General features: G+C 42.6%; 4 non-coding genes across 4 annotated transcripts; 3 read left to right on the top strand and 1 right to left on the bottom strand.

Annotated features, from left to right (window-relative positions):
* Nucleotides 1–7,351: 7,351 nt before the first annotated feature.
* LOC119948494 lies at nt 7,352–7,489 on the bottom strand. Its single transcript, XR_005456886.1, has one exon. It is a non-coding gene; the product is annotated as a small nucleolar RNA SNORA7 (small nucleolar RNA).
* A 259-nt stretch (nt 7,490–7,748) lies between these two features.
* On the top strand, nt 7,749–7,886 carry LOC119948551. The gene has a single exon (XR_005456940.1). It is a non-coding gene; the product is annotated as a small nucleolar RNA SNORA7 (small nucleolar RNA).
* Nucleotides 7,887–21,654: 13,768 nt separating this feature from the next.
* Nucleotides 21,655–21,792, top strand: LOC119948344. Its single transcript, XR_005456746.1, has one exon. It is a non-coding gene; the product is annotated as a small nucleolar RNA SNORA7 (small nucleolar RNA).
* A 38,175-nt stretch (nt 21,793–59,967) lies between these two features.
* Nucleotides 59,968–60,105, top strand: LOC119948347. The gene has a single exon (XR_005456749.1). It is a non-coding gene; the product is annotated as a small nucleolar RNA SNORA7 (small nucleolar RNA).
* The last annotated feature ends 11,984 nt before the right edge of the window (nt 60,106–72,089 follow it).

A 72,089-nucleotide genomic window follows, 5' to 3' on the forward strand; every position in this document is an offset into this window, starting at 1 on the left:
CACTAAGGGGATAATTGCCAAATTTCCACTTCACTTTATATTGTGTGGACCCAGGCTCTGTTATTCCAGTGCAGGTAGATAAGTGACAAATTTTGGACCACTGAAATTGGTTTCCTTCACTGGAAAGAGACTCAGGATTTGGGATGAGGGAAACAGGGTTGGACAAAAATAGAGAGAAAAGACAAAGAGCAGTGGATTGCCTAGATATTTTAAATGGAATGGTAAGAGATCATTAATGCTAATATCTTTTTTTCTTTTCAAAATGCCCAATTATCACATTACAAGAGTTACACATGTACATAGCTCAGTAATGAGTTTCCTTTCCCAAACAGCCTCCCTCCACACTAGAACAAGGTTTTGGCAATAATCCAGAGCTTGGGAAACGTTCTTATGGAGAGGACGGGACCAATTTCCTAGTCCATGGCTGCTGAATGTCCACCAATACACCCCAGGGAGTCGCGAAAGGGCATGCTGTCCTAGTCTGTCATCTCCTGGATTCTCAGGCCTACCCCAAGCTGGGGAATATCTACGTGGCTCCTGCTCCACTCCAGTTCCTGACCAAGCAGCTGTTTGGGAAGCTTTGGGGAGCAATGCTGTGACTGCCAAGTGGCCAGTCACCCTGCTCTCTGGCCAACCTTTTGGCAAGCCCCCAAATGGCCTTACTTAACCTCAGGGGAGCATCCTAGCCACGGAGGTTTGTGGGAGGTAGTGGTGGTGGAGGGTGTGAGTGCTTTTCCTTCAAGCAGAAAATTAGGACCCAGGTCACTCAAAAGATCTAGGTTGTGCTTCATGTCTCCATTTCTCTTTAATGGCAGGGTTCATTCCTAAAGGTGCTAATAAATGCCACTAATAATGAGGTTCTCTGTAATGTCTAAAGGCATTGGTAATTGGGGGGTGCAGATCCTTGATGTACTTCTTTAACTCTTTCAAAACAGTAGACCAGGGTCAGTAGTCTGTGTCCATGGATGCCAATTATCTAGATGGCACAAGTCCCAGATATTCCCTTGGGCCTAATTATCCAGAGAGTTTGTTCTGTTCATTGCTTTTGGAGGGCCCAAAACATCCAGATCATTTGAGGGTATTATTTCTAGGTTGTTCTGTCAGCAATCGAAACAGCACCCCAGGCTGTCCTCCTGTTTCTCAGCAATGTGACCTTCTTTGGTGAGTGCTAGCAATCATCTCCCAGCCGAGTCGCTTTGCCAACTGCAAGTTTCTGATAAACAGATTTGTATTAATCCGCTGGGCAATTTGGAACATTTCATTTAATAAAGCCTTTTGTTTGGATCATGGCAGCTGACCCAGGCAAATAAAAGATGTGCTGTATCATCGGCTTATAAGACTAAATTTGATCGTGAACATACTTCTAGTGCATCATTAATAGAGCCTTGAGAGGAACAAAGCCCAGGCTATAGATTGACCAGAGACCTTGACTTTAATGGAAGTCTGGCTCCAAGGAGATCTCCAAGCACAATTCCTGAGTACACTCTCCAACAAGGCCAGTGAAACTGAGTTTCATTATTAGACTTTTATAATAATAATAATAATGGCATTTATTAAGCACTTACTATGTGTAAAGCACTGTTCTAAGCGCTGGGAGGTTACAAGGTGATCAGGTTGTCCGGGGGTGGGGGGGAGGCTCACAGCCCTAAGCCCCATTTTACAGATGAGGTAACTGAGGCACAGAGAAGTGAAGTGACTTGCCCAAAGTCACACAGCCGACAATTGGCGGAGCCGAGATTTGAACCCGTGACCTCTGACTCCAAAGCCTGTGCTCTTTCCACTGAGCCATCCTGCTTCTCATATACCTTGCATCTCTTGGGGGAAGCACTGGAAAAAGGTGTCAGGACCTAGAAAATGACTAACATGGATTCCTTAAGCAATGTTTTATGGCCACACTGTGTTTTGTGTGTTCTGTCGACAGTGGTAATTTAACTGAGGAGAACTTTCAGTAAAAAAAAAAAAAAATAAGGATTTCTAGGAAGACCGGTTTGCTGTTTCATGTAAAATAGGATCCTTTTAATCCAAAATTGTACCGGGGAGAGAAGCAAGTGCTTTTTGCCCAAGTTCTCCAACAAGAGAATCAGCATAGGGCATGTTAGAAGTGCAGCTCATTATGAAAAAATGACCTATTACTATTGTCATAAATCAGATTATGGTTAGTTTCTGTCAGTAAGCAGCATGCAGGGTTGAAATATGGATGTGTAATGCACATCTATTACCATAGGCCTGGCTAAGGTAAAATCCTTCTCCAGAAATGACATCATGCAGCTGTATACCGTCATCAGTATTGAGAATTTACATAGGATGGGGTCATATATCCCTTAATAGAAAGAGGCCTGATTATCAGTAGCATATGGAAGCCGCCGGATGGAGTAAACTACATTTCTCTAATGTTAGTCTATCATAGTATTTATTAAATGCTTAATTTTTGCCAAGCCCTGTGCTAAGCACTGTGGTAAAGAGAATCATATAACAATAATGATGATGATGCTCATTAAATGCTTACTAGGTGCCAAGCACTGTGAGAGACACAAGATAATCAAATCAGACACAGTCCCTGTACCACATGGGAGAACAGGTAATATTATCCCCATTTTACAGATGGGGAAACTGAAGCAAAGAAAGACTTAGTACCTCACACAAGGTCAAACAAAAGGCAAGTGGCAAAGCTGAGATTAGAGCCCAGGTCTCCTGACTCTGAGTCCCATGTATTTTCCAAAAGGCCAAAATCCCTATGCCACACAGGGCTTCTGATCTCAGAATCTAATGTGTGACTTTAAATTTCATGTAGCTCCATGCTGGGATGATTTCTTGCTCTAGTGGCATCAGAAAATGCGATTGTATAACTTGACATGGAGGAAGGAGAGGCAAGAGCGGCAGCTGCACCAGACCCAGAGGGAGAGCAACTTTTCTCTGCCTCCATTCCCCCCATTCCTCACCTCCAATACATTGGAACAGCCCCAGCCCTCTATTCACACTCCTTTCCTGGCCCTAAGAATGCTGCAGAAAAAGTAAGTAGAAGAGAGCCCACTTAGGGACTGTAGTACATAACTCCGGACTAAGAGAAAGCCTTTGCAGAAGAGGCGTTCGTGAATCAGCCCTGTATCACAAACCTCAATAAAGCAGCAGCTGTGAAACTTTGGAGAGTGATGCAGCATTATATTCCAGGGCCATAGCGATTAGAAAAAAGTTGGGAACCATATATAGGCCGGAGGGGTATCTCTTCCTCCCTCTAGCCCACAGTGCTTCTGGAATAATCCTAGAAAAGGGTGAAAGGTTTATTTGGAAAAGAGTATTATCTTTGTGATGAGGCTTGAGGTTAGGACAGGGTAGAATGAAATAAAATATTCCTGCTTTAAGCTGTACTGGTTAACAGTTCTTCTCATTAACACCAATGGAGACTCATAAAAGTACATAAAAATTGGAAGTGCCCATTAGTGGTGAGCATGAGGCTGTCTGGGAGCCGCGCTTGCCTGTATAATAAATAAAATAGAGTAAATAAATAAGATGCTGCTGCTGAGGATGATAAATATCAGTTTTTGCACTTTCCCTCCCTACATATAGCCTGCTAGTGCCAGATGCTCAGAAATGATCCCAAGCCTCTGGAACTGGAGACAGAATGAAGGCTACCAATAGAGTTAGAAGTGAAGTTCCCTGCACTCAAAGATCTTAGAGTTTAGCAGAGGAAGCAGACATAAAACGATTCACAAATAGAGGGAGAGAGGAAGAATGGATATGTAAATGAGTAAGTGCTAAAACAATAAGGGATGTAAATCTATATGTTCAGAAGGATTCCAGGTGGGTGTGAGTGCACAAATGCAAAGTTGGTACAGCACAACTGAGGTGGTAGTTGTGGGATTATGACCAAGGGAAAAGTCAGTCAGTTTATCGTATTTATTGAGAGCTTACTGTGTGAAGTGCACTGTTCTAAACACTTGGGAGAGTACAATACAACAATATAATAGGCACATTCCCTGCCCACAGCGAGTTTGCACTGTAGAGGGGGAGATAGACATTAATTTAATTCAATAAAATTTCAGACATGTACATAAGTGCTGTAGGGCTAGACAGGAGGATGAATAAAGGGAGCAAGTCAGAGTGATTCAGGAGGCAGTGGGAGAAGAGAAAAGGAGGGCTACATCAGGTAAGGCCTCTTGGAGGAGATGTGCCTTCAAAAAGGCTTTGAAATCAGGGAGAGTAATTGTTGGTCGGATATGAAGAGGGAAGGCATTGCAAGCCAGAGGAAGGATGTGGGTGGGAGGTCAGCAGTGAGATAGATGAAATCGAGGTACAATGAGGAAGTTAGCATTGGCGGAGTGAGCATACCAGCTGGGTTGTAGCAGGAGAGTAGCAAGGTGAGATAGGAGGAGGCAGCAAAGTGATGGAGTGCTTTAAAGCCTACGGAAAGGGAGTTTCTCTTTGATGCGGAGGTGGATGAGCAACCACTGGAGGTTCTTGAGGAGTGGGGAAACCTGGCCTGAACGTTTTTTGTAAAAAAAATGATCTGGGCAGCAGAGTTAAGTATGGGCTGGAGTAGGGAGAGACAGAAGGCAGGGAAGTCAGCAAGAAGGCTGATGCAGTAATCCAGGTGGGATAGGATAAGGGATTGGATTAACCTGGTATCTGTTTGAATGGAGAGGAAAGGGTGGATTTTAGCAGTGACATGAAGGTCAGACCAACAGGATTTAGTGATGGATTTAATATGTGGGTTGAATGAGAGGGAAAAGTCATGGATAATGCCAAGGCTACAGGGTTGTGAGACAGGAAGGATGGGAAAGTCAGGGGAAGGACAGGATTTGGGTGGGAAGATAAGGAGTTCTGTTTTAGACATGTTAAGTTTGAGGTGATGGGAGGACATCCAAGTGGAAATGTCTTGAAGGCAGGAGGAAATGTAGGACTACAGAGAGGGAGAGAGATCAGGGCTGGAGATGTAGATTTGGGAATCATCCGCATATCGGTGGTAGTTGAAGCTATGTGAGCAAATGAGTTCTCCAAGGAAGTGGGTGTAGATGGAGAATAGAAAGGGACCCAAAACTGAACCTTGAGAAATACCCACAGGTAGGGGGTGGGAGGCAGAGGAGGAGCCTGCCAAAGAGACTGAGAATGAGCAGAAAAGAAAAATTAATCAAGGAAGGTCTCCTAGAGAGGCAGCATGGCCTAGAGCAAAAAGTCCCGCCACTTAATGATAATAATATTGATGGTATTTGTTAAGCACTTACTATGTGCAAAGCACTGTTCTGCTGTGAGACCTTGGACAAGACATGTCACATCTCTGAGTCTCAGTTCCTTCGTCTGTAAAATGTGGATTGAGATTGTGAGCCCCATGTGGCACAGGTTCTGTGTCCACCCTGATTATTTTGTATCTACCCCAGCGCTTAGTACAGTGCCCAACACAGAATAAGTGCTGAACAAGTACCATTAAAAAGCAAACAAACCAAAAATATGTGATTTCAGAAGCATTTGGATGTTGGGAAGAGCTGTGGTTGGCTGGATGTAAAGTTGGGGGGAGTTTTCCAGGAAGGAAGAAGGGATTGAGAAAGTGGGGGTGGGGCAAGAGAACTAAGAACAAGGCACAGTGAATAGGTCAGGTTGAGGGTGACAAAGATCTGTGGAGTAATGCGGGTAGAGAATGGACTATTATGAGGGAAAGAGCTGATGGAGTGCGTTAAAGCCAGTGGTCAGTAGCTGCAGAGAGGAATAGGTAATCATTCCAGGTTTATGATGATGAGATGATGTGTTCAGGATGATGTTTTATGAAAAGGATTTGGGCAGGAGAGTGAAAGATGTACTGTAGAGGGGAAATGGGGGAGTGCAGATGGGTATGGGCAATGGCCTTGGGAGTTCATAAGGTCACAGAAGAGAGTGCAGAGTTGTGCCAAGTAAGGAAGGATTCCAAGTGGCTGAAATCAGCCTGGTGCCTGGATTTCAGCAGACAGTACTCTGCAGCACAGGCGCAGGAGCAGAGGAAACCTGCCATCAGGTTGATCCAGGATTGGAAGTTGGTGGTGGGACAGGGGAGTATGGGAACAACAATCCCATGCCAAATTACTTGCCTCAATTTCCACACCCACCCTCACTAGCCTAGGTCTAACTGGGACAAAAGGAATGTTCATTTCCCCACTAAATCCTGAATCACGGTATTTCCTAACAGCATGAGCATGTCCTGTTCTGCATTGATTTAAATCATTAGAGGATTGGAAAATGCCAGCCCAATTTAGGATCACCTAGGACTGGCCGAAAATAATTGGATTTTGCTCGGGCAGATGTGGATTTTGGATCCTGTGATTCTAAAATCCTATGAGGCTCCTGATTAACTCAGGAAACTGTCTGATTGATCCTACATATCTTTTCCTTCCAGTCCTCCCTTCAGAGGAAAGACAGCAGAACTTGAAATGTGTTTCTTTTATTCTTCCTGCATTCATTATGTAGCTAATTCGTCACCAGGACCTGCTTTAGACATTTGGCTGCCGTGAGGGGTGGGGAAATTGGCTTGACTCCCCATTCCATTTGTACTACTACTACTACTAATAATAACAATAACAGTATTTGCTAAGTGCTTACTATGTGTCAAGCACTGTTCTAAGCACTGGGGTAATCAGGTTGGACACAGTCTCTGTCCCACATGGGGCTCAAAGTCTTAATCTCCATTTTACAAATGAGGGAACTGAGGCTCAGAGAAGTTAAGAGACTTGCTCAAGGTCATGACCCCTGAAACTAGAGAGTTTTACCTGGGGTACCCCTGACCCTCTCCTTGCTCCAGAGTCTTGTACTCCCACCCCAGAAGCAGTGTGGCTTAGTGAAAAGAGCAAAGGTTTGGGAGCCAGAGGTCCTGGGTTCTAATCCCAGCTCCACCACTTATCAGCTGTGTGTCTTTGATCAAGTCACTTAACTTCTCTGTGCCTCAGTTACCTCAGCTGTAAAATGGGGATTACGATTGTGAGCCCCATGTGGAACAACCTGATTACCTTGTATCTACCTCAGTGCTTAGAACAGTACTTGGCACATAGTAAGTGCTTAACAAATACTATCATTATGATTATTATTATTGCTCACAGATGTTGCTTCTAACTCAGAATAGATGCTAGTATTCAGCACTTAGTATAGTGCTTGGCACACATTAAGCACTTAAGTTTCTTGTTTTATGCCATTGAGTCATCTCCAACCCATAGCTACGCCATGGACACATCTCTCCCAGAACACCCCACCTCCATCTGCTGTCCTTCTGATAGTGTATCCATAGAGTTTTCTTGGTAAAAATATGGAAGTGGTTTACCATTGCCTCCTTCTGCACAGTAAACCTGAGTCTCTGCCTTCGACTCTCTCCCAGACCACTGCTGCCCAGCACAGGTGAGTTTGTAGCAGATTGCCTTCCACTCGCTAGCCACTGCCCAAGCTAGGAATGGAATGGATATGCCTCTTCTTGAGTCTCACTCCTGAAGGCAAGACTGGTAGAGTACTAGAAACTCTCCAGATGTGATCCTGAGAGGGGCACAAAATTTCACAAGCACCATTATTATTTCAAATTGTGAACCCCCATGGCCCCCCTGCCACCCTCGTGGTAAGCTCTGAGGTGATTGTCTGAATCACTCACATATCACTTGATGCTGCCTCTCATGGACACACTCGATGTCCAAAGAGCAGCATCGGTAAAATGGAGATTAAATCTTCCTCCCTCCAATTGAGAATGTGAGCCCTATTTGGCACAGGGATTGTGTCCAACGAGATTACCTTGTACCTACCCCAGAGTTCCCTTCTCAGGGTCGCACCTGGAGAGTTTCCAGTATGCTACCAGTCTCGGCTATGGGAGGGAGAATCAAGCAGAGGCATATCCATTCCATTTCTAGCTTGGGTAGTGGCTAGCAAGTAGAAGGCAATTTGCTACAAGTCAAAACTCACCTGTGCTTGGTAGCAACGGCATGGGAGGGAGTCGAAGGTGGAGACTCAAGTTTACTACACAGAACAAGGCAATGGTAACTGTATTTTTACCTAGAAAACTCTATGGCTGCACTAACAGAACAATTGCAGATGGAGAGATGTGTCCATGGCATCGCTATGGGTCAGAGAGGATTTGACAGAATAAGACAAAACAAGGCCCCAGAGCTCAAAGCAGTGCTTGACACCAGTGCTTGACACCCTCTAGAATGTCAACTCCTTGTGGGCAGGGACCGTATCTACCAACTCGGTTGCATTGCCCTCTCCCAAGTGCTAAGTATAGTCCTCTGCACACAGTAAGTGTTCAATTAATATGATTGAAACATAGTAAGCACTAAACAAATACCAAAGCAAGCCCTTTCCTGGTTCATTAATATAGCAATACAATGACTTTTCCTTTGAGCCTACACACTTCAATATATAGGAGACATAACAGGACCTGCCTTGCATCCCACTGTGGACTTAGCTTAGTGGCAGGAGCACGAGCTTGGGAGTCAGAGGACGTGGGTTCTAATCCCAGCTCCGCCACATGTCTGCTGTGTGACCTTAGGCAAGCCACTTAGCTTCTCTGTGCCTCAGTTCCCTCAATATGGGGATTAAGATTGTGAGCCCCACGTGGGACAACATGATCACCTTGTATCTACCTCAGTGCTTAGAACAGTGCTTGGCATATAGTATGTGCTTAACAAATACCATTATTATAAGTGCTTAGTACAGTGCTCTGCACACAGTAAGCACTCAATAAATACATTTGAATGAATGAATGAATGAACACCTTGAACTATCATTGTCCTGGAGAATCAGCTTTTATGTGGACCGTGATTCCCCCTCCCCCCCAGCTTGTATTCTTTGAGAAAATTACCAGCTCAAGGCTGGGGCATAAGTGAGATGTGGATCCTTAACCCATACCTTTCCAGCCTAGGAACAACCATTCCACAGACTCAGCAATACTTGGGCTCGAGAAGCCTTGAGAAGGACAGCATGGAGCTTAAGAACCGGCTTGAGGAATGGAGTGAATGTTTTTTAAAACTCACAAAGTGGAAATTGAAAATGAGTTTTGCTAGAGGCCCCCAGTACAGCGAGTGGAGCAAATCTTCCAGGGAGGCTATATCCCTCTATGACCAGCTGCTCTTAGAAAGAGCAGAAGGCAAGCTCCAGCTGACGGTGGTGGCAGCTGGCTTTTAGAAATTCGCCTTGCTATGGTTGGCTCTTCGAGCACAGTAGGAATAGAACAGCCTGGTTCTCTTCACTTCTGGGTGCCATCGGAAATAGTGTTTTAGACGAGCAACAGCAGAGGATATGTGTCTACGTGAGCTCCACCAAAGATAGCCCTCCATCTAGCCGCTTTTGCTGGCGGGACTTATTTTTGATGGCATTTTGAAACCCTAGCTCTTCTTTGGCTTAAAGAGAGAGAGCGTGTGGGCCCTTCAGTTAGTAGCACATGTTTCATCAGCTTCCCCAAATTCTTATTTGATGTAGTTTTGTTGAGAGAGCTGATGTCCTGGGGGTTGTGCAGAGGGTTTCTGTTCCGGGGACTCATTCTTGCTGGTTTTCAGCACGTTGATTATGTTAGTGTTTTTAATTATGCAAACGCACCCACAGGTTTGGCAATGAGCACATGCTTTCATGAGCATACATATAAACAAACAAATACCCATCCATTCCACCATTGTCACTTTGTGTGTTTTCCTCCTCAGGGGCCCCCAGCTCAAGACCAACATATGCAGCTGCTTTGCCCTGTAGCACACATCCATCATTCTCTTCCACATAGTGAGAACACTTCATCAGTAGAACATCCTTCAAAATGCCTGGACATTCTTTCCTTTGAGAGCTGGAGCAGAATACCTTTTTCTCCACTTCTACCCTACTTCTGGGGCCTTGTTGCCTCGAATCGGTCATCTCTCCTTCCTGAATGCTACCTATGTGATCAAATGGAAAACAGACACTGAGTGCAACAAGGCAAGGGGAAGAGTAGAACTATCTGATGATGATTCTGGCTGGTCCTTGTCATGGGCTTGTCCTGAGCATCTATCTTGACATTTTCCATGAAAATGGACGAGCCATCTTCTCTAAGAAAAACAGGAGTCCCAGAAAGTGGGCACTGGGTTGACTACTTTTCTCTACTGCTACTGCCCCAGAGTGACCTACAAGAATTAGGGTATCATTCAATCAATCAGTTACTCGTATTTATTGTGTGCTTACTATGCACAGAGCACTGAGTACTTGGGGAATACAATACAACAGAATTAGCAGACCCATTCCCTGCTCATAGCAAGTTTACAGTCTAGACTTTGAGACTGTCCTCAATATGAATACTTAAGTAATAATATATAATTGTAGATAATTTAATAATAATTGATGTTAATATTCAAATATTAATTTAAAGATCTGTACATAAGTGCTGTGGGGTTGCTGATGGGGCAATTATCAAATAGTCAAAGGCCACAGACTGAAGGGCACAGATGACACAGGGTAGAGTGTCATGATCAGGGGACGTGAACTTGCATTAATCTGTATTTTCCAAGTGCCTAGTGCAGAACATATAGAATCCGTTCCGACAGGAAGTTGTGCAGGCTGAACCTGTAAGTTTTAGAGAGTCTTGGAAAAATTATTAGATGAGTGGTCGATGATAGATTATTAGAGGGAAAGTTAGGAATGTTAGATGGACCATCCATAGCCATGAGGAGTGATGTCCAGGAAGCCAACCATCACACAGTTCCCCAGCATCCTATTGCCACTATCGAGACAGAACCTGAGAAGCAACATGGCCTAGTGGATAGAACACCTGCTTGGGAGTAAGAAGGACCTGGATTCTAATTCCGGCTCCGTCACTTGTCTGCTGTGTGACTTTGGGTAAGTCAGTTAACTTCTCTGTGCCTCAGTTATCTCATCAGAAAAAAGGGAATTAAAACTGTGTGCTCCATATGCGGCATAGACTGTGTCCAACACAATTAGCTTGTATCTACCCTAATGCTTAATAGGTATCTAGCACATGTAAGCGCTTAACAAATACCATTAAAAATTAAAAACAAAAACACCATGCTGGAAGGACATCGATCTGAGCCATTAATGTCTCTTCTAATGGTCTTTTATTCCTATGAAATTAAGAAGATACAGCCCAATTCCAGGTTTTCATTGGTCTTTTTCCACAGAGTTCCTTTCTTTGGAAGGAACTTTGGATGGCTACCTTTATGTTTTCTGTCCACTCTCTAGTTTTGTTGACATCATTTCTCTGAGATCAGAGCCAAAGAAGCTGTGTACTCAAGTCTCATGAAAGGCTTCTGTTAGAGGCCGACAGGCTCCCACATGCCTATTCAAGGACATCCCCCCCACCACCACCATGCACACACACACACAAGACACACACACTTTCTTCATCCCCCAATCATTCTGGAAGGGAGTTCACAGTAGTTCCAATTCTCCAGAAAATCTGAGTCATCCTGAAAGGGCTCAATCCCTACCCCTATCAGATTGCTAAGGAAAACTTACCAACATTAATATTGTGGGAAAAAGTTAGGCTTTTCTCCTATCTGCTACCTTTCTCAGGGCCTTACTCTGGGTGCGTGTTCATCTACCGGGGGGAGGGCAATGGAAATGAAAGGGGATGAAAACTTAAACCATCTAAACTTGCTCTTTTGGAAAAGGATGGGTAACACTGCCTGGTGATAGGTCTTGTTAAACTATGCTTTTTTGAATAGTTATCTGGGTCATTCTGTGATAGTTTCTTCCCAATTCTCTGGGATCATGGAGAGAGGAAAGTGAGCCAAATTAAGTCTGAGAACATCATGCTAGAGGAAACTGATTTTCCATCAAGGTCTAAGAATAATAATAATAATAATTGTGATTATTTGTTAAGCATTTACTATATGCCAGGCACTGTACTAAGCGCTGGGTTGGATAAACTGGCCATACACGGTCCCAGTCCCACATGGGGCTCACAGTCTTTATCTCCATTTTACAGATGAGGTAATTGAGACGTTAAGGGACTTGCCCAAGGTCACACAGCAGACAAGTGGTGGAGCCAGGTTTAGAACCCAGGTCCTTCTGACTCCTAGGCCCTTGCTCTATCCACTGGGCCAAGCTGCTCTTTAGGACTGTACTACAGAGCACAAAATGTCCTGCCTTTTCTAACCAGGCCATTTCCTTGACCTAAACATTGGTTTTCTGAACATATCTGACTTTGATCAAGAAGGATCTCAATCCTCCATAGCAGGAGGGACAATTCTGTAATCAAAGACAAAGCACAGCAGATTCTTACTAATCCAGATGTTAGCTCACTTTCTGCCAGTGGATTCAAGAGGGAATTATGACCTGGATATAATTTTTCTGGGAAAAAGATAAAAATCTCTCGCTTCCCTTCTTTTCCTTTCTCCCCCTCAATTTTTCTCTCTTTCTTGAGTGCCTGTGTTCCCCTCCCTCCATTTCAGACTGGGGAATCCTGCTTCTAGGTCTGGGCATCTAAACTTTCTGCCTCCTTGGTAACCCAGATTCAAGGTGTTGATATAATTTAGTGTTAACCACAGCTTTCAAATAGTGAACTGCTCATAGACAATTCTTCTGTGCACTCCTACTGAATCATAGGGATAATTCCTGGGCAAGAAGATTTGGAGGAAGGGGAGCACTGTATTTAAACTCTATGTTTTTAAATAAAAATTCCCGAATTACTGAGAAATGTCAAAATAAATCTGAAGAGTCCTCACCTAACCTGGCAAGCAATTCATTTTCTAACACTGAAGTGTTTGCCTGGGCCATCTAATTCCTATGTCTCTGACTGTTCCTGTTTGCTCTGTCCTTGCAGATGAAGCTGATCACCCTTTATGCAATCGCCTTGGATTTGGATCCGAGTGCTGCAGTAGCGCTGGGAGTCGGTGGGAATCTACCATTGAGGAAGGTAAGGCAGCTTCCTCTGAGTACAAAGTGCTTGTGTGAAGTGAGTCCTCTAGCTGGATTAAGAGAGGGTTGTTTTCCTATCAATGACCCTGCATCCTTCTGAACTCACCTGGCAACTGCGTTTTCTTGTTGACACTCTAAGGGAACAGGCAGAATGGACATGGTAACAGCCTGTACCCCCTGGAAAAAACTCAGATCATTTTTTGAGGCATGCTAGATAAGTGGTAGACTTCACCTTCTGACCAAAGCTCATCTTTTGTATTCCAAGTAAAGATGCTCTATCAAATATGGGAATCATTTTCCCATTTCCCATTTCTTCTAGACTGTGAGCCCACTGTTGGGTAGGGACCATCTCTATATGTTGCCAACTTGTACTTTCCAAGTGCTTAGTACAGTGCTCTGCACACAGTAAGCGCTCAATAAATACAATTGAATGAATTTCCCTCTGATCTCCAGTGCAGGATTAGGAGCCTGGATTAATTGAACTGGGAGACTATTTAAACCCAGCAGTCATAAGCCTAAGTGTTGCCTCTTCATTACCTACTACCCATGTGGGAAAATATACGCTTTCTAGCTATTTGTTACAGATTTGATCAACCTCACAGCACATAAAATGTTCCCAGCTATAGACTGAAAATATTTCAGCCAATAACACAACAGCTCTTCTTTACAAAGTATAAAATTATGGCACTATCAGATTAAGACAATAATAATAAAATACCCTCAGTTCTTCCATAGTGTGCGCTTCTACTACATGTATCGGGTAGCATGCTGCCAGGGAATTAAGGAACATTCTTCTGACAAAGTGCATCTGTCTGGATACAACAACATGATGTGATGTTGGAAGCAATGTTTGTGCACATGTGTATCACACTGATTCAAAGAGTGCATTCTATTGTGAGTATTCCTAACACCGGGTTTGAGAATAATAATAATAATAATGATAATCGTTCTTTTCAAGTGCTTATTTATGCCAAGCACTGGGATAGATACAAGGTAATCAAGTCCCACATGGGGCTCACAGACTAAGTAGGAGAGAGAACAGGCACTGAATCCCCATTTTGTAGCTGAGGGAACTGAGGCACAGAGAAGTTAGTGACTTGCCCAAAGTCACACAGCGGGTAAGTGGCAGTGCCGGCATTAGAACTCAGGGCCTCTGACTCCAAGGCCCAGACTCTTTCCACTAGGCCACGCTGCTTCTTCATGTTATGGGGATTTTTTGCTCATGAGTTGCTATTGGCATAAATCCAATTATGGTAATTAGCCTAGAATTGCTCACTAAGAGCATCAACTTTTCAGTGTTATAGTCCCAGCTGCAAACCTGCAAAACTAGAAGTCGCACATATCAAAAAGAGACTCATCTTTTGTTTCCTGGGAATGATTAAAGAAAAGTTTGCTAGAAAAAACTCCAGCCCTCATGAAGAAACTGCCTTCTTCTCTTCTCCCCATCCCCCGACACTGTGTCTCTCCAGTCTTTGGTGAAACAATGCTTCAATATTCCAGGCACATTGCTAGAATTACACTCCATGTGTCCTATTGTTTGCCTGATGAAATATTGCCCTTCTGAAGTGCTTCCCTTTCCAGACCAAGAAGTGACAATTTGGCGCATTGTTGTCTATACTGTGCATCTATATCTGTCCTTCATTTTCAAAGAAGATCCTACTGATGGTTTGTAGGACTTAAAGTAGTTTTGGTCTGTTGCCCTCATTAGATGATGATGATGGCATTTGTTAAGCGCTTACTATGTGCCAAGCACTGTTCTAAGTGCTGAGGGGGGGAATACAAGGTCATCAGGTTGTCCCACATGGGGCTCACAGTCTTAATCCTCCATTGCCCATCCACCTCCACATCAAACAGAAAAACTCCTTACCATCAGCTTTAATCAATCAATGGTATTTGCTGAGCACTTACTATATGCAGAGCACTGTATTAAGTACTTGGGAGAGTACAACACAACAAGATTAGCACGCAGTTTCCCTGCCAATAACAAGCACTCAATCACCTTACTCTCTCCTACCTCACTTCACTGCTCTCCTACTACAACCCAGCCCACAGGCTTTGCTCCTCTAATGCGCCAACCTACTCTCGCCACTGTCCCTCACCCACGTCCCGCCACTGGTCTGGAATCACTCCCCTTTAACATCCAAGAAATGCCACTCTCCTCAGCTTCAAAGCTTTATTCAAATCACATCTCCTCCAAGAAGCCTTCCGTGGCTGCTGCTTCTTCTCCCACTCCCATCTGCATCACTCATGTACTTGGATTTGTACCCTTTATTCCCCCAATTCTCAGCCCCACAGCACTTTTGTCTATATCCATAATTAGAATGTTGTGAGCAGGAAACATGTCTACCAACTCTGTTATATTGTACTCTCCCAAGTGTTTACTATGGTGCTCTGCCCATGGTAAGTGCTCAATAAATACAACTGATTGATTGATAGCATGCAGTAGTCATTCAATAAATACTATTACAACTAAAGAGAGCTAAGAAGAGGACTGTTTACTGATTGGATTAACAGATAGTTTAAAGGAGAGCCTTGAGCTACTAGTTAATTAGATCAGCAATCATCTCAAGGAAACTGCATGTCTGCCAGGAACAACCCAAACATTCTAGATTTCTTTTCCACGGGGGATTTTTTTCATCCAAGTCTGCAATCAGATGCCAGTTTCTGGAGCTTTCTGGATGGCGGGGGTCTAACACTGAAACCTTTACTGTATTTCCTTACCCTCTCACTTCAATAAACCAATCCAAGTACGACTGCAAACTCTTTGGGGGCAGGAAATTTGACACTTCTTGGTTTTATACTTCCCAAGCACTTAGCACAGTGCATTGCATCAAGTGGGTGTTCAGTACTACTAAGCACTTAGTACAGTGAGAAGCACTCGGCAGATATTCAATGAACATCATGACTATTACCAGGACCACCACCACCCCTCCCAAATTATTCTTAGTCCCAGGGAGGTTCAAAAGGCTGGTTTCACTCCCAGGGAATTGGGCTTTTTGTTTGTTGGTTTTTTAAATTTATGCTTGTTAAGCACTTACTATGTACCAGGCACTGTACTAAGGGCTGGGGTGGATACCAGATAATCGGGTTGGAAATAGTCCCTGTCCCAAATAAGGCTCATGGTCTCAATCCCCATTTTACAGCTGAGGTAACTGAGGCCCAGAGAGGTAAAGTGACTTGCCCAAGGTCACACAGCAGACAAGTGGGAGGGCCGGGATCAGAACCCAGGCCCTTCTGACTCCCAGGCCCGGGCTGTAGCCACCAGGCTTCACTGCCTCTCATTATTACAGATGACACCTGTCCATAATTCATCTGGTAGCTATCCATTTTTGGAGAGCCACCAGGATTCACTACTCACAATCCACCTGTGGAACAGTGGCGGCTGTAATCTTTCGAGGCTTGCAGGTGGAAACTGATTTCCACAGCCTGGTTACAACTCCAAAGTACTGTCCACTTTCCACCACTCCTGCCAGTCACAGAATACAGTCACAACTGGGAATGGCTAGTATATGTTTCCTCATCAAGTTGTTTACTTATACTCTAACGATTTCAATGTGCAAGGTGGGAAGGAACCTACAAAAGCAACTTAGAACAGTGCTTGACACATAGTAAGCACTTAAATACCATTTAAAATAAAAAAAAAGCTACGAATCCACCAGCTTGCTTCCTGTCAGGGCACTTAAGCTATTCTACATATCTACATATCCACAGGCAAACTGCGCATTAGTAGTAGTGGCAATGGCATAGGAAGCAGCATGGCCTGGGAGTCGCAAGGTCATGGGTTCTAATTCCGGCTCCTCCACTTGTCTGCTGCGTGGCCTTGGGTAAGTCACTCCACCTCTCTGTGCCTCAGTTACCCCATCTGTAAAAATGGGGATTGAGACTGAGAGCCCCACGTGGGACAGGAACTGTGTCCAACCAAATTTGCTGGTATCCACCCCAGCATTTAGTACAGTGCCTGGCACATAGTAAGCACTTAAAAACCACAATTATTATCATCTATTGGGTGCACATTGGTTGCAATGTACAATACTAACAACCACTTGGAGAGTTCAATAGACGGATGAGACTTCTTCGCTGCCCACAAAGAATTTACACTCTCCATGATGCAAATCCCTTCATTCATTCAATCGTATTTATCGAGCGTTCACTGTGGGCCGAGCACAGTACTAAGTGCTTGGAAAGTACAATTTGGCAACAAATAGAGACAATCCCTGCCCAACAACGAGCTCACAGTCTAGGAGTCTAGAAAACCAGGACAATATTGCAGTCAATATTGTCGCTGAATTGTACTTTCCACGTGTTTAGTACAGTGCTCTGCACACAGCAAGCACTCAATAAATATGACTGAATGAATGAATATTGTTTGATACCTTGCCCTGGGTCACACCCACCCCAGAAATACTGCCTATATTGCAGGGTGCCTTAACCCAAACTAAAGCCTAATCACCTGACATTCCAGCCAAGGGCTCGAGATAAGTAGAGGTAAGTGAAACCTTCCACAACCTGGGCTGAGATGAAGCAGCCAGCAAAGCGTAGATCTTAGAAGATGCTTCATCCACCATTTGGGTCCAATTTTCAAGGCACAGAAGAGACCCCTGAGCAGACAATAATAATAATAATGATGGTATTTGTTAAGCGCTTACTATGTACTGAGCACTGTTCTAAGTGCTGGGATAGATACAAGGTAATCAGGTTGTCCCACGTGGGGCTCACAGTCTTAATCCCCATTTTACAGATGAGGGAACTGAGGCCCAGAGAAGTTAAGTGGCTTGCCCAAGGCCACACGGCAGACAAGTGGCAGAGCCGGGATTAGAACCCACATCCTCTGACTCCCAAGCCCATGCTTTTCCACTGGGCCACACTGAGATAACCAAAGACATTGCTGGAGTAAAGAGGTGACTTCATTCAGAAATGGCTGATGCAGAAGACAGGAAGTTAACTACAGCTCCTTCAAAGGGATCGCCATTCAGTGAGGACCTCATCCAACTTGGACAATCCGATGCATCGTTACGAGATGCCAAAACAGCTGAAGAGCTAGTCTCTCTACCACCAGCTGAAATTTGATGATGAAGAAGTTCTACATTAATAGTATACCGAGTGAATTTATAAAAAATGACTGAGTGCGATCCTGACAGAGATAGGCATTCAAAAGCATGCAGATGTTCAGAGGGAAGTGACCTGCTACAAAATATGTTATAAAGAAAAGAAGGCTGTTGTTCAACCTAAACAGGACAGTTTATTCACTAAAATGAAAAACATAGCCACAGTCAACAGAACAAACCTCCATCCTACATCACAATCCCTATTACTGTTGCGGTATTTTGCTTTGAATTACTTAAACCAAGATTAAGCAATACTCTAGTGAGGACTAATATCTTTCCAGAGGTTCTCGAATGGATCCTGATTTATAATGATAATAATAATAATAATAATGATAATGGTATTTGTTAAGCACTTACTATGTGCCAAGCACTATTCTAAGCTCGGGGGTAGATACAAGGTTATCAGGTTGTCCCACGTGGGGCTCACAGTCTTCATCCCCATTTTACAGATGTGGTAACTGAGGAACAGAGAGGTTAAATGACTTGCCCAAAGTCACACAGCTGACAAGTGGCGGAGGTGGGATTAGAACCCACGATCTCTGACTCCCAAGCCTGGGCTCTTTCCACTGAGCCACAGTGCCTCTACTAATTTGCAGTTAGATGGGAAAACATAACCCTATGATCAATCAATCAATCAATCAATCATATTTATTGAGCGCTTACTGTGTTCAGAGCACTGTACTAAGTGCTTGGGAAGTACAAGTTGGCAACATATAGAGACAGTCCCTACCCAACCACCATTTCAAGGAATGAGAGCCCGTTGTCTTGTGGGGTATGTCTGTATGCCTAATTTCAAAGATTAAGCTCCTCAAGCTAAATCTACTACTCACTGTGAACTACCATTACTCACCCCATATTCAAAGGCCTTTTGTTTGTTTTGTTCTATGGTACTCATTAAGCGCTTACTAGGAGTCAAACATTGTTCTAAGCACTGGGGTAGGTACAAGTCAATTAGGCCGAACACAGTCCCTGACCCACCTGGGGCTCACATTCTTAAGTGGGAGAAAGAACAGGTATTGAATCCCCATTTTACAGTTGAGGAAACTGAGGCACAGAGAAGTTAAATGACTTGCCCAAGGTACACAGCTAACAATTGCCAGAGCAATTTGCAAAGCCAGGATTAGATCCCAGGTCCTCTGACTCCCAGTACCTTACTCTTTCCACTAGGCCATAGTGCTTCATGTTTCCTCGAGGAGGCCTTCTCTGATTGAATTTGTCTCCCCAGTTTATAATAAAAATAATAATATTAATAATTATGTTTGTTAAGCATTTACTACATGTCAAGCACTGCCCTAAGCACTGCGGTAGGTACAAGTCAGTTAGCTTGGACACAGTCCCTGTCCTGCATGGGGCTCACTGTCTAAGTAGAGGGAGAACAGGTATTGATTCCCCATTTTTCTGATGAGGAAACTGAGGCCCAAAGAAGTTAAGTAACTTGTCACACAGCAGGTAACTGGGAGTTCCCAGATTAAAACTCAGGCCCTCTGATGCCCAGGTCCCTGCTGTTGTCACTAGGCCAGGCTGGTTTTCATATAAATCCCGAAATTGCCATTTCAGTCCTTCCATACCACCTAAGCACTTGGTACACATTTTTGTATGCCATCGTTTCCTCCTATCTGTGATTTTTGTGTGTGTGTCTATCTCACTGTTATAAAATAAATTCCTTCAGGGCAGATCTTATGCCTATTAATTATCCACACCATAGGTGTTCAATAAATAGTACTTATTGGTTGACTGATTGATCGGGGTCGATGAACTTCTTTCATGCTTCTGATTATACTTACTCAAAAGATTCATACAGCACATTGCACTCAGTGATTGCTAAGTAAATACCACCACCACCATCACAGAAACTGCCACATTGTTTGCATTCAAGGAAAGATTCTTGCTGCATGAATGGTCTGTCCCATACCCAGTCTGCCTCTGTTTATGAGACCACATCTTGCTCTACTGATCTTTGAGAAGCCATGGCTCACCACGAGAGAGTCCTCTCCCAGAAGCTGTACTACAGACTGTTCTGCATGCTGCAGTGGTCTCTCAACAATGCAAGGTTGTTTCTCATTCTTTGAGGGTGTATTTCATTCTGTCTTTGTATTGTTCATTCTGCCCTCCTGGGTCATGTATGCCCCCTTACAGTTTTCTCTCATGATCTCCCCAGTGGAAATGTGTTCCTGTGAGAGTTCCCTGAACACCAGTGAGCTGACGGTTGGTAATCTAGTCTTGCAATGCACCTACTGACACCCCCTCACAATAATAATAATAATAATGATGATGGTAGCTGTTCTAAACACTGGAGAGGTTACAATGTGATCAGGTTGTTCCACGGGGGGCTAACAGTTTTAATCCCCATTTTACAGATGAGGTCACTAAGGCACAGAGAAGTTAAGTGACTTGCCCAAAGTCACACAGCTGACAGTTGGCAGAGCCGGGATTTGAACCCATGACCTCTGACTCCAAAGCTCGTGCTCTTTCCACTGAGCCACACTGTCCTGAGAACTGAGCATATGTCTGTCCATCAGAGAGTGTCTACTAGATTCCCAACTTTCATCTGGATTCCTCGGCATATTAAAAAGTAATAACAAAGAAGCATCCCCAGAATAAAAGCAACCTCACTCTGGGATCTAAAAATTTCATGCTCTTCTCAAAGCACCTAGTTTATTATCAGGAGGCTAATAGCAATAACTCACCTATTATTTTGCATCTAATCATGACTGCCTCTGTCTTACTGAATCACAACTTTATATTTTGTGTTGTTTTTTAAGTTCTTAGCCACTTTGGATAATAGCAGTACAGTTAAATCCTTTTTGCCAGAGTCCACCTAATGCCATACCATTACTGGGTCAGATAAATTGTCTCTTCTGTCTAGGATCAGATCTCCGACAGAAACACCAGAACACTTGGAACTTTCCCTCTAGGAACCCAGTATGAACTACATGTCCCTGATTTTATCCAAACTCCTCTTGAGGCTGCTGATGTTTTGGGGATCGGTGAAGACTGATTCTTTCTTTGAACCTGTGTCCATTTTGGTGACACCTGTCTATGCCAACATTTTCGGGCCAACGTTCCCCAGAGAATGCTGAGAAGCAGCGTGGCTCAGTGGAAAGAGCCCGAGATTGGGAGTCAGAGGTCATGGATTCTAATCCTGGCTCTGCCACCTGTCTGCTGTGTAGCTTTGGGCAAGTCACTTCACTTCTCTGTGCCTCAGTTAGCTCATCTGTAAAATGGGGATGAAGACTGTGAGCCCTACGGGGGACAACCTGATTACCATGTAACTACCCCAGCGTTTAGAACAGTGCTTGGCACATAGTAAGCACTTAACAAATACCAACATTATTATTACTGTTATTATTCAACTCAGTATTCCTTCCATGTTTGCTTTATAGGTGCCATCCAAATGAATCTATTTGAATTTCATAGATATGGAAATTTATTCATGAAGCCCAACTTTTTGCACTGGTGCTGCACATCGATTATGGGTTCTTTGCTGCCCCCACCCCAAAAGAATACAGAAAACAGCAGGCCTAGTCCTTATAAAAGAGCCTAGGTTATTTCAAACGTTTTCAAAGCCAATCTTCCTACAAGAACTAAGGGTTGGGTGGTGTTCCCACTCCAAGGATGGGTGACTTTGAGGCAGAGCAGTATAGAACCTTCACCAGGGACAGGCAAAATGCTTGCTTTCTTTTATTATGATGATTATCACTATTATTATGGTATTGGTTAAAGCAACCTCTCAGGATCACACCTGGAGAGTTTCCAGTACTCCACCAATCTCGACCACAGGAGGAAGAGTCAAGCAGATGCATACCCATTCCATTCCTAGCTTGGCCAGTGGCTAGGGAGCGGAAGGCAATCTGCTACAAGTCAAAACTCACCAGTGCTGGGCAGCAGCAGCATGGAAGAGAGTCAAGGGCAGAGACTCGTTTACTGCGTGGAAGGAGGCAACGGTAAACAACTTCCATAGTTTTACCAAGAAAACTCTATGGATACACTACCAAAATGATTGCAGATGGAAGTGGGGTGTTCTGGGAGAGATATGTCCATGGCGTCGCTATGGGTCGGACATGACTCGACAGCATAAGAGAAAAACAAATTGGTTAAAGCACTTACTATGTGTCAAATACTGTACTAAGTAAGATACAAGATAATCGGGTCGAACTCAGTACCTGTCCCACATGGGGCTTGCAGTCTAAGTAGGAGGGAGAACAGGAACTGACTTCCCCCACCCCCATTCCCCCCACAACCCACCTGGCTGTGAAAATAAAAATAATTCTGCCTTTTCTTTCGTGTCATGTAGCCGAGAGTTATAAACGATAGCATCCTACAATCTTTCATCTCTCTGGCAATGTGCTTCTGAAGTTGGAAATCTTAAATCGAACGACTGCAAGGAAAGCTATCTCATCTGTAGCTGTAGTTTTGTTCTGCCTCTGTTGAATGTGTTGGAATCAAAACATTTTTAACAGTGGAATAAGGAACAAATTGTCGGGTGCCTCTTAAATCTTGTACCAAAGATAAAGGGTGAAGACAAGGCTCATGTTAATTTAACTACATTCTTGATAAACTATTCAGTGGGCACGCAGCAGCAACCACAGCCTGGCAGTAGTTATTTTAATGCTGAAAGGAGCCTATAAAATGAAACATATAAACGTGTATGTTTGGTATGACAGTTTTATGCAGAATTCTAGCTAAATGAGGCTGATATACAACTGGAAAACTGACATAGAGCCTTAACTGCAGCATGCTAGGAATGTCCAGTTGTATGTCAGTGGGACTATCCCATAAACCCCCACCCATGCCATTTTGCCTTTAAATATCTGTCTAAATGTTTATCATTTCAGAGAAGCTTCCTTTTCTATGTATGCTCAGCACACTGAAAGAGTAACCCTAACCAGGAAGGCCATAGCCATGGGACAGAGGGACTTTAAGAGTGAGAGAGATAGAGAAATGGAGCAAATAATAATAATTGTGGTATTTGATAAGTGCTCACTACATGCTGAGCACTGTGATAATAGTAATAATAATGATAATGTATTTGTTAAGTGCTTACTATGTGCCAGGCATTGGTCTAAGCGCCGGGGTAGATACAAGGTAAATGGTTTGGACACAGTCCCTGTCCCACACAGGGCTCATGTCTTAATCCCCATTTTACAGATGAGGAAACTGAGGCACAGAGAAGTTCAGTGGCTTGCCTAAGGTCACCCAGCAAACATGTGGCAGAGGCAGGATTAGAACTCAGGACCTTCAGGCCCATTCTCTATCCACTAGGCCATGCTGTACTACACGACAGGGTAGATACAAGACAAGCAGATATGGCAATCCCTGTTCCAAATGGAACTCAGGGTCTAATTAGGAGAGAGAACACATTTTAAGGTAGCCCCACCTACTTTACCTCACTGATTTCCCAACCCAGCCCACACAGTTCGTTCCTCTAATGCCAGTCTATTCACTGTATTCAGTCATTCAATCGTATTCATTGAGCGCTTACTGTGTGCAGAGCACTATACTAAGAACTGTATCTCAATCTTGTCTTTGTCACTGCCAACCCTTTGCCCACATCTTCCTCCTGGCCTGGAACTCCGGCACCTTTCATATAATAATGATAATGATGGTATTTGTTAAGCACTTGCTATGTGCCAGGCACTCTACTAAGCACTCAGGTGGATATGAGAAAATCGAGTTGGACACAGTCCCTGTCCCTGTCACAGTCTCAATCCCCATTTTACAGATGAGGTAGCTGAGGCACAGAGAAGTGAAGTGACTTGCTCAAGGCCACACAGCAGACAAATGGCAGAGCTAGGATGACCCATGACCTTCTGACTTCCAGGACCATGCTCTATTCACTAGGCCATGCTGCTTCTCATATTCAATGGACCACCACTCTCTCCACCTTCAAAGCCTCATTATATCACACAGTAAGTGCTCAGTAAAGACAAATGAATTGAATGAATGAATAAATCATGCCTCCTCCATGAGGCCTTCTGTGATTATGCCCTCATTTCTCTCATTCATCCTCACGTCTACATAGTCTATGCACTTGGATTTGAATCCTTAAGAAATTGATATTCATCCCATGCCATCCCACAGAACTTAAATACACATCCCTCTACTCTCGCATCCCCTCCATCAATAATCATTTCAATTGTCTGTCTCCCTCTCTAGACTGTGAGGCAAAGAAGGGAGTGGGAGAAGAGGAAAGGGGATCTTAGCCAGGGAAGGCCTCTTGGAGGAGATGCACCTTCAGTAAGGTTTTGAAGCAGGGGAGAGTAATTGTCGGATATGACGGGGGAGGGCTTCCAGGCCAGAGGCAGGATGTGTGGAGAGGTCAGGGACAAGAGAGGTGAGATAAAAATAATAATAATAATTATGGTACTTGTTAAGCGCTTACTATGTGCCAGGCACTGTATTAAGCACAGGGTGGATACAAGCAAATTTGGGTTGGACACAATCCCTGCCCCAGTCTCAATCCCCATTTTCCAGATGAGGTAACTGAGGCACCAAGAATTGAAGTGACTTGCCCAAGGCCACACAGCAGACAAGTAGAGGAACTGGGATTAGAACCCATGAACTATGTCATGACCCATGAGATAGAGGTATAGTGAGAAGATTAGCATTAGAGGAGCAAAGTTTGAGGCCTGGGTTGTAGTAGGAGAGTAGCTAGGTGAGGTAGGAGGGGGCAAGTGCTTTAAAGTCAATAGTGAGGAGTTTTTGTTTGATGTGGAGGTGGATGGGCAACCACTGGAGTTTCTTGAGGAGTGGGGAAACATTCCTTGATGGTTTTTTTAGAAAAATGAACTGGGCAGCAGAGTGAAGTGTGGACTGGGCTGGGGAGAGGAAGGAAGCAGGGAGGTCAGCAAGGAGGCTGATACAATAATCAAGGAGGGACAGGATAACTGATTAGATTAATGTGGTAGCAGTTCTGGTGGAGAAGAAAGGATGGATTTTAGTGATATGGTGAAACTCCAGCCAACAGGGTTTAGTGATGGACTGAATATGTGGGTTGAATGAGAGAGAGGAGTCAAGGATAACGCCAAGGTTCTGGGCTTGGGAGGACAGGGTTTGGGTGGGAAGATAAGAAGTTCTGTTTTAGACATATTAAGTTTGAGGGTATGGGAGAACATTTAAATAGAGATGTCTTGAAGGCAGGAGGAAATGCAAGACTGCAGAGAGGGAGATTGATCAGGGCTGGAGATGTAGCTTTGGGTATCATCGTCATAGAAGTGGTAGTTGAAGCCATGTGAGCAAATGAGTTCTCCAAGGGAGTGAGTGTAGATGGAGAATAGAAGGGGACCCAGAACTGAACCCTGAGGGACCCCCAGTTAGGGCATGGGAGGCAGAGGAGGAGCACACGAAAGAGACTGAGAATGAGAGGCCAGAGGTTTAGGAGGAGAACTAGGAGAGGACCGTGCCAGTGAAGCCGAGGTTGGATGATGTCAGATAAGGTCAAAGCTGAAGAGGTAGATTTATGAATCATCCGCACAGAAATGGTAGTTGAAGCTGTGGGAGTGAACGAATTTTTCAAGGGAGTGGGTGTATATGGAAAATAGAAGGGGATCCAGAACTGAACCTTGAGAAAACTCCACAGTTAGAGGGTGGGAGGCAGAGGAGGAGCCTGCGAAAGAGAGTGCGAAGGAGAGATAGGAATGAGAACCAGGAGAAGTCCATGTCAGTGAAGCCAAGGTTAGATGATGTTTCCAGGAGAAGGGGGTAGTCCAAAGCATTAAATGCAACAGAAAGGTTGAGGAGTATTAGGATGGAGTAGAGGCAGTTGGATTTGGCAAGAAGGAGATCATTGTTGACCTTAGAGAGGGCCGTTTGTATGAAGTGGAGAGGACAAAGCCGAATTGGAGGGTGTCAAGAGGAGAAGTGGAGGAGGGGAAGTGGAAGCAGAGAGTGTAGACATCTCCAAAGACCCCCACATAGGCCAGACTGTCTCTGTCTTTGTCCCCTAATAGCGTCTGTAATTATTAATAATTCGATTCGAAACATAGAAAGTAAGTTTTTTGAGGAGACATTTTGGGGAAGAGATGAACATAGTGAAATAGTCTCAACTGAAACTATTTGAAAATTAGAGACTGGGTCAGCTATTTCCATCAAGGATTGATTACAAATTATCCATTTTTACAAAGTTATTAATGAGTTCTGACAAATCTATTAGACTCGAGCTTTGCAGCCAATCCCAGTAACACTTCAACTCTAATGAGACACTTGATTGATATGACTTTTCAAACAAGGTTAGTGTGGGAATAATGGGAAACCATGGATTTGGCTTTGCTTTCACTTTGGGTTTAAAGCCAGACCTAAAAGGGAAACCTGCAAGAACTGTAGTAAAGAAAGAGTTTGGGATAAAACCCTCTGCGATCAGAAATACTCAAGCCACTGTCTCCTGCAGTTTGGCTGTGGAATCCCCAACAGCACTGTCAGCCAACCCAAACTTGTGCTCACTAAATAGAAAAAGAAAAAAGGAGAAAGATGGCCCTTTTCATTGTTATATTTCTGCTAAAAGTGTTCTCTTAAATCTGCTTTTCATTTTCAAGTCTCATTCAAGAGAAGCAGCGTGGCTCAGTGGAAAGAGCACGGACTTTGGAGTCAGAGTTAATGGGCTCAAATCCTGGCTCTGCCAATTGTCAGCCGTGTGACTTTGGGCAACAAACTTAACTTCTCTGTGCCTCAGTTATCTTATCTGTAAATAGGGATTAAGACTGTGAGCCTCCCGTGGGACAACCTGATCACCTTGTAACCTCCCCAGGGCTTAGAACAGTGCTTTGCACATAGTACATGCTTAATAAATGCTATTATTATTATTATTATTATTATTATTCAAGTTCTCTCAGGGAAAATATCCCTGTTCAATCCCTTTTCAGACAAAACGGGCTCAGAATCCTTGAAATAAGTGGAAGGGAGGATTTGTGTGCCCCTACTATCCTTTGCCGAGGAGAGAGAGAGAGAGAGAGAGAGAGAGAGAGAGAGAGAGAGAGAGAGAGAGTGTGTGTGTTTGTGTGTGTTTGTGTGTGTGTGTGTGCAGCAAAAATGACCAGTTAGCTAGTTTGGGGAATCTGATTTCTATTCATTCAATCATATTTATTGAGTGCCTACTGTGTGCAGAGCACTGTACTAAGCGCTTGGGGAGTCCAAATTGGCAACATACAGAGACAGTCTCTACCTAACAACAGGCTCAAATACGCTTTCCTGGGTTTAAAAATAAACATGGATATCCACATAAATGACAATACTTGAAGAATTTACCATTTAAAATCACTGTATTAATAATGATAACGATAATACATATAATATTTCTGTGCCTTATAATAATAATAATGGCATTTATTAAGCACTTACTATGTGCAAAGCGCTCTTCTAAGAGCTGATCTGAATTGCCCTGTTTTTTTAACTTAATCCTGAGTGTACATCCTCAGGGCAAACACCTTATCAGCTCTATTTTGCGCAACCCGACATACATATTTGACAGTCACTAACTAATAATAACTAACTAATAAACTAATAAGTGATATTACTATTATTATTAATTAATATTGAATCTTACTCCCAGAGCTGTGCTCCCAGGTTTGATGATGTTCCATGAGGATTATGTCACAGACAGAAGCAGGCAAAGTAGAATCTCCTTACTGAAACCCAGCAGGGAATATAAGACGGAACAAAGCCAATGTCTATCGAACTGAAAATGACCACCCTCTGGAAAGGGCATTTCCAATGAAAAAGGACCAACAAGGATGTTCAGCTGAAATACAGGTATTTTCTAGACTGTGAGCCCACTGTTGGGTAGGGACCATCTCTATATGTTGCCAACTTGTACTTCCCAAGCACTTAGTACAGTGCTCTGCACACAGTAAGCGCTCAATAAATACAATTGATTGATTGATTGATTGATTTCTGACAGGCTCCTTTAGAGGATATGCACCCTTAGAAGAGCTGATCAATGGGCAGAAGCTGTGGAGGAGATGTTACTGAATGGATGAGAACTTGTCTGCTAACAACAAAAATGCCTCTAAGCATTTAGCAGAGCAGTGCTAGGCCCACTGACAACCGAGAAATAGGAAACCCCCTAGAGCTTGAGTAATGGACATAGCCTGGGAAAATTCCACCTTTTAAGCTGTTCTTGGGTTTTCTGATCCTTGGAGTGTTATGCTTTACCATTCACTAAAAAAAATCACTGGAAAAACTTCCCTGTAAACTTCCTCTCTTTATTACCATTATCCTTTTCACATTTCTTAACAGCAGTAGAGCATCACTATGACTTCTAGATGGATTAATTTAGGTATCTAGAGAGCAACTAGAATGGTGCCAACGTGACCCCAAAGGACCACTGAAAGAAAGGGAAACTTGGAGATTCCAACTTGCTCACACTTCTTGGTTAGAGAAGTTCATTCATTCATTCATTCATTCATTCATTCATTCATTCATTCATCATATTTATTGAGCTCTTACCATGTGCAGAGATCTATACTAAACACTTGGGAGAGTACGATATAACAATAAACAGACACATTCCCAGCCCACAGTGAGCTCACAGTCTAGAGAGGGGGAGACAGACATCAATACAAATGAATAAATTACAGATTTGTACATAAGTGCTCTGGGGCTGGGAACGTGGGGAGGATGAATGAAGGGAGCAAGTCAGGGTGATGCAGAAGGGAAAGGGAGAAGAGGTAAGGAAGACTTAGTCAGGGAAGGCTTATTGGAGGAGATGTGCCTTCAATAAGGCTTTGAAGGCGGAGAGTGTAATTGTCTGTTGGATTTCAGGAGGAAGGTCTTTCTAGACCAGAGGTAGGAATGCAGTGAGCATGCTGGGATGTAGTAGGAAATCAGAGTGGTAAAATAGGAAGGGGCAAGGTGATTGAGTGGTAGTTGAAGTTGAAGAGAGGGCTGAAGGTAGAGAAGTTGAAGAGAGATAACTCAGAACTTAAATGTGGGCATCCAGTGGGGATCCAATGGGAATTCATTGCCTAGTAGAGAAGCAGCATGGCTCAGTGGAAAGAGCACGGGCTTGGGAGTCAGAGGACGTGGGTTCTAATTCCAGCTCTGCCACTCATCTGCTGTGTGACTTTGGGCATGTCACTTTGCTTCTCTGGGCCTTAGTTACCTCATCTGTAAAATGGGGATGAAGACTGTGAACCCCACATGGGACAACCTGATTACCTTGTACCGCCCCCCAGCACTTAGAACAGTGCTTGGCACATAGTAAGTGCTTAACAAATGCCATTATTATTATTATTATTATTATTATTATTATTATTCTCCCTCTTACTTATGCAGTTGATCATCCTTAATGAGCACTTACTGTGTGCAGAGGACTATATTAATCACTTGGGAGAGTACAATACAACGATATAACAGACACAGTTCCTGCCCACAATGATCTTTCAATCTAGTCACTTAGACCCTGAGCCCTATATGAGACAGAGACTGCATCTGACCTGATTAACTTGTATCTACTCCAGTTCTCAGGAGAGTGTTTGACACACAGTAAATGCTTAACAAACATGATGATGATGATGATCACCACACCCGCAGTCCATTGCAGCATAGGCCTGTGTTCCTGCCATGAAGCTCTGGGAGCAGGGTGCATCCTATCCCTACCCCACACACCATAATTTCATTGCCTGAAGCTCCATCCAGAGCTCCGACCACATCCTCTGGATTTTGGGAAAAATCATATAGGGAAGTCTTTTTGGGCTTCTCATGTTCCTTTGAAAGTTGGTGATGCTTACCTGTCTTCATCACATGCCTCAGTGCTTCCATGCAGAGATTTAAGTTTGAACTGTGGTCAGAACCCCTGACTCATTCTAGTTTTTTTTAATCATCTCCAAATCTTTCTCCCCTCCTTCGTTAGCCCAGTGTTACTCAAATGAGGGAGAACTGTTTGTGTCCTGGCATTCAGTTATCATAGTTAGGCATTCCATTCCATTCAGCTCAGTTCATTCATTAAATAATGATATCTAGAGCTACAGGGGAAATGAAACAGCATCTCTGCTGTCTACAGCTCACACAGCTGCTTACCACAAGCTCATAGGCTGCCGGAACAGCTCACCTGGCAGACAGTTACACAGGAATGGTGACTAGCCAGGCTCCAGCCCAAACTCTGGCATGTCTCTAGGAATTGATTTATTAATTGGCACGTGACAATGCCTGCTCTTTTTAATGAGGTGTTTGAGCTCCTTTGGGTGCAGATGCAGACCTGAAATGTCACAACTGGCCCCCAGACAGATAGCTGAGAGTACAATGTTCCTGAGCAAAGTTACACTGATGGTTTTCTAAAGAAAACAGATTCCTCTTCTAGTGGTGGAGCATGCTTTATTGAATTTTTTAACTGATGTCAGAAGAAAATGATATATGTTTTCCTTTCTGGAAAAAACCCTCCCCCCCCTTAAAAAAATGTTAACTTTACTTAGTGTGATTAGAATGAAGGACATTGAGCTCAAGACCTGCTGGATACTGAAAGAATCATTTCAGAGACAGAGTGAGAAAAAACATTCAGTTAAATGTATCTTTCAGCTCCTAGCTAGGTGGTCATTGTTTTTCAGCCATTGGTCATCACTTTTAGGAGCTAATAGTGGAGAAAAAATTGCATGTTCAATAGAGGCTAAATGAACTGGGACATTCACAGATATTTGCAGGAGTCAAAGGAGACTTGGCAGAAAGCTTCAGGACAGAATAACCGCAGTGGGTTTGGCTTAAAAACAAAGGTTTCAAAATCTACCCTCAAGGTCTAAAGGTTACTTACCTTTTGGGGGAAGTCATCCATTTAGTTATTTGGAAACCATGAAAGCTCTCTGGTTAGCACAAGACATCAGTGTTAAAAACTCCTACTGTTTGCTCATTTCACCCACATATCCTTAAGAGGGAAATTAAGCTGGGATTTGAGCTTGGTCCTCTGGTTGGATAGTCAATTGAGTGACTGAGAAAACAAATTTGGGACACTCTCTGCATTGTACGTGCAATAATTTCTAGCTAATTGGCCCAGATGGGAGTTTCATGCCCATAGACAAAATGCAGAGCCATTTGGAATATTAATATTGATATTCTTTCTTATAGGTTTCCCAAGAATTTGTGCCAGCCACCAAAAACTCATTGGAATGGTCTCCCTCAAACGTGGTCCCAGTCTCAGCTGACCCAGACCAGTGTAAAACAATCTACAATTCAGGAGGTCCCTCTTGCACTTAAGCTTGTGATTTGTAGAGTCACAAAATGTGTTGGACCATTTCCGATTTTGGGAGTCACTCGCCTGAGGAGAGAATTGCCAAGCACTCCGAGGTTCATATCCCACAAATGGGTTTAAATACAGCACATAAATAAAAGTTGAAAGAAAATCCAAAATGTGTTCAATCAGAAAAGATGGCTGCAGGAAAAGAGTGCCACTTTTTCAAGTTAAATCATGCAATAAGATTATTACCCTTTTACCTGGGAGACTCTGTAAGGTGATGGTCTAAGAAATGGAGAGGAGGAAAGACAGCCAATTATATGTCATGAGTTTTCAGTCAGGAGCCAATTGATGACATTTTCAGAAGTGAGGGAGTTATGCTTGAGAAGTGTGCGTTTACAAGCTGCAGAACCCAAGGGTTTACAGAAGCATATGGAGAATGTGACAAATATTGCAATGTGCAGGCAAGATTATAATAATTATATTATTATTATCACTAGTAATAATAACAAGAATAATTGTGGTGATTATGTTTATTAAGTGCTTACTATCTGCCCACCACTGTTCTAAACACTGGGATAGATACAAGCTATTCTGGAAAGATCACAGATGAAATCATTTGAGTCAGAGGTGGTGTTGGGGTGAATCCTGGTCCCTCAGCCATGCTGAAGCTTGGGGCCCACAGTCCTCCAGAACTTCAGTTCCATCAGAAGTATGAAGTCAGATTCTTTTTCTTGCTCTATCTGGGTTCGATTTCTACCTCTGCTTGTATTTGAATTTGCTCCCTTTTTGCACCCCAACCACAGCCCCACAGCATGAATGGCCATATCCATCATTTATTGATTTGTATTCACGTCTGTCTCCCCCGTAGGGACAGTCTCTATATGTGGCCGATTTATACTTCCCAAGCGCTTAGTACAGTGCTCTGCACACAGTAAGCGCTCAATAAATATGATTGAATGAATGAATGAATATCAGACACAGTCCCTGACCCCACATGAGGCTCACCATCTAAGGGGGTGGGAGAACAGTGTTTATAATGAGGAGGATTACCAACTCGAAATACTTTCTGACATTTTAATGTCCCTGGCATATAGCATTTACCTATGACCTTAGAAAGTGTTCATATGTTTTATATCCCTGCTGAAAGGAGTTTCAGAGTCTTGGCAGTGTGGAGTGGGAGAAAGGGAAACTTGGAGAGATGGTCTCTCAGAGAATCTGTGGAAAGGATAGAGTGGCAGAGCCAAGAAAATCTTCCTGCAATGAATGAATGATAATGATGGTGGTGGTGATGATAGCGAAAATGATGAATTCACACCTGTCAGTGAAATTCTGGGATCGTGAGAGAGGTTGAAGGTTAGGTAGGATGAAGGGTGGAATTATGTAAGTAGAAGAGGTTAGAGTAGTTAGAGGTCATGGGTTCTAATTCTGCCTCCACCACCTGTCAGCTGTGTGACTTTGCACAAGTCACTTTACTTCTCTGTGTCTCAGTTACCTCATCTGTAAAATGGGGATGAAGACTGTGAGCCCTGTGTGGGACAACCTGATGACCTTGTATCTCCCCCAGTGCTTAGAACAGTGCTTGGCACATAGTAGGTGTTTAACAAATGCCATTATTATTATTATTATAGAAGAAAGTTTTTATATGTGTAACAGGACTTTTTTCCTTACAGGGATGCATGAGAATAGAATTCAAATAATGGGAGAGGCCTGAAATCTGACAGTAAGTGTTCAGTCACTGTCAACATTCTACAGCAGGACAGTAAACTCGGGGTTTAGACAAGATAAGTGGGAAAAGAAGGGTTTTTTTTTAAGACTTCTCTGTCCCTGTCAATCTCAAACAGCTGTTCAGAGCTTCCTCAGCTCTGGTTTCCTGAAGTAACATTATTGAGGAATTACTCATGCCTCCCCAGTGTCTCTCAGCCAGATTCAGACGTGGAATTCAATAGAGCTGGGCATTCTGTAGGTATAAAACAAATAGAAACAATCAAAACATTCTAGGGCCACCTCAAAAAATCTCTAGGACATTAAATAATGATGATGGTATTTAAGTGCTTACTATGTGCCAGACACTATACTAAGCGCTGGGGTGGATAGAAGCAAATTGGGTTGGTACAGGGAGTGTATCCATGTGGGGCTCACAGTCTCAATCCCCATTTTACAGATGAGATAACTGAGGCCCAGAGAAGTGAAGTGACTTGCCCAAGGTCATACAGCAAGCAAGTGGTGAAGCTGGGATTAGAATCCATGACCTTCTGACTCCAAGGCCTGTGCTCTATCCACTATGCCATGCTGCTTCTTACCCAGATAAGCACTTAGATGCCCAAATCTCCCGAAGTCCCTTCCCTTCCACCACTTATGTAGAGTAGTCCAAAAACAAAGATTGCATTTGCTTTATTTTAGATACATGGCTCTGTTTAGAAACGAGCCTGAGTGTCAGCTGATGTGAATGGGCACGAGCAAGCTTTAGTAACTTGATTAGCTAGCATTCATTTGTGCTGTAAGTGCAAAACAATGTAATGGCTGCCTCAGTCAGCAACAAAGCTTCATTTTCTATCCCATCACAAATAAAACAGGGCTTGTAGGAGGGCCAGTCCTGTTCAATTTAATTTAAATATTTTCAAAGCTGTACCAATACCCAGCCATTTAATACGGCTGTGAGAACTAGAGCCAAGGCAAAAGGCATATCCGCTTTCTCAAACAGTCTCACCAATGCAACCTGTAGGTCATACTAAAAGTCAATCAATCAATCATATTTATTGAACGCTTACTGTGTGCAGTGCACTGTATTCATTCATTCAGTCGTATTTATTGAGTGCTTACTGTGTGTAGAGCACTGTACTAAGCGCTTACTAAGTGCTTGGAAGAGTACAATGTAACAGAGTTGGTAGACACATTCCCTGCCCACAATAAGCTTACTGGCTAGAGGGGTGACAGACGTTAATATGAATGAGTAAATTACAGATATGTACATAAGTGCTGAGGGGCTGAGGGAGGGGTGAAAGAAGGGTGTGCGGCTCAGTGGAAAGAGCATGGGCTTTGGAGTCAGAGGTCATGGGTTCAAATCCCGGCTCCACCAACTGTCAGCTGTGTGACTTTGGGCAAGTCACTTACCCTCTCTGTGCCTCAGTTACTTCATCTGTAAAATGGGGATTAAAACTGTGAGCCCCCGTGGGACAACCTGATCACCTTGTAACCTCCCCAGCACTTAGAACAGTGCTTTTCACATAGTAAGCACTTAACAAATACCATTATTATTATTATTAAGTGTAAAGGTGACAGAAAAGAGAATGGGAGAAGAGGAAATGAGGGCTTAGTTGGTAAAGGACTCTTGGAGGAGATGTGCTTTTTATAAGGCTTTGAACGTTGGGAGAGTAATCATCTGTTGGCTATGAAGACGGAGGGTGTTTCCAGCCAGAGGCAGGATGTGGGTGAGGAGTTGACAGCGAGATAGACCAGATCGAGGTGGAGTGGGTAGGTTGGAATTAGAGGAGCGAAGTGTGCGGGCTGGGCTGTAATAAGTTCTGATCATTGGAATTTATTGAGCCTTTATTATGTACAGACTTTTAACATTAAATGCCAGAAGGGGATGACAATCCTACCTCCTCCAGGAAGTCTTCCCCAAATAATTCCCAATATGCAAGTCACAGCAAAGCAAAACCCAAGCATAGCATATTACTCTGTACCTCCTAAACTTTTAGACGTTCACATATTCCCACCCCTACAACTCCTATAGCACTTACGTGCTTATTCTCATAGCTGGTTGCTTCCCCTACCTCTGATTTATTTTAATGGCTGTCGCCCCCACTTGATTGTAAGCTCCTTCAGGCCAGGGAGCCACTTAACTTCTCTGTGCCTCAGTTATCTCATCTGTAAAATAGGGATTAAGACTGTGAGCCACACGTGCGACAACCTGATTACCTTGTTTAGAACAGTGCTTGGCACACAGTAAGCGCTTAACAAATACCGTTATTATTATTATTATTATTATTATTATTATGTTTACCAACTCTATTGTATTCTCCCCAGTACACACTAAGGGCTCATGAGTACCATTAATTAATTGTTTGATGTACCTCACTCCCAAACTTGGCCCTAATATACACATCTATTCAGTCATATATTTTCAATTATTTATTTGGCTAATTCATCATGACTGCACTACTCATTACATCAATCAGTCAATCCATCATATTTATTGAGCACTTACTATATGCAGAGCACTGCTCTAAGCACTTGGAAGAGTAAAATACAACAAAATTAACAGACATGTTCCCTGCCCATAATGAGTTTACAGTCCAGAGGGGGGAATAATCATTAATAAGAATAAATAACATTAATATGAATTACATCTTTATTCTTCTTCCTGATCTCACTATTGGTAACTGCTTTTTGTTTACCTATTGTCACATAAGACTTTAATCCTTATTCCAGACCGAAATGGGCACAACAGGAGACCACACGTAATGAGCTGTTCTCTTCCAATGTCTCAAATTAGAGCAGAGATAAGACTAAGAATATCGCCATTCTATCATAAAACATCAGGAGGCTATGTGATGATGAAACACTCATCACCCTGAAAAAAGAACAGTACTAAATAGAACACGAACTGGCCAGAATCAGAGCCAATATCTCAGTGCTTGGTGAAACTCTACTATAGGATGAAGGATCAATCAATTGGTCAGTGGTATTTATTGAGCACTTACTATGTGCAGAATACTGGACTAAGAGCTTGTGAGAGTACAATGCAAGGTCGTTGGTAGACACTATCCCTGCCCACAAGGATCCAACAGACAATAAAATAAATTACATTTAGGGTAAATGGAAGAATGTGAGGTTATGTATGTACATTCTGTGGGGCTGAGGGTGATAATAATAATAATGGTATTTGTTAAGCACTTACTATGTTAAGTAACTTAACTGTTCTAAGTGCTGGGGTAGATGCAAGGTAATCAGGTTGTCCCACGTGGGGCTCATAGTCTTCATTCCCATTTTACAGATGAGGTAACTGAGGCACAGAGAAGTTGAATGGTTTGCCCAAGGTCACACAGCAGACAAATGGTGCAGCTGGGATTAGAACCCACGTTCTCTGACTCCCGAGCCCGTACTCTTTCCACTAAGCCAAGCAGCTTCTCTAAAGATGTGAGTGATGTGAATATCAACTGATTAAGGGGTACAAATCTGAGTGCATAGGCAATGCAGAGGGAAGGGGAGATAGGGGAAATGAGGACTGAGTCAGGGAAGACCTCTGGGAGGAGATGCGGGGTGGGTTTTACAACCAGTCATGAGTATCAGGCCTTCCAAAACTTTCTAGAGATAGACATGACCAACTGATCACTCTTTTCCAGCACTGAAACCAACTGCTTCGCGCCACCGTAAGTGCTTATGTCCTCGCAATGATGAATGCTGATGAAGAAATAAATGATTCTACAAAGGCTTAGATATATTCAATGCAGGAGTAACAACAGCTGACAAACTGATTAAAATGAGTGATTTTAATGCTCGAGCTGATAGCAGTGCCCAGAAATTTTAGAAATTCAGAGGACCATATGGGATTGGCAAAATAAACAGCAATAGTCTATTGCCACTCAGTGAAAGAGCCAGGATCCATTTCAAGATCACCAACACTATCTTCTACTTGCCAAACAGAAAGAAAACATCCTGGATACACCCATGATCTAAACAATGCTATCTCTGACTATTCTGAACCATAATAATGATGGCATTTATTAAGTGCTTACTATGTGCAAAGCACTGTTCTAAGCACGGGGGAGGTTACGAGGTGATCAGGTTGTCCCACGTGGGGCTCACAGTCTTAATCCCCATTTTACAGATGAGGTAACTGAGGCACAGAGAAGTGAAGTGACTTGCCCAAAGTCACACAGCTGACAATTGGTGGGGCTGTGATTTGAACCCATGACCTCTGACTCCAAAGCCCGTGCTCTTTCCACTGAGCCATGCTGCTTCTATGACCATAGTGGGTCAGAGGGGCCATAGGCTCCCAGTTCACATTAACCACACAACCACTGCATTGAAAAGTGGTCTTCAAACAATGAAGATGGATGAATGTCAGGTCCTTGGAGAACAAAATCATCTGTAAGGAGCAGCACAGGAACAGCACCACTGTAGCAGCCCTACAAGAACAAGGAATCCTAGCCTCAATTGCCAGTGAAGACAATGAGTGGACATTTCTCCGCACTGCTGTTGACTGCGAAGAAGTCAAAACATCGGGCATTGACTGATCAAGTTGCCAAGATTGCTTCCACAATAATGACTTGTAGATAAAAAATATATTTTTAATTTATTATTTTATGAGAAGCAGCATTGCCCAGTGAATAGAGCACAGGCCTGGGAGTCAGAATGATCTGGGTCCTAATCTTGGATCCACCACTTGTCTGCTTTGTGTCCTTGGATAAGTCACTTCACTTCTCTGAGCCTCAGTTATCTCACCTGTAAAATGGAGATTAAGACTGTGAGCCCTATGTGGGATGTGGACTGTGTCCAACCTGATTACCTTGTATCTACCCCAGTGCTTAGTACAGTGCCTGGCACATAGTAGACACTGAACAAAATGAGTTCTAGAAAAATGAGTACTTCCCCAACAGCATTTGCAACACCTCCTGATTCAGGGAAAATAGAGGATTATAGTGACCTTTGCTGCAACATGCATATCAAATTAAGGAAAATGCACAACAGGTAATAGGATGCTAAATTGAAAAATATCCAATGCCAGGAAGACCATGACTGAACCAAGAAATTCTATGCATCATTAAAGATGCTTTATGTCCTTATGCATATTATCACATCACCCCTGAAAAGTGAAGGCGAGTCTAGTCTCATTCATTCATTCAATCGTATTTATTGAGCGTTTACTGTGTTCAGAGCACTGTACTAAGCACTTACAGATAAGGAGAAAATCCTGAACTAAAGGCAAGGATACTTCAATATTTTCCTAAACATACCTTTTACTCTTCAAAAGAAGGACCTCCAAAACTTAGAAAAACATAACAACATGTGTAGACTTTACACTTACCTCAGCTGTCTGAGGAAGTCTCCACTGAAGTAGTGTGGCCTAGTGTAAAGAGCATGGGTCTGGGATCCATGCATCTAACCATCCAATGATTGTGTAATTTAAAAATGATGCTTTTTATCTTGGGTCAACCTGCATTTATTCATTTTGTGTTCCACTGTGCTTTTTCAGAGAGGAAAAAAAATAAACTAAATGTCTTCCAAATCTGAAAAGCTGCTTTGATGAGAAATTGTCATTTTTCTAAAAAAACCAAAACCTTCTTACTTCATGGTTTCATAGACTATGAGGTATGATTATATAGGGACAAAAGATGTTCTCACCAAAATTTGATTCTTTTTGAGGAGCAGAGTCAGAAGGAATAAAATAAATCTTAGAGTGAAATTATGCATTTTGACACTGAAACATTTTACGTGGCAATAAGTATCACCATCTTTCAAAAACTGTTATTATTAACTATTCTGTATTTTAAAATGGACAATTATTCTTTTTATTCTCCCAGACCTTTAAAACTAAAAGCAGCATAGCCCTAAAGTTTGACTTCATTGATCACAGTCTGCATTAATCTAGTAAAAATAAGCATAGATCTCAAAAGGCCTCATTTGAATCAAGAATAAAGAGCTACCCCCACACCTTCCATCTCTGCATTCATTGAACAATATTCACTGTATTCTCTCTGGGCACCTTGGAAAAAAATGAAGACCAAGCATCACTTTTTTGCCTTTGTGCTCAGATTTCTTAAGTGCTAATGGCAATTAATCTATTGAAACTTTCATCTAGACACATACTGAATTTGAAAAAGAGAATCAGAATGAGTGGGAAAGGGTGGGGAATTTTATAGGAAGTCAAATGTTCATTTCTCTCTGCTTGTATTAAATAATATGATAATAATTATGGTATTTGTTCCTCACCCTCGGCTTCAAGGCTCTCCATCACCTCGCCCCCTCCTACCTCACCTCCCTTCTCTCCTTCTACAGCCCAGCCCACACCCTCCACTCCTCTGCCACTAATCTCCTCACCGTGCCTCGTTCTCTCGCCTGTCCCGCCATCGACCCCCAGCCCACGTCATCCCCCTGGCCTGGAATGCCCTCCCTCCCAATATCCGCCAAGCTAGCTCTCTTCCTCCCTTCAAGTCCCTACTGAGAGCTCACCTCCTCCAGGAGGCCTTCCCAGACTGAGCCCCCTCCTTCCTCTCCCCCTCGTCCCCCTCTCCACCCCTCTGTCTTACCTCCTTCCCTTCCTCACAGCACCTGTATATATGTATATATGTTTGTACATATTTATTACTCTATTTATTTATTTTACTTGTACATATCTATTCTATTTATTTTATTTTGTTAATATGTTTGGTTTTGTTCTCTGTCTCCCCCTTCTAGACTGTGAGCCCACTGTTGGGTAGGGACTGTCTCTATATGTTGCCAACTTGTACTTCCCAAGCGCTTAGTACAGTGCTCTGCACACAGTAAGTGCTCAATAAATACGATTGATTGATTGATTGATTTGTTAAGCTCTTACTATGTGCCAAGCACTGTTCTAAGCACTGGGGTAGATACAGGATAATCAGGTTGTCCCACATGGGGCTCACAGTTTTAATCCCCATTTTACAGATGAGGTAACTGAGGCACAGAGAAGTTAAATGGCTTGCCCAAGGTCACACAGCAGACTCCATCCAGTTTCAACATCTATTGTTTTCCATGTAAGGGATTGACAGTAGTCATCGCCTAACCTCACGGACACTAGTGGTGATGGGTTATTTTGATCAACTTTCCTGATTCAACCTGTCCAGTTGGGGTATTCCTCAAACTAACATTAATAATGACAGTAATAATAATAATAAATTGTGGCATTTGTTAAGGGATTACTATATGCCAGGCACTGTAAAAAGCCCTGGGATAGATACAAGCTAATCAGGTTGGACACAGTCCCTGTCCCACATGGGGCTCACAGTCTTAAATCCCCTTTTTACAGATTAGGCAACTGGCACAGAGAAATGAAATGACCTGCCTAAGGTCACACAGCACACACATGGCAAAGCAGGATTAGAACCTGCGTTCTTCTGACTCTCAGGCTCATGCTCTATCCACTAGGCCATGTTGTTTCTGAAGCTTCACTGAAGCATGCAATCTCCTTTATTTCTGAAAGTTGGTGTCTCATGAACAGCAGTCAGGGTCTTTAAGTGGGATAAAGAGAGAGAGAGAGAGAGAGAGAGAGAGAGAGAGAGAGAGAGAGAGAGAGAGAGAGAGATTTAGAACCTCCATATCTCTGATAATAATAACAACAATAATATTAGTGATATTTTTTAAGCACTTAATATGTGCCAAGCACTATACTGAGGATTGGGGTACATACAAGATAATCAGGTCCCACCAGGGGCTAACATTCTAAGTAGGAGGGAGAACAGGTATTGATTCCCAAATAAGAGAAATGAGACACAGAGAAGTTAAGTGACTTGCCAAGAACACAAAGCAGGTACATGACAGAACCTTAAACCTCCTAAGGGTAACTGTTAGACTACAAGGTCTGAGTCTCTTCCACTGGGGGTCCATCTCAAAGAGTGTTTGAAGATTTGAGGACTGTATGAAATTAAAAGTTTAAGAGTTGAAAGTTTTAAACACTGACAAACTTCTCAGAATTTATAAAAAACAGTAAATGGATGGAAGAGAGATTTTGTTTAGGAGTCCATGGAAACTCTGACTCAGCAGTAGTTACTGTAGCTGTGCCCTCCAGAAAGAATTAAAAGGAAAGGAAATATGCATTGGCTGGACAGTGTTCCTTAGAGTTATTCTCTGTAAAGAATGTCTATATTTTTGGCTTATACTTTAAGTACAAAAAGCAGGCAATTAGTGTATTAGTTAATGTTGTAAACACATGGAATTTATTACCACAGGAAATTGTGCAGCCTGAAAACACTAATAGGTCTAAGACTGGTTTGGATACATTCAGGGGCAAGATGTCCATGATGAGTTGGTAAAAGGAAAGCTCAAGACATAGAGAAGAAAGATTAAGCATGGTACAATCCTATCCATTAGGCAAGATGACTACCATCTCATTGTTTCTCCTAACATTTCTCATAGACAGACTACGATACTACATAAAACTGTAGTCTGACAATAATGGCAGTTCTTTTATTGTTTCATCGAACACCCTCATATGTTCTATCAGAAATGCAAGTCTATTGTTCTCTATTGTGCCAAATTAAACTGTAGTAGTGGGGGCAAAAACAGAAGAGGGATTTTAGTGGGGATGGGGATTGAGAAGAGGCAGGATTCAATGAGCTCATAGGTCAGAAAACAATCATCTTAGTTCTTTTTAGACCCAATTAGAAATTTTCAGGTCTTGCCTGGGATGAGCAAGGCTGGAAGTTTAGTTAATAATAATAATAATGATGATGATGGCATTTATTAAGCACTTACAACATGCAAAGCACTGTTCTAAGCCCTGGGGAGGTTACAAGGTGATCAGGTTGACCCACAGGGGGTTCACAGTCTTAATCCCCATTTTACAGATGAGGTAACAGGCACAGAGAAGTTAAGTGACTTGCCCAAAGTCACACAGCTGACAATTGGCAGACCTGGGATTTGAACCCATGACCTCTGACTCCAAAGCCCATGCTCTTTCCACTGAGCCATGCTGCTTCTCAGTGTCAACAGCTGTCAGGGCTAGCACCCCCATTATCCTTGTGAAGTTGGCCCCTATGACTGGGATATGAAACACTGAAATCACTTTGGTCTGAAAAGAATTGACATTGTTTTGGTGTCTCATTTTGATCATCTCTGTGTCTTTCTCCAATCTGTTAGGCAGGAAGTCTGTCTTCATTTTTCTAACACCATATCTTTGACCCCTGCAGGCAACTCGATTTAATTGTTTAAAACACATTCTCCAAAGGAGACTTTACATCTGCATTTCTCCCTAGCTCCTTTGGTCATTACAGCCATGTTCTCTTCTTCAGGATGTGATCATCCACCAACCTTCTCATTCATATAACACTAATGGTAAAACGATGGAGTTAAGGAATCCAAAAGGTCGGGGCAAGAAGTGAGTTAGCTAATGCCTCTATCATTCAAAGACCAGCCTGGCTAGAATCAAGGAGCTACCAAAGTCATGGGCACAAGGGTTGGCAACTGAAATGCTCAGCTGTGAAAAGTTTGCCAAAATGCCACCCAAAGTGTTATTTAATTGCTCAAACATAATACACTAAAATGTTCCTATGAATAATTCAAAAAATGAGACAACTAGCCTCCTCATTCCAGTTTCAGAATTTTCAAATAGGATTAGCAGTAATGACTTGTATTAAGCTGATCTGTTTGAAGAATGCTAATGCTGCAGTGTTTAGGAGAATATTCACATTAGGATAATAAATGCCATTCCTTTATTTCCATCCAGTAACACCTGAGTTGAAACATATATTTTTTTAAAAATAATTGCCAACACTTTCTTGGAGATTTTATCCCCAAAAGAAAGGTTTGGCTGAATTTAGTTTCATTAATAAGTCTTCTGGGCTTTGGTAGGCCAGGGAGTTGAAGAGAGCTGTCGAAGCTAGTGATTGGCTGAACCTGCTTAGGGCAGAACAAATATCTCTTGGGTGAAAAACTTTAGAACCCCCATGTTTCTATTTGCTAGGTCTCTGATATGCCTTACTTGATTGTTTATTGTATTACAGTGTTGATGCTAAAAGTACCAAGAAAGGCTATCATATCCTGCCGATTCACTGTAGTAGTACTAAAAGTCTGACAACCTGATCATCTAAGGCAGAGTGGCCAACTTTCAGTTCTTCTTTTATTTTTTATGGTATTTGTTAAGCCTGTACTTGTGTGCCAGGGACTGTACTAAGTGTTGGGGTAGATACAAGGTTGAAGTGAGGTATCACATTGCTTTCTTTTTTATTACTTTGTTGCCACTGGTGAGGCATCAACAGAAAGCAGTGTCCGGCTTTTCCAAGCCCTTCTGGCAGAGGTCGTGGCAACACCCTTGTCCTGGTGGGTTCTGGCCAGGGAGAGGTGTGGCAGCCCTAGGCTCCGACTCGATTGTGTATTGCTAACCATTCATTCATTCATTCACTCATTCAATCGTATTTATTGAGCGCTTACTGTGTGCAAAGCACTGTACTAAGTCCTTGGGAAGTACAAGTTGGCAATATATAGGGACGGTCCCTACCCAACAACGGGCACAGCTGTCATTTCCCCCTACCCTTTGGAAATACCTGCTCTCCACCCCTTGCTGTACCACTTCCCAGCCTTGGAATGTCTACTTGTCATTCTGCAATTTTAACAGGTGCCGATGGCAATGCCTAATCATGGATCAAAGTCACAGGGCCGCATGAGTCTCGGAAAGGCAAAATAGTAATGCTTTTCTCCTTTTTTAATGAATATGGCAAACTTCTGTTTTTAATTCCTAATGCTATCTTCCACTTCCCAAGCAGGAGAACCCAGCATTTAAACAATAGCATTATATTGTTCATCTCATCATTCAACTGTGGGACTTGAAAGATGTTCAGATCACTTCAGTCATGTTAAGTGCTGAACGGGGCTGGACACATATGCTAGAAACTTGTGCTGGCAGTATGACCAATATACTGAAATACAACATCGAAATCATTGCGATGATTCAATGTTAGCTCATGGAGAATGAAGATCTCCAGCCTTGATCTCTCTCCTTTTCTGCAGTCTCACATTTCCTCCTGCCTTCAGGACATCTCTACTTGTATGTCCTGCTGACACCTCCAACTTTTCATGTCTAAAACAGAATTCCTTATCTTCCCACCCAAATCCTGTCCTCCCCATGACTTTCCCATCACTGTAGATAGAACCACCATCTTCCCTGTCTCACTACCCCATAAACATGGCTTTATCCTCAGCTCATCTCTCTCATTTAACTCACATATTCAATATGTCACCAAATTCTGTCGGTTTAACCTTCATAACATCGCTGAAATCCACCTATTCCTCTCCATCCAAACTGCTACCATGTTAATCCAAGCACTTATCCTATCCCACCTTGATTACTGCAGCAACCTCCTTGCTGACTTCCCTGCCTCCTGTTTCTTCTCACTCCACTCCATACTTAACTCTGCTTCCTGGATCATTTTTCTATAAAAATGTTCAGTGCATGTTTCCCCACTCCTCAAGAACCTCCAGCGGTTGCCCATCCAGCACATCAAAAATAAACTCCCTGCCATCGGCTTTAAAACACTCAAAACCTTGCCCCCTCCTACTTTACCTTGCTGCTTTCCTACTAAAACTGAGCCCACACACTTCACTCCTCACATCCTACTTACTCTACCTCAATCTCGTCTATCTCGCCACCAACCTCTCGCCCATGTCCTGCCTCTGCCCTGGAAAGCCCTCCCTACTTCATATTCTGCAGATGATAACATACAGAAAAGCACATCTCCAAGAGGTCTTCCCTAAGTCCCCATTTTCCCTACTCCCACTCCTTTCCATATGGCCCTTCCACTTGGATTTGCACCCATAATTCACCCCTCCCTCGGTCCCATAGCACTTATGCACATATCCATAATTCATTTGTTTATATTAGCATCTTTGTCCCCCTCTAGAATCTAAGCTCCTATGGGCAGGGAATGTGTATATCAACTGTTATATTCTCCCAAGCTCTTACAATGTTCTGCAAGGAGTAAGTGTTCAATAAATATGATTAGTGTGCTGATTGATTGATACATGCCAGATGTCCTGTGGCCCTATTAGACTATGGATCCACCTACAGCAATTTTGGGATTCAAGAAGAGACCGATAAGAAGTTGCTTCAAGTAATTGTTTCTGAAATTATTTCAGGCATCTGAACTAAAGCATTGAGAATGTTACTTCCTGGATGGCTAGCATTGATAAATGATGAGATTGGCAGACAAGGAGAAAGCCAACTCAGACATTGTGTCAGAGGAAAGAGGAGATCTGATTATCAAAGCGTGGAGCCTAATTTTTCCAGGGTTAATGGCTGAGGATGGACTTTGGTTCATAAATGATGCCAGTGTCATCTTCAACCTGCTGATATTAACACCTCATTCCTCAACCTCAGTTGGATGATGACAATGATTTTCTCTTCAATACCATAGCAAGCTGCTTAATCAAACTTCTGTTCAGGGCTGGCACAAGAAATTTGGAAGCCCTGCACAAGATGATATTTGCAGCCTCTGGAATAGTGGGAGGAGAGTAAAGGAGTATCATTCCTTACAGAGTCCTTACCATGGATTGAGCTGGGAAGGCTTTGCTTATAGGGGTCAAACACAGTCCTGGATCCAATCTCCCTGCCCTTCCCACATACTCTGATGGGAGAAACAGAGAGTTCTGCACAGATATGGGAGTCAGAAGACCTGGGTTCCAATCCCATCTCTGCCAATTGCATGCTGAGTGATCTTGGGTAAGTCACTTAACTTCTCTGTGCCTCAGTTTCCTCATCAGTAAATGGGGATTCAATTCTTATTCTCCCTTCTATATAGATTGTGAGCCCCATGTCAGTCAGGGACTGTGTCCAATATGATCAACTTGTATCTACCCCAGCGCTCAGAATAGTGCTTGACACATAGTAGGTACTTGAACAAAAACCATAAGCATTATTAGTTTTATTTTGTTCTTAGATTGAAAACTCCTCCTGAAGACCATAAGCTTGTGGGCAGGGATCCTGTCTACCAACTCTGTTGTATTTTACTTTCCCAAGAGCTCAGTACACAGTGCTCTGCACACAGTAAGTGCTTATAAATGGAGAAGTAGCATGGTCCAGTGGAAAGAGCATGGGCTTTGGAGTCGGAAGTCATGGGTTCAAGTCCCAGCTCCGGCAACTGTCAGCTGTGTGACTTTGGGCAACTCACTTAACCTCTCTGTGCCTCAGTTACCTCATCTGTAAAGTGGGGATTCAAATTGTGAGTCCCCCCATGGGACAACCTGATCACCTTGTAACCTCCCCAGCACTTAGAACAGTGCTTTGCACATAGTAAGTGCTTAACAAATACCATTATTATTATTATTATTATTATAAAATACTATTGATTAATCAGCTGATTTAGGCATTTCCCCCAATTCCCTTGTTCTTGGACAGCATAGAGCTGGTTTGCCTGGAGTTGCCAAATGCCTGTGTCATCCTGATGGGGGAAGGAGGCAGGGAAATCTCCTCATGGTCTCATCCTCAGTTTCCCTACCACTTTCACAGAAGGATGTGGAGGGAGGTGGGAAGCCCAGAATCGATGCTCCTTTCAAATTGGCCGTGGTCGCAGCTTGCTCATTTTCCCCAACCCTAAAAGTGACACTGCATCAGTTATCCAACTGAGTGACCTTCAGTAAAAGGTAAAAAAAATCCAGGTAAAAAAACCCAAACTTTTGGATAAATCACTTTCGATTGGTTGCTCGAACTTTCAGTTACCTGACCTAATCTTGGCCCCAGTAAATTTGGATAATCGGCTTTCTAAGGTATATGGACATCCCTGGCTATCAACAACAACTCCAATGATGTGACTAACTCACTCTCTAAGAGTATATAACAAAAATACCAATTGTCCAGGGAGTGAGACCTCACAGCATAGCATACTGCCGTGGTAGAGTTGACTATGCTACTCTGAGGAAAACCAGATATGCTGTGGAAACCTGATTTCCTCAGTGGGAAAGGTTCTGGCTATATATCCTTCTAGAGAGCTTTTCCACCTTCAAGAAGTAAAATGCTTAGGCATTGGGATCAATATTCACACAATCATTGGCTTTGAAATTTCCCAATCTGTTCTGGGGCACGCATGATCTCTCCAGAAAAGTTCTGTCACCAGCATCAGAGAATACCAGATCTTCACAGGATTGTAACTCTGGTGAGGTCTTCTCTTCCATAACCAGGCATAAGTTTCAGAATACTCTTTACCTTTCACTGCAGGCAGTTGATATAGATGAGGTAATTCCTGAGAAAGGGAATCTCACATACCACCTTCTTTTGTTACTGATAGATGGTTCTCAAGAAACAATACCCAATCATTTTTCAGTCTGACACCTCACTGGCTTGATAATGAATCCAAGAGAAGAACATCTGTCTCACATTAAAAGGCTTTCTTTGAGAGACACACAGGTACTGCCATTGCAGTTGTTTTATGAACAAGCTAGAGACTTGGCAGATTGCCAAAGATTGCATCCAAGGGCTTCTTTTGTAACATCGCCCCTAACATATAAAAAGCTTTTCGCAGATTGCAGTGCATACAATTTTGGTTATTTTGCACACATTCTGCAGCTGTGCATTCATGGTGCTATATTTAAGTAAAAATCTGTGAAAGAATTAGTTGCTATGAGCTGAAAGTTGGGGTGGCCATTTTAAGCATTTGGCTACTGCAGTTGCCAAGATTCACTCTATGCAGAACAAGCTCTGCCTGCCTTAGAATTAGCTAAAACAGGATGTGCCTACTAGCTGGAATTCAACCTTTTGTATGCTAAAAACACCTGCTCTGAAATAAGTGAAGCCTGGGTATTTTCTCTGTGAAGGAGATTAATGCCAGTTTGCTGAATGTCTTGCTGGGAAAATTTAGTCATAGAAGTTGTGGCTATCAAACTCCCCTGAGAAGGGAAATCGAAGAGACACATTTCAAGCCTGAGGGTTTTTGTTTTTTATGAAAATGAAGATTAGCACAGAAAGAATTGACTATGAGAAACAAATGACAAATTGTGTTTCTCAGTGGCCTGTGTCCTGGATGCATATCTAAGATGAAGAGAATCATCTACAGAAAGAAGATGCCTATGGCAAAGACTGTCCAGTGAAAGGAAGGCAGAGTTAAGACATTCCTGGAGGAGGCAAGTGGCTGATGAAATGGGTCTGGTGTACTCTTAGAGAAAAAGAAATAGAAATAATATCCTGATTTCTTGCTGCAGGCGCTATGGAGCTGTCAGTATCTCTGAATGAGCCTTAGTGAAATCTGGGGTATGGGGGAAGCCAAATTATGTGAATTAATCTCATTCTTAGTGGATGGCCTATTTTGGGGGCTGTACAATTCTCCAAATAGATTCAGTTAATGCATAAACATCTACTCTGAGTGTTCCTATCATCTGTTTCCAGAGGGCGGTGAAGCTCAGATTCTTTTCAATCCTATTTGCCAATTATACACTTCAAATACAATAGCTTCTTTAAAATTGAGGTTATCATTTAAACTAAATGGATTTGATATCCACATAATTAAAGTATTGCAATCCATTTTCATGATCTAAATTCTTCAAATTATTTTTTAAAAATTGAAATCAATACTTACTAAATCTGTAGCCCCCCTCAGATGCGACAAATCCATATTAAGTTCTATATATTTACCTCTTCATTTATCATAATAAAGTATCACTTTGGAATATTTACAGATTATACCAACTGATCAGCTATTAAAACCGAAATTAAATATTAATTTTCACATAAATACTTGGTTTCTGAGGAGAGAAACATTTTGCTAGGGCATAAGGATATCAAAGAAAATATGGCGGTAAGCATTTTCGATTAGGAATTCTGCATTACATAGATGTTGATGAGAATGCCAGGTGACCTCTCTGGATTGAGTGACTCCTCAAAACCAACATGGCCCTCTGTGTTGATAAGCATTTTTTTATGTTGAGCACTTACTACGGGCCAGGCACTATGGTAAACTCTAGGGCAGATATAACCTAATCAGGTTAGACACAGTCCAGATCCCACATGGAGCTCATAATATGAATCCCTAGTTTACTGGTGAGGTAACTGAAGCACTGAGAAGTGACGTGGCATGCCCAAAGTCATACAGCAGACAAGTGGCAGCGCCATGATTAGAATTCATGGCCTTCTCACTCCCAGGCCTGTGCTCTATCCACTAGGTCCTGGGAGTCAGAGGGTCCTGGGCCCTAATTCTTCCTGAAAGGCTATGTTTTTACCACATAGAGGGCTTGGGTAGGAAATACTGCCATATTTTCTGTCCAGAAAGAATGCTGACCAGGTAAGTGGGAAAGGGGATGGGAAAGCCACATATAGGATTTTATTCTATCTAGCTTCTGAGTGTAGAACATAGTGGGCTCACAAACATGAGGGAAAAAAACGTGGCACAAGACATCGCATGGCCAAACTGAGGGCTAATGTATTTCTCAGCATGGTGGTGGCAGGGAGAGAGTCATACTCAAAGGGGGTCATAGTAAGCACTTAACAAATGCCATCATTATTTATTATTATTATTATTACATTAATAGAAAATTTAGGCTAAATCTCAATTGGTGAAACATGAAAAGGGTTCTGTTAATTTCTTTTTTGGGAACTCAGGAAAGTGCAGTTGGTACACAGTCCTACATGCAAAGGGAAATGTATCTTGAGGTATCTCCTCAAATTATGGCCTAGGGGACAACTAGACACATCATTTCTCTTCACAACTTCAACATTGTTCTACATTATTCTTCCTGTGGAAGGCTTTGGCATTTCATGAGCACCAAAGACCTTGAAGTACACTAATTTATCTCCTGGAGTCCCTGTTGAGTCTGAATTGACTTGGAGTTTGCCATCCCCATTTAAATATTTCTGCATCTCCCTTCTTCACCACCCTTACACTTAGATTTGCATCCCTTATTCACCTCACCCTCAGTCCCACAGCTCTTAGGTACATAACAGTGACATTTGTTTATATCAATGTAAATTCCCAGACTAAGCCCCCCTTTTCCTCAGCTCCCCCTCCCCGCATTGTCCCAACTCTCTCCCCTTGCTCTACCCCACTCCCCGCCCCCCAGCATTTGTGTATATATACACATATCTATAATTCCATTTATTTTTGTTAATGCCTGTTCACTTGTTTTGATGTGTATATGTATCTATAATTCCATTTATTTATATTGATGCTATTGATGCCTGTTTACTTGTTTTGATGTCTGTCTCCCCCCTTCTAGACTGTGAGCCCATTGTGGGCAGGGATTGTCTCTCTTTGTTGCTGAATTGTACTTTCCAAGTGCTTAGTACTTGAGCACACAGTAAGTGCTCAATAAATATGATTGAATGAACAAATGAATAGTATCTTGCCTCCCCCTCTACACTTCAAGCTCCTTTTGGGCAGGGGAGATCTTTACCAACTCTGCTATCTAGTACTCTCCCAAGCACTTAGTACGGTGCTCTATACACAGTAAGTGCTCAATAAATATGATTGATTCATTTACCATTCTCATTTGATACTCTTGATTTTCAAAGAAATACAAGTGACACCTGCATTCATTTGACTGTTATTTACTAAGCAACTGTAGGGGCCTGGTTCCAGATTCCACAGAGGATATTGTCCTGGCTACTAGACACCCTAAAGTGCACACACTGCTAAATACGCTGACCACATTCATTTCATTCCCAACTGGGACATGGGATACCATCCCAAGCTTGGAGGCTGCTCTTTTTCCTCTCAGCAACAATGAGGTCAAGGAAAGAGGAAAATGTATGGGGATAAAGTCCCTTAGCATTCTAGGACAATCTTACATCAAGTCCCAGTGTGCTGTGAGACTTTTCTACTATTTTACTGAGCATATACCTACCCAGATGTGCTAGAACAAGATTTAAATTGAACAAGAACAGTCACAGATGAGTGCAAGGTAGGCTAGTAGTGCAAGGTAGGCTTTGGGATGTTTTTATAAACTGATGCTAGATAATGATGATGATAGAACAATCCAGATCTGTCCAGGCTAAACGGAAACAAATGACCCAAGGACATGTTGATTCTCGATCAATCAGTAAGTCAGTGACATTTACTGAATACCTTTGTATGCAGATCATTGTACTAAGTACTTGGGAGAAAACACTTGAAGCAGAAGACATGGTTTCTTACCTCAAAGAGCTTACAATCTAATAGGGGAGATATGCAGACTTTAATTATTTACACAAAAGGGGAACCAGAGGGATAACAAGGATATAGCACACAGTAGCAAGAATTTGGAAGTGAATATTTGCTGTGCATATTTCTTGAGGATGGGTGTAAAACATGAATGCCAAGGATGGGACGTGGAGAGAGATGTGGCTTGAGGTGATGAGAATTAATTTCAAAATGTCATAAGGGGAACATGAGATTTCAGGAGGGCTTGGATGGAAAGAGTCACGGTCTGGTTAATCTGAAAGGGGAGGGGGTTCCAGGCTGGGAGAACAGCATGACTAAAGAGTGGGAGTGGGAGAATTGAGAGTGAGATACAGTTTGAAGGTGAGCGTATCGGATCTATGTCCCATGATTCACTCTGAGTATCTCTGGCACAGAATAATAATAATAATAATGATGGCATTTGTTAAGCATTTACTATGTGCAAAGCACTGTTCTTTGAGAGAAATAAAGAGAGAGAGAGAGAGAGAGAGAGAGAGAGAGAGAGAGAGAGAGAATACCTGCAATGCTCTCTTCCTTGGCAAACCAGAGTACTTAGGTGTCAGAAGGAAGGTTAATTTTGAAGAACAGTATTGGACAAATCATCTTCTGGCACTGCCGAATGGTTCAAGTAGGGACCTTGCTTGAGAGCATGGTATAGTCTATGCTCCTCACTGGCCTCTCACAGATCTTGGCTAGCATCTGTGCATTCCAGCAAAGGAAATGTGGTAGTGCTGGAACTTTGAGTGAGTGGGATTTAGGAAGAAAGACAAAAGTGGAATATCCAGTGAGTGCTGTATGACTTGGGTATTTGAATGAATAAACAGGGTCACTAGTGTTAAAAGTGTTTAAAAGCTCATTCTCTTATATTTGCATACAAATCTACTTTTGATTATGATATATTCCATAAATGATCTGGAAAAACAATGACCATCACTCATGATAACAGAAATCAGAACTCAGCCAGGTTCCTACTTCCTTAGACCAAATATGCAATAGAAAAATAAATGAAATCTTCCTTCCCATCAGATGACCCTAATGGATTAAAGCCAGGAAAATGAAGAATTAGAAATCAAGGCTCAATATCAAAGATTTGTGTGGGATACTCCAGAAGAGATCTGATTTTATATTCTGTGACAGAGGCCTGGGATACAGTTTCTTGTTCCACTTACAGAGTAGGGGGTGGAACAACCCTACTTTCATCTCTATCTCTGGTTCTCATTTTGTTTTTGAAACCTACGTATTTTCCCTGTTATCATCCATTCCACAGGTAGGTGGTATGAGTCCTGATTTGAAAATTTTTTTTTATTGTTTTGTTCTGTTTTTACACCATAGTTTTGGTAATGTTTTTAAAACAGTGCTTGGAAACCTTGAAAAGTGTTTTTTCAAGGGGACCAATTGACTCTAAAACTTGTCAAATAGTGATGGTTTCCTTATGTCCCCTCCTGCACAACACATTGATAAATAGCTGTGGAGAAATAGGGCTAGGACATATTAGCGTGAGTTTATTATTTTCCTGTTAGACAAGTAGCAACAGGAGGAGAAATAGTGGGGGTGTATCTGGCTTTAATCCCACATGCCAGTTAAACTGGAAATTCTATCTGGAATCCAAAAAGAATCCTGATTTCCTTTGGTATATTTTTTTCTCAAGCTTCTGTAGTATAATGTGGAATTTGAAAACAAAGACATTGCAATAGTGGTTCAGATAAAATGCATTCTATATAAACCAGTCCCTTCAGGTTCAAAGATAATGCAACCCGTGGGTTTTTTTTTCTATTCCTGGGAGTGTGGCTGATAAGACCAATGAGTAACCGACTATCTTGTCCACATGGAGTACAAGTGAAAATTGCCCTTTGCTGCTCATTCACATCTACTATCCACAGTGTCAGATGTCATTTTTGTTTCATCTTCTTCAAGTCATGACCTTCTTAAAACCTCTCTTCTAACACCATCATCCCATTTCTGTTTGCTGTATGCCACACTCTTCTATCTTCTGCCAGACATCTGTGGCTATGCCACATCATTTAATAATACTAATTTTGTTTTTTCTTATATGCTTACTCTGTGCCAAACCCTGCAGTAAGCACTGGGGCAGATAGAAAATAATCAGGTCAGACACACTCCATATCGCACATGGGGCTCAGTCTAATGTGGCGAGAGAAAAGGTATTTTTCATCTCCATCAATCAATCAATTGTATTTATTGAGCTCTGTGTGCAGAGCACTATACTAAGCACTTGGGAGAGTACAACACAAGAATATAATAAAATAATAATAATGATGGCATTTGTTAAGTACTTACTATGCGCAAAGCACTGTTCTAAGCACTGGGGGGATGCAAGGTGATCAGGTTGTCCCACATGGGGCTCACAGTCTTAATCCCCATTTTACAGATGAGGTAACTGAGGCTCAGAGAAGTTAAGTGACTTGCCCAAGGTCACACAGCAGACATGTGGCAGAGCCAAATTAGAACCCATGACCTCTGACTCCAAAGCCCGTGCTCTTTCCACTGACCCACGCTGCTTCTCAAAGACACATGAAATATGTATGAAAGACACATTCTCTGCCCACAATGAGCTCACAGTCTACTTTACAGATGAGGAAACTGAGGCAGAGAGAAGTGAAGTGACTTTCCCAAAGTCTCACAGCAGATAAGTGGCAAAGTCAGGATTAGAAGGCAAGTCCTTTGACTCCCGTACTTGTGCTCTTTTCTCTAGGGCATGCTGCTTCTCATTTGATTTTGTCTTTAAAATCTTTCTTCTGTTTACCCTGTCAATGGTTTCCCTACATAAGACAACACACAGTAATAGTTTAGGTGCCCTGCTGTTTTCCATTTTTCTGACTTGTTCTGCCCAGAGTAACCGGTAGCATTCATTGAGCAGTGACTCTCAGCAGAACATTCCACTAAGCACTTAAGAGAGTCCAATAGAGTTAATACACATGATCCCTGCTCTCAAGGACTACATGTGATGTGACAAGTGCTCATAGACTGCCAGTGTTCCAGGAATTACTTGGTTGTGATCCTGTCTTACTATTTAATTTTTAGTATCATATGCAAATAATACTGATGAAATGGTTTTAAAAGTTCAAAGTCATAACTGTGGTAAACCTACATCTTATAGAGCAACATAGCTGCTCTGTAGGAATTTTATCTACTGCACTCAAATGATTTCAGGTATAAAAGGAGGTGGTTATTAGTTAAAGATACCTATGTTTCTGACTAGAAGAGAGTGCTTTCACAGACGAGTTGCCTGCTCATCTAGAAATTCCAAGTTCCAAGAAAACCCAGGAAGTGTGAGAGACTGGAAACATTCCCAGAGACAAACTATAGGTCCAAAGGAAATTTGGCAAACTGTCCAAGAATGTCATTTACAGATTTGGGAATTTTCATTTTTCCCTTTAGTCTAGTACTGGTGAACAGACAGCTGATGGTAGCTGGAAAATGAAGGGAACTCAGGCAACTTGGAAGAATATTTCATGAATTCACAAGGCATGGGGGGACGCACCCATGAAATGTGTGATGGCAGCAGGCTTCTGTAAAATCCTGTCAATTATGAGGGAACAATTTTGAAATTTTCACCTTAGGTGTCATAGCATGCAACACAAGTTTCCCACACACTATGCTGACCCTGCTTCTTCACTCCCTGTCACAGCCCTGGGTGCTCAGGGGCCTTGTGGTATTGCAGTCTATTTGCTTGTGAGACACTCTTGGAAACAGTAAACAGAACCACAAAAGAATAAATGTTTTTCCAGACATGGCAGAGGGCAACTCAGGTGAGACACTCTGGATTTAACACCCTTAGTTTGGAATTTATTAGAATCAAAGCAGATGTGGCATTGTTATACCTCGCTAAACTCTGCATAATTTACTAGAAGGAGAAGTGTATTTTTATGAGTATGACAATGTCAAATGCTTTACAGATGCTAAGATAGCAGCCTTGGATAAATTGGAAGGAACATTTATTGGCAAATCTGATGAAAACTCAAAATCGCTCTGTATCTCTTGTCCTATAGCAACAAAAAAGACCATAAAGGGAACATTATTTGGAGGAGGTGTGGAGGGAAAAGAATTGTGTCCATTTGAGTCTACATTGATGAAAAGAACATTTTAAAAAAGGAAGAAAAATCTGAGACAAGTGATAATGGGTAGAGCTTCCGCTATCCCAGTTCAAAGAACACTTTTTTTCCCTCCATGAACCTTATTATCTCCTGTCAGAGCTCTGAGATTCTTCTCTTTCCCCAGCCCATTTCTTTTCCCTCCCCACTCCTCATCCTGCTGTTGAAAGCAGCTCTCTCCTCCACCCCCATCCCTTTTCTGTTCCTGAATCTGTCTGGGCAAAGGCCCCTTCACATCGTGCTAATGCTGCTCATTAATCTACTGGAAGTGTGGATCCATCAGAAGTGTTGTCTCTCTTCATAGGTGTTTCTTTCTCAACCCACTCAGCCAGAAATCTCAAAGGAGATAGGAGCAAATGTGCTGTAAAAAAGAGAGAGAATGATGGGGAGGTGAGAGAGAGAGAGATTAGTCTCTTTTCATTTGTGAGAGGGTAATTTGGGGAGATTAGATACAGAGAATTCAGAGCAGGAACATTCTGGCATGTTGCAGAGGAATGAGTATACAGCAGATGCCTAGACCATGATGGGCATTTGACTCTACATCGGTCTTCTCCATCTTATGATTTCCTTGATCTTGTACTTAAGCGGGACAAGCATTAGGTCCTGGACAGATATCCCCTCCATAGGTAGACATGGATGGCCAAGGAACAATTTCTAAATATGCAAATGAATATAACCTCCTCTTGGAAGCCAAGGGTAAGGCAGAATTCTCTTGCTCAGGACTCGGGAAGCATTTTCTTATGACCCCAATACAGATCTGCCTTCTACCGACTTGTACTTCCCAAGCGCTTAGTACAGTGCTCTGCACACAGTAAATGCTCAATAAATATGATTGAATGAATGAACAAGCCTACATATCCCTCTGGAAACTCTTCCCCAGCTGATTAGGTTAGACTTCCAAAGATAAAGTGGAAAGTGGAAATTAACCAGATAATATTAAAAAAAAACACTTTTGGGGGGTAAGAACAAGATATTAGGGGCCTAAAGTATCCCCAACAACCATTACTTTAGCCTGAATTCATGGGATAATTACCAACTTTTCACTTCTCTGTGCTGGGTGGAAAAAGCCAGAGGAGAACAAGTTTACTGTTTCCAGGTTACTCCCAGAAGGCAGGAAGCATATCCAAGGCTCGGCCTGAAGCAATTAAATCCTGAAGGAGCAAGAATTCTAGAAACCCGCCACCACAGGGAGTGATGTTGAAACCTCAGTGAGGAGAAAAAATATGCAAAATCAGGTGGAAAGAATTAGGTCAAAATTAAAATGCGGTGGTGGGGAATGTGAAAACTTTTTTTAACATTCTGATTCATGGCACTTCTTTGAAGTGTGACACCAAATACTTTGAAAATATATGTATTGCCGATTTCATCTGTTGGGGATTGTTTTTAGTCATTACTAGCTATTTTTAACATGTCAGGAAAGATTACCCTATTGGTCATGGGAACAAAAGCTGTTTCTTGAAATTTCCTCAGCCTTGATCACTATCAAATAATTACAGAAAATTACTTCACATACATTTTTCAGAGACTTTGTGGAGACCATTTGCCACTTAAACAAATTCTGTGTGCCATTGGGCTCTCTCTAGATAATGAATGTGTTTTAATTACATGCTTTGTTCATAGGGTACATATTTTCAAATTGAAAGGAAATGTGATCTGAAATATTTAATAAAAGAAAAAACCTTAGTGTTTCCTCACTGTCATTGTATTTCTTCCTGAAATTGTTTGGAGATTGGACGGATGGTATTTAAGATATATGGATTGCCAAGCAGCTGGTAAATATGCTCCCATTTCAATTAAGAATGTCTCTCTAGAATGCCTCAGTTCAGGGTATCTGGTAAAGGGGGAACTTCGGAGGAAAAGGCTGGAAATGTAGCCTGAAGATCTCATAGCTATGGTCACACTACATTAACCAATTAATCAATGATATTTATTGAGTGCTTATGGTGTACAGAGCACTGTACTAAGTGCTTGGCAGAGTACAATACAACAGAGTTGGTAGATACTATCCCTGCCCACAAGCACCTTACAGTCTAGAAGGGGAGACGGGCATTGAAATAAGGGGGAATGGGCTCATTTCCAGGTAACTCATCACATCAGGGAGAGAAAATATATGTCAAACATGGTGAACAACGTGATCTACTCTCATGATCCTGCTAATGAGCATCATTGACTGAGGCTGCCCCAAATTTGGCTTTCCAAACTGTAGGTTTGACTAGTGCATGGTATAATGCAACATGTTAGGGATGATGCTTCTCTCGGGGGTTCTTCTACCTTCTTATCAGCTATATTATATAGGAAAGGGAATGGGAGGAGCAGAAGTGGTGTAGCACCAGGTGTAGTTCTGGAAGAGGCAGGGAAGTCCACACAAAAACATTTCTGGGCATCTAGTACATTCTGTGGATACTTGATGAGTTATTGTTAGCAATAAGGCTGCTAATTAGGCTCACAGGGGCACGTCCTGTGAGGAAAATCGAACAAAATAGCTCTTCTTTGAAGCTCTGCCTAGCTTCAAGGCCTTGAGCAAGAGCAAGAAAGGAGCTTATAGCAGAAGGAACACAAAGCCAGATGTTTGATCTTGGCCTCCTTTTAGGTGGAGATGAAAAAAGGATTTCAGTCCTGGGCCGGGGTGGGGAGGGCATAACCTTGTGCTTTATGTGTTCCCAATACCTGTGAGATAAATCTTCAAGAATTTTGAAAGGGAAACTTCCCTCACAATAGCAGCAGCCGCCCAAGAGGCCAAGGCACTGAGCCACTCTGCCACAGCTGAGAAAATAACCAGCAAATGCTCATCTGTCCATTTCCATCTGGCTAGAGTTGCAAGAGGAGCAGAGAAGACTCCAAGGGTGGTCTAGTCCTGGATTAGGATGTATTTTCAGCTTGACCCCTGCCTTGATGCATGACCTGTGACTATTTACTTCAACCTTTTGTACCTCCTCTTCCCGGATTTTAAAAATGGATTGAACAATGCTTGCTTTGCTGAAATACTGTGAGAATCACACAGTGTCTATAAAGGGCTTTCAGCTCCTTGGAGAAAACTGGTTCCTAAAGACAGCACCAGCATCAAAAAGCACTGTGCTATAGAAAGCAAGGTAATCAGACATGGTTCTCACTCAATAGGGGCTCTCAATGTATGACAGACATCACTGGCACAGGCACACTGATAAAAGACGTGCAGATGCAGAGATAATTTTCTGGCCATGGGATAAGCAGACAGCTCTTTGTGAACAACTCAAATGAAACAACTTAATAATAACTTAAGGACAACGGGAGGAAATAACAATGCCTGGCTGTGGGTTGCAGGGATCAACAGTGATCCTCAGACCATTCTGGTGTGCAGCAAACTGAGATGGATTCGCCTCTTTTGAGCAAAGGTTTTGAGAATAACCAGAATCTAAACGATGGTGGCCAATAGAACAGAACTGGGTTGGGCAAAGAGCAGCTGCAGCAGCACATCAAATGAGAATATGTGGAAAGGGCTATTTTTCATGCTTTGATATTTTCAGTCACAACTGCACACACAAATAGCCCATCACTATCATTTGGGTCATCTTCATATTTGAAGGGCACTGGTATATGGACATTGAATTAGTACATACATCACAGTCTACTCTCAATAGCTCTGAGGATAGTTATGAAGTTTGTAGATCATCAAGGGCTTGCAATCTCTCTCCTTCTCCCCCACTCTCCTCTGCCTCAAGGCTATGTCTTTGCACATTTGGACCAGTTACCTTCAGAGGTTCAGGTAAGAGATTTGGTGGGAAAGGAGAGCAAAAGCTTAGTCTAAAATAAGGTTTGTGGATTTTAATTGTCCATCCTCTCTCTGCCCCTCCGGTACCAGAAATATTCTGTGAGCTGGATGTAAAGAAATAACTTGTGTATGTACACTCAATCAAGAGAAGAGATGCATTTTTGTAGGGTTTGGAGTCTTTAGGTCTTGAGAAATTATGAATCAAGACAGGCGTTTGGGAAGAGGTGGGATTTCAGGATCCATTTTGCTTGTGGAAATAGAGGGAACTGGTAAACTGGAAGGTGGGGCAGGAGGGTACAATTCTAGTCATAAAGCTGAGCAGGAGCGGATGGTTGGAAACAGGAGAGGAATCATCATATAGCAAAAGGTGGCAGCTATACGAAAGATAGGCCATGCCTTTTATGTGCCCTGTTCTGCAGAGTTCACATTTGCTGCATATCAATAATAAAAGCAAATCATCATTCCTTAGTGAAGCCCCTTTACCTACACCCCTTCAGGTAGAAGCTATGTGAACGTGTTTGTTTGCTGGCATCTGTTTGCAAAGGGAAGTAGCTCCCCTCGCGAGAGAGCCAGTTCCAAAGAACTCTGCAAGCACGATGGCATCTGAGCAGTGTGGCAGTCTAGCGAACATTTGGTTGAGTACAAAGTTCTGACATAGTTTAGGAAAAGTAAACAGTTTTCCTGGGAATAGAAAAGGCATGTAAGAGTTGGAGAACTGTAACTAATAGATGTGTTTTTAAAAGTGAGGAAAACTGATTAAGCAGAGCTAATAAAAAATCATACAAAATCCAGGTGTAATGTCAGTTTTTTATCACATGCATATGCTTGCAAAATCATATACTGTGCAGAATTACATCTTTCTTTCATTATTTGCAATTTCTGTCCACTCAGGAGACTGTTTCGAATAAATTGTCCACCTGCCTTTGTTTTTCCAAATTTTACCACAGGACATTTTGGATCCCTCATGCATTATGGGGCCAACATGATGATATGCAAGTGGACTTCTATTTTGGGAGAGGCCAAAATGACATTCTAACCCCGTGGAAGAAGAGTTTTCCATGGAAAGCTTCAGCCTCTGAGACCATGTGTCTACAGCCCAAATTCACCACCTCAGTCCCATCATCCAGTTCTCTTCTTGCATCTCCTCTTGAAGTTAGTACAAGATGAAATCTCCCTTAAAAAGTTTGGCCTCAGTAGCTATATCAAATACCTCTCAGGGTCACAACTGGGGAATTTCCAGTACTCTACCAGTCTCGACTACAGGAGGGAGAGTCAAGCAGAGGCATATCCATTCCATTCCTGGCTTGGGCAGTGGCTAGCAAGTGGAAGGCAATCTGCTACAAGTTAAAACTCACTTGTACTGGGCAGCAGCAGCATGGGGGTGGAGGATGGATACTCAGGTTTACTGCACGGAAGAAGGCAATGGTAAACCACTTCCTTATTTTTACCAAGAAAACTCGATGACCCAAACAATCGCAGATGGAGGTGGGACGTTCTGGGAGAGATGTATCCACAGAATCGGTATGGGCTGGACACGGCTCGACAGCATAAGATAAAAACAACAAGCTATATTATGACAGCCCCTGTTTCTATATTGCCAACCACTGCCACTCTCCCTCGGCTGCCAAGTGGCCAGTTCTCTGCCCATTTCACTTCATGGCTAAGGAGGTGGACAGAATCTCCCTACCTCTCAGCTTTCCAGGGAGATCCTGGTTGGATTTGCTTCCAAAAAGTACCATCTCGACTCTCAGGTCCCAAGGACCTGATATTCGTAGGTAGCTGTGGTGGAGGATTTGAATGTTCCAAGAGCTGTATTACTAGAAACCCTTAAGGGAGGCCAGGTTGATATCTCTGAGGCTATTCCCAAAAACAATTACTTTCTCTCAGAGTTCAGGGCATCTAAACACTCTGGGACATTTAGAGTGACTGCTGATATCCAACAACAGCCACGCCCGCCACCACCAAAGAAGAATTTCTGGACTCTCTCGTTTAAACAGGAATGATGATTAACCTATTCGTAGACAGTTTTGCAGGCCATTCTCTACTACTCTAGCAGGTTTCATTTAATTCAGGAACTGAGTTTCCACATTGCACTCTTACACCGATGGGGTCAAGAAAAACCATGTAAAGAGAGAGATTCAGTGGGAGAATGGGACTGTCCACCAGATAAATCTCAAATCTTTGTCCACAAACTTCCAGGCCTGCACAGAACAGTCATTGAGGGAATCCTTCATTATATCAACATGTCAACAATCAATCCATCAATTATATTTATTGAACACTTACTATGTGCAGAGCACTATACTAAGTGCTTGGGAGAGTACAATACAATAGAATTAGCAAACATGTTCCCTGCCCATAATAAGCTTACAGTCTAGAGGGGGAGAGAGACTTTAATGTGAAAGTGAGTGGGACATGGGAACTAAAGCACAAAACATTTTCCCAATTCATTCAATCGTATTTATTGAGCACTTACTGTGTGCAGAGCACTGCACTAAGCACTTGGGTGAGTACACTACAACCACAAACAGACACATTCCCTGCCTACATCGAGCTTATAATAATAATAATGGCATTTGTTAAGTGTTTACTATGCACAAAGCACTGTTCTAAATGCTGGGTTAATTACACTGTGATCAGGTTGTCCCATGTGGGGCTCACAATCTTAATCCCCATTTTACAGATGAGGTAACGGAGGCACAGAGAAGTTAAGTGACTTGCCCAAAGTCACACAGCTGACAAGTGGTGGAGCCGGGATTAGAACCCACGATGTCTGACTCCCAAGCCCATGCTCTCTCTACTAAACCATGCTGCTTCTCATGCTGCTAATCTAAAGTTCCCTCACCCAGTGCCATTGCTATGAGCAAAGGGAAGGCAAATAGATCTCTTTCCTTCACCTTCCCTTAGCATTACATTCTCTTGATTGTGAGTCCCATGTGGGGCAGGGACTATGTCTGATCTGATTAGCTTGTATCCCCTAATGCTGACCACCATGCTTGGCACAAAGTAAATGCTTAATTAAAATTAGTACTAGTAGTACTAATAGTAGAATCATTATATAACATGGGGAATGTTGTAGTGGTTTAAAGAATAATAATAATAATAATGATAGTATTTGTTAAGTGCTTTCTATTTGCCCAGGACTATTCTAAGTGCTGGGCTTGCTTGGGACCAGTGGAGCCTAAAGACTGGCCCCTCCTAGCAGTGATATATTACTATTATTTGGGTAATGGTTCCTAAAATGTTGCTTTTGTTAAACGTACCCTGTTATTTTATCCTTGGGTGTCTCTCCTCCTCTCTGAGAGTCTAACACCTCTGTGGGTCAGGGGCCATGTCTGAATTGGTGTCCATGGATTCTTCCCCCTTGCTTAGCACAGTAGTTCACATATTGTAAAGTGTCCTAATAAGTGTCATTACTACTAATGCTATTGCCACTAGCCCTAGCTTTCACCGCTGCCTGTCTAAAATAAGCCTTAGGAAGCTGGGATCAATTAATAAATCAATCAAATCAATCGTAGTCATTAAGCACTTACTTCTTGCAGAGCACTGTATTAAGCTGTATTAAGTTATATGTTGCCAACTTGTACTTCCCAAGTGCTTAATACAGTGCTCTGCACACAGTAAGCACTCAAGAAATACAATTGAATGAATGAATGAATAAGCACTTTGGAGAGTAAAATATAAAAGAGCTGTTGGACATGTTCCTGGCCCGCAAGGAGCTTACCGTCTAGAGGGACGGATCTAGAACAGCTCTGAGGTTCTGGTGAATGAAGAGCTACAGAAACTCTAATCCTAGCAGTCTCAACCTGTTAAATGTATGCAATTCCCAAAAAGCTGATTACTTCTCTCCTTTATTGTCAATGTCAGTCTCCATTTTGGCCCTGTTGTTGGCAAGCATCCATTGTGGTAAAAAGGGGTTTTGAGTAAAGAACAGCATCACAGTTACTTCAATGTTCTCCATGCCTGAGGACCTCACTATGGATAGGGAACACAGAAAGTCTTTGTTTCCTGTTTAACTTCATTTCTTTGGGCATGTTCCCATACTCAGGTTTCCTAATCACTGCAGGGCCTCATGACCTGTAAAATCTGCACACTTGTGATAGAAAAGGGAACTACAAGGCAATAACAGCAGCAGACAGAGAAGCCGGACATGTAGCAATCAAGAGAGATGTTTCTCTTCTAGAGAAGAAGCTTCAGAGAGGTCAGGAGATCAGGAGGAAGAATAAAAAACAGAGAGAGGCACTGCAAGATATAAAATGTAGCAAAGCACAATCATCCCATCCAGACAGCATGGCCATTCATCTGTCTTTTCTTTCTCACCCACTGGCATGAATAGATTCTCTCCACTCTCCAGTTTTCATACATCTGTCTACTCCTCAGTAACCTCTAATGGTTACCCTTGTCCTTCTACATCAAGCAGATTATTTCTTATAATTAGCTTCAAGGCTCGCCATAGCCCTCTCCAGGGTAATAATAATAATAATGATCATATTTGTTAAGCACTTACTATGTATGAAACACTGTTCTAAGCTCTGGAGGGGATACAAAATGATCAGGTTGCCCTATGTGGGGCTCACAGTCTTATTCCCCACTTTACAGATGAAGTAACTAAGGCACAGAGAAGTTAAGTGACTTGCCCAAAGTCACACAGCTGACAAGTGGCGGAGCCAGAATTAGAACCCATGACCTCTGACTCCCAAGCCCATGCTCTTTCCACTGAGCCATGCCACTTCATATCTGCTCTCCTCACCTGCTACTCCCCAGTTTATACTCTAATATGCCCTACTACCTATATCTTGCTCTTGATTCATCCACCTCTGATCCCTACATCATGCTGTTCTTCTAGTCCCAAATTCCAGTCCTCATAAAGCCATCTGACCACAACTCTCTCTCAAAAGGCTTCCTCAAACCCCACCTGCTCCAGCAAACCTTCTCTGATGAATATGCAACGCGCCAGCTTCATCAGATCTAGGCCAGCCTTTAGCACTTCTGCATTTCAATTGTCTCCTCCGCAATCTAGACCATGAGCTTGCTAATAGTAATAATAATGATGGCATTTATTAAGCACTTACTATGTGCAAAGCACTGTTCTAAGCACTGGAAAGGTTACAAGGTCATCAGGTTTTCCCATGTGGGGCTCACAGTCTTAATCCCCATTTTACAGATGAGGTAACTGAGGCCCAGAGAAGTTAAGTGACTTGCCCAAAGTCACACAACTGACAACTGGTGGAGCTGGGATTTGAATCCATGACCTCTGACTCCAAAGCCCGTGCTCTTGACACTGAGCCAAGCTGCTTCTTGTTGGGGGCAGGGAACATGACTACCAACTCCTTTGTATTGTACTCTCCCAAGCACTTGATTTAGTGCTCTGCACACAGCAGGTGCTCAATAAATATCACTGATCGATTGATTTTTTTGTTTGTTTTTTTCATATATTATCTATTTGGTTATCTGAGCATTCAATTATTTTTTAGCTGCTTGGCACTAATGGACTTCTACTGCTTCCTGTTTATAGTCTTCCTTCAGCTTTCTCCAGCTGTAAATAATTTTGTCTCTCTTACTCATAAGATTGTAAGCTTGCAGGTAGGGCATATGTGTCTTGCTCTTATTGTACTCTCCCAGGGGTTTAATACAGTGCCGAGCACTCAGTAGACATTCAACAAATTCCATTTATTGACTGATTATTTTGATCTTCAGTAGGATCATCATTTAATATTAAGGACCCCTGTATACCCGTATAAACATGCAAGGATTCCAATCATTAAAAAACTGAGCATTGTTTGTGGTTTTCCCTCAGAGGATTCAGATTGGAATAAAGAAAAATTTTCTGGGTTTGTTCAAATAGCAACGGGGCTGCCTCTTTCAATCTTTTCCACTCATTCTCCCTATTCCCTATAATTTGTTCGAGTGATTCTTTCCTCCTAATATTACTTCACATGCTCCAGTGACCTAATGCCTTCCCAATGACTCCTTAATCTATTTATTCATTTATTTTCTATGTTACTGTGCTTGCTGGTGGATAAGACTCCTGTTTCTGTGCTTTTGTAATATTGGCTGTAGGAGAAAAGACACCTCCATTGAAATGCAAGGAACAGTTCACACAGAGAGTGACCCAGTGGGTTAGCCATAGGCAGGGACTTTGGCTGCGAGACATTAATAATCACTTTTTTCTTCTTTTTTTGAATGTCAGCTTGTGACAGCTGTGGCTGAAGCTTTCAAGCTGCAGAGTTTTCTCACAGAGATGGAGCCCTCAGCCAGGCTGAGCTGTCTTGTTGATCGACAGGACTGTATTCTTTTTAGGATTAGAAAAGCCAGCTTTTTCTCCTTCACTTCCATCTTCTTTTATCCCTCAATGCTGCTTTAAGTCAGTTAAGTGGAAGGCAGAGGTCGCTGTACACATGGAAGATAACAGAAGAATACCGGCATTTAATCCTGTGTTGCCACAAAATAGGCAAATGCCTTCTGAAAAATTAACTGTCTAGTCTTCCTGGAGGTGCCAGTCCAGGCTTATCCTGGCCAGTATCAATTGGGTGCATTGATTCCAGAAAAGTGACTGAACACGATTGATTCCAAGCAACCATAAAACGTCATTCTGTTTTGTTTCCTTGGGAGATAACATGGGCAGATCTATTTTCTGAACATGTTTCAAGTAGAGGTGATATCCAGAGATCTGTGTATTAGAAAAAAAATGACCCAAAATGCTATTGGGTAATTCCTCTTGATTGCCAGGCATTTTTCATAACAAGAAAACACACAAACCAAATACTACTGAAGCCTTTTCAGATTAACCACAGCCCTTTCTAATCTCTTTGTGAATCCCATAATTAGTTACCCATCAGTGGAACACATTTTGCTACTCTGGGAACCTCAGAAGTTATGCACACAAGCTCTTTCCTGTTGAGCTATGTAAAACTAGCCCATCCCCTCCAAGCTACACAACTCCGGTCACATTCCCTCCCTCCTCACCCTGGGATTCTGCCGCTTGCCTCCCCACTCCCTTCTTGAATCTATACCCTTGTAACTTTGATTAATTTGTTTGGTTTTTTTTTTTTTTCTCCAAAGCAAGAGACCTTTCTGCTGCTTTCAATTCTGCCTCCCCTGGTCCCTTCCGTACCTACCAGTCCCTAATGATCTGAAGCTGCAATGTCAGGGGGCAGGGCCTAGACTGAAGTGTGATAGTCAGAGGTAGTGGTTGCAGAGCAGGAGCAGGAGGAAGAGGAGGAGGAGGAAGAAGGGAAGAGAGGGACTTGGAACTTCTCCATCATGACTGCCTCCTCCTCTTCGTCCCACCCCAGTTCAGGCCTGTCCGCTTGACTTTGCATCCCCAGAAAGTAGACAATGTTGGGAGCAGTTTGAGGCTCATCAAATTGGAGTTGAACAAAAACTAAATATGAATTACAAGTCCTGCTGTGTGACCTTGGGCAAGTCACTTAACTTTTCTCTATCTCAATTTCCTCATCTGTATAACAGGGAGTAAATACCTATTCTCCCTCTTACTTAGCTTGTGAGCTCCATGTTGGTCAGGTACTGTGCCCAACCTGATTATCGTGTACCACCGAAGCACTTGGTACAGTGTTCAGCACATAGTAAGTGCTTAACAAATATCACAATTATTAATGTTGTTATTAGAATAGAGGATGGAATAGGCTGACTGTTGATGGAAATTATACTCCCTGGCTACAGAATTACAAACGTGAACATGAAAGTTTAAATTTTCCCAATTTAAGAAGGATTCCTATGGGTTTCCAGAAGGTTTCCCCTAACAAAATAAGTTTTGTTTGGTTGACTTATGAGTAGATGCTGTTTGAGGCATGATCCCTCTACCCTTTAGTCTAAAAAATTTTGGAGTAACATATGAAAAAAAATCCCTTTTCTCCACCTTGTAGAATTGCAGCATACTTAAAATCAGTTTTCCTTCTGTCTATTTACTTTTGATTTAGACACCATATTACAGAAAGACTCTAGCTCTCAGTTCCAAAAGAGGATATGAGCCACAATCCAGTAACTTTATTCCAAACAAAACATGATTTTCTGCACGGGAAAAATTTTACTTGGTAGGATCTTAGGCTACACTCACTCCCTTGGTGAACTCATTCACTCCCACGGCTTCAACTATCATCTCTTCGCTGATGACACCCAAATGTACATCTCTGCCCCTGCTCTCTCTCCCTCCCTTCAGGCTTGTGTCTCCTCCTGCCTTCAAGACATCTCCATCTGGATGTTGGCCCGCCATCTAAAACTCAGTATGTCCAAGATTGAACTCCTTATCTTCCCTCCCAAACCCTGCCATCTCCCTGACTTTCCCATCACTGTTGATGGCACTACCATCCTTCCCATCTCACAAGCCTGCAACCTTGGTGTCATCCTCAACTCTGCTCTCTCATTCACCCCTCACATCCAATCCGTCACCAAAACCTGCCGGCCTCACCTCTGCAACATCGCCAAGATCCGCCCTTTCTTCTCCATCCAAACCACTACCCTGCTGGTTCAATCTCTCATCCTATCCCGACTGGATTACTGCATCAGCCTCCTCTCTGATCTCCCATCCTCCTGTCTCACCCCACTTCAATCTATACTTCACGCTGCTGCCCGGATCATCTCTGTGCAGAAACGCTATGGGCACATTACTACCCTCCTCAAAAATCTCCAGTGGCTACCAATCAACCTATGCATCAGGCAAAAACTCCTCACTCTCAGCTTCAAGGCTCCCCATCATCTCGCCCCCTCCTACCTCACCTCCCTTCTTTCCTTCTACAGCCCAGCCCACACCCTCTGCTCCTCTCCTGCTAACCTCCTCACTGTGCCTTGTTCTCACCTGTCTCGCCTTCGACCCCCAGGCCACGTCCTCCCGCTGGCCTGGTATGCCCTCCCTCCGCACATCCCCCAAGCTAGCTCTCTTCATCCTTTCAAAGCCCTACTGAGAGCTCACCTCTTCCAGGAGGCCTTCCCAGACTGAGCCCCCTCCTTCCACTCCCCCTCCTCCTGCTCCCCATCTCCCCCACCCTACCTCCTTCCCCTCCCCACAGCACCTGTATATATGTTTGTACAGATTTATTACTCTATTTCACTTGTACATATTTACTATTCTATTTATTTTATTTTGTTATTATGTTTTGTCTTGTTGTCTGTCTCCCCCTTCTAGACTGTGAGCCTGCTGTTGGGTAGGGACCGTCTCTATATGTTGCCAACTTGTACTTCCCAAGCACTTAGTATGGTGCTCTGCACACAGTAAGCGCTCAATAAATATGATTGAATGAATGAATGAATGAATATTTCCCAAGGAAACATTTCCATAAGCTGGAAATAAATTCAAGTGGATATGAATATTACAGTGGTTGTGATTACATTGATTGGGTTTTGCTCATTACGTCTAGTGGGGAAAGTGCTGTGGGTGAAAATTATGGCACAGCATGAGAGAGGTGTTAGGTGAGTAAGAATATTTTCTAAATGTACTACTCCCAAAGACAAACTTGCAATTGAGACACTCCCTCCCACATCTCTATCTCTGAGATACATCATTTTTGAGGGTAAACCAATCTCCTTGTGAGCAGGGGACGTGTCAACCAACTCTGTTGGATTGTACTCTCCCAAGTGCTTAGTACAATGCTCTGCACACAGTAAGCACTCAATAAATAGCATTAATTGATTGATGGCATAATGATCAGGCTTAAAAATTCAGCGGGTTTGCTCTACCTAGCCCAGAAATGTCAAGCGTAAGACTCTCTTGCCAGATGAGTCTGTAATAGTGGCCCAGATTTCTCTGGTCTTGATTACACTGTACTGTACAGGAGGAAAGGGCACTCACAGTACTAGAGAGAGAATGAGAAAGTGCTTTTCGTAATCACTAGGTTTCTTGGTTCAAGGCACTATTCATTCATGTCCCATTTGGGGGGTAAGTATGAATGATTTCCTATCTAGTATGATCTGCTCAGGGGTAGGCACTCATGACTGATTGAAAAACCTAAACATTTATTCAAGTGAGCTTAAACTGCAAACTGAGGTTGACTGAGACCTTGATTTACCAGGAGGTGGCCATTTTGAAGTCTTTTTCCCTAGGCGGAAGGTTTCTAGAAGGGGGACAGTCACTCTCTTGGTTATTCAACCAATCAAAGGCATTTACTGAAGGTACAGAGCACCCCCCTGATCTATATAACAGAGTTGGTACATATGTCCTCTACCCACAATAGTCTAGAGGGGGAGACAGGTATTAACATAAATAAAGTATGGCTATGTACATAAGTGCAGTGGAGCACAGGGAGGAGTGCATAAAAGGGTGCAAATCCAAGTGCAAGGGCATCACAGAAAGAAGTGGGAAAAGAGGAAATGGGAGCTTAGTTGAGGAACCCCGCTTGGAAGAGATGTAATTTTAATATGGGTTTGAAGGTGGAGAGAGTGATTGTCTGTAGGATATGAAGTGGGAGGGCATTCCAGGCCAGTGGTAGAACATGGGTGAGAAGTGGGCACCAAGATAGATGAGATACTATTCTATTTATTTTGTTAATGATGTGCATATATCTTTAATTCTATTTGTTCTGACGATTTTGACACCTGTCTACATGTTTTGTTTTGTTGTCTGTCTCCCCCTACAAGACTGTGAGCCTGTTGTTGGGTAGGGACCATCTCTATATGTTGCTGACTTGTAATAATAATAATCATAATAATGGTATTTGTTATGCGCTTACTATGTGCAAAGCACTGTTCTAAGAGCTGCGGGGGTATACAAGGTGATCAGGTTGTCCCACGTGGGGCTCACAGTCTTAATCCCCATTTTACAGATGGGTACCTGAGGCACAGAGAACTTAAATGGATTGCCCAAGGTCACACAGCTGACAAGTGGTGGAGTCGGGATTCAAACCCATGACCTCTGACTCCTAAGCCTGTGCTCTGTCCACTGAGCCATGCTGCACTTAGTACAGTGCTCTGCACACAGTAAGTGCTCAATAAATACTATTGAATGAATGAATGAATGAGATTGAGGTACAGTGAGTAGGTTGGTGTTGGAGGAGTAAAGTGAACATGCTGGGAAATTAGGGAGGTAAAGTGAACTTCAAGTGGGAAATTAGGGAGGTAAGACAGAAGCGGGCAAGGTGAATGAGGGCTTTTAAAGACTTCTGCTTTGATCTGGAAATGGATGGGCAACAACTGGAGTTTCTTTGATGAGTGGGGAAACAAGGACTGAGTAGTTTTCTTGAAAAATTATCTGGGCCACAGAGTGAAATATGGACTAAAGTGGGGAGAGACAGAAGGCAGGGAAGTCAACAAAGAGTCTGATGCAGTTATCTGAGCAGGATAGGATACGTGTTTGGATTAATGTGATAGACATTTGGATAGAGAAGAAAGAGTGGATTTAATTGATTTTGTGAAGGCTGAACCGACAGGATTTGGTGACAGATTGAATATGTGGGTTGAATGAGAGAGGTGAGTCAGGATAACATAAAGTTTACAGGTTTGCGAGACAGGGAGGATGGTGGTGCTGTCTAAAGTGATGGGAAAGTCAGGGAGAGGACAGGATTTGGGTGGGAATATGAGGAGTTCTGTTTTGGGCATGTTAATTTTGAGATGTCCGAGGAACACCTAAGTAGAGATGGCCTGAAGGCAGGAGAAAATACAAGAAGGAGAAGGAAAGCGAAGAAGAAAGATCAGGACTGGAGAGGTAGATTTGAGAATGATCTGCATAGAAATGGCAGTAGAAGCCATAGGAACAAATTAGTTTGCCAAAGGAGTGGGTGTACATGGAGAATAGAAGGGGACACAGGGCTGAACCTTGAGGGACTCCCAAAGTTTGGGGGTGGGAGGCAGAGGAGGACCCCATAAAAGAGACTGAGAATGAGCAGCAAGAGAAATAGGAGGAGAATCAGGTAAGGGCTATGTCAGTGAAGCCAAGGTTAGATAATGTTTCTAGAAGAGGGGGGCGGAGGGGCATTGACAGGGTTGAAGGCAGCTGAGCTGTTGAGGATAATTAGGATGGAGTAGCAGTCATTGGATTTGGCAAGAAGGAGATCATTGGTGACCTCTGGGAGGGCAGTTTCGATGGAGTGAAGGGGTGGAAGCCAGATTGGAGGAGATCAAGGAGAGAATTGGAGGAGAGGAAGTGGAGACCAACTCGCTCGAGGATTTGGAGTTTGGTGTTTGGAGTTTCTGTTCTAAGCACTTAGGAAAGTTCAATTCAATCGAGTTGGAAGATGCAATCCCTATCCCTGCCCACAAGTAGTTTACAGTCTGCACGGGGAGACTTACATTATAATTGATTTACCCTATAGGGTCATAAAAGCCATAGCTATGCTGTTCCATTCACCCCCACATTAAAACAAAACAAACACTTCCATCACCCCAGATATCTTAAATTGTACTGGAGACTCGGTAGCATTTAAAACTGTATGAAACTTAAAACTCCTTCTCCTTCCATTATACTTCACTTTAAATAAAAATGGATGCCTTATCAGATATCTGGATGAGTCACAGGTATCAATCAGAAGTGTGGGTTAATAAATCATCTACCTCAAAAGAACTAAACTCATATTCAACCTTTAAAATTCCAGAAATAGAAATCATCCCAACTACAAATCCAATCACTGAAATAGCATGAGAAACCTACCATTTAACAATTTTTTTCCTGAAACCATAGAAAATTCAACAATTTCATTCATTCGATCTTATTTATTGAGCGCTTACTGTGTGCAGAGCACTATTTTACTAGCTTTATTTTAAACCCTTTCTCATGAAACCACCCACCGCACAAACACCTTTTCTTCCCCTTCCCACTAATGGGCATTATTCTATGAAACTCAAGAGACATCTGTGAAGTACAATGGTACAGAATTGAAAACTTTGAATTGGCTAACCAACAACCCGTGCATGTCCAGGTTGGGTGAGGCAACATCAGTGGAACATTTTAGCCAGTTTCATTAGACACTAATGAACTGTTTGGGTTGAAAACTTCTTCTGCGACTGAAAAGAACTGTTCAAACAGTTTAGGTGGAACAATGGAATTCTGCGTTTCAGAAACCAAAGTTCAAACCCATCAGCATTGACCTGTTCCTCCCCAAGAATTAATGCTTATCTTCTGCAAACAAAGTCATAGCTAATTATCTTGTCTATCAAGTGCTTGGCAAATAGTAAGTGCTTGTCAAATACCAGGATGATAATGATGGTAAGGCAGAGGTTTGAGAAGCAGCCTGGCCCAGTGGATAGAGCACGGGCCTGGGAGTCAGAGGAACCTGGTTTCAAATCCCGGCTCCTCCATTTGCCTGCTGTGTGACCTTGGGTAAGTCACTTAACTTCTCTGTGCCTCAGTTACCTCATCTGTAAAATGGGGATTAATACTGTGAG

This window comes from Tachyglossus aculeatus, chromosome X4 (assembly GCF_015852505.1).
Source record: "Tachyglossus aculeatus isolate mTacAcu1 chromosome X4, mTacAcu1.pri, whole genome shotgun sequence".
Lineage (NCBI taxonomy): Eukaryota > Metazoa > Chordata > Mammalia > Monotremata > Tachyglossidae > Tachyglossus > Tachyglossus aculeatus.